This window comes from Cynara cardunculus (assembly GCF_001531365.2).
Source record: "Cynara cardunculus var. scolymus isolate 2C chromosome LG 4, CcrdV1, whole genome shotgun sequence".
NCBI classification, from domain to species: Eukaryota; Viridiplantae; Streptophyta; class Magnoliopsida; order Asterales; family Asteraceae; genus Cynara; species Cynara cardunculus.
The window spans coordinates 18840823-18912911 of NC_037531.1; the positions used below are offsets into that span (position 1 = coordinate 18840823).

Genomic DNA, 72089 nt, shown 5'->3' on the forward strand with positions numbered 1-72089 from the left:
CCATCACGTAAAATTAAGCCTAAAATAGTGTAAATTTATCGATTAAATAATCTGCATCAAACCGAAATAAAGTTAAAACCAACAAAATCGTTAAAATTAAGAACTTAAATTAAAACCTCCAAAATAATAGAATTTGGGTCTAACGATCAGGGTAAATCACCGTAATATATTTGCCTAAACCTTTACGTGAGTTGATTGTACGCGTATCTATTCTTCGTGTACTGTAACAGTTCACGTATTTATCGTTATCCTATTATTTGACAAAACGTGTTGGTCAGTTGTATCATTTGTTTCTCATTTGCTATGAATTTAAAAATCTATTGTCTCAGATTTACTCGTCTTTTCCCTGTCCACCAATCGTGTGAAAACATGTCATTCATTTTCATAAGTGTACAATGTTCATTGTTTGTTAACATAAGAAAAGATGGAACAGATAAATGAACTTTTGTGAAAACATGTAAACATCCAAGCAATACATATAACACATGTGAACATATATGAACATCCGAACACACTTGGAATATTTGAACATAATCATATTCTTCATAAGTGAACTCATGTTCATATAGAGGGGGAGATGCTCATGTGTATGTTAATGTTCATAATGACGGAGATTTTTTATTAATGGCAATGGATTAATATACACATGAACTGTTACAAAACATGAGTAGTTACAGAACATTAATATACACATGGACAATTACAAAACAACGACGTCTTTATGATTTTTTTTTCAGTAATACCCTTGTTCGTATATGTTCGTCTTAGATGGTAACGTATTATATTGTTAGTTATTACAAAATTGTCATCATAAATGTCATCCATTGATTCATAAGATGAATGATTATGATGGGTTCACGAATTTAACGCCATAAATTGGGTTAACAAAAGAACCTACCTTATTTACATTTAACTAGAAGAGTACTCGCGCAATGCAGTGGGACACATCTCGATTTTAATATTCTATTTTATTATTTGTCTCTGTTAATGTTATAATACGATTTTATATGTTTTTAAGAAAGCAATAATGATTTTATTTTTGAATAAAATATAAATTTGAAAATATCATAAAAATTTGAAAAAAAAAATATCAATGTTAATATCAAATCAACTATTTAAAAGTTCTATTTTTTATAATTTCTTTAATTTATTTTTTTATTATAATTTAATTTGAGTTTAATAACGAAATAATTTATTTTTGGTTTAATAATATAACATTTTATATAGATTATAATTAAGTAGTCTGTTAGAACTCAATGATTATCCTAATTATATAATAATTTTTTTATTTGCAGTTAGTTACACGAATTCATATATGAAGCTTTAATAAGTTGTACTTACACACAATCTACTTGTAATCATGAGTTTTAAGTAATATGCATTAATAAAAACTACTTTATGCATAAAAAATGGTTTTTAAGAATTGTTGTCAAATGTTTTATAATATAGTCTATATATAATTTATCCTATATTTTTATATAAATTTAAAAAATGAAAAAACACCTTATAATAATTATAGAAGTGTTTTTCTTATTGTTCTCAACTCAAAGGACACAAATATTTTTGAGAAAAACAAGGTACTTTATTTTTCTTTGTCTCCAACTTCAAAATACACACAAAAAGTAATCTTTATTCTTTTATTTTTTTTTTACGCTTGAGAACGTATCAGTAAATAAATATTAAAGATATATCAATCAGTATTTATAAAGGTGTTACTGATCAGATTTGAGTTTACGAGATCTACAAAAAATATAGCTGAAAAGTATACTTTTATCATCTTTTACAGTAGACTAAACTACAATTTTGGTCCTTGTATTTTATTCAAAGCCATGAACATCAAAACATTGTCACTAAAACCCTAATAAGAGCAATAATCACAATTTTTACTACGTTTTTTTATGAGAGTAGTCCCCGACACTAACACTGTTAATTAAACCGTGATTAAGTGAATGGCATATTCGTCTTTTAACATAATCTTTTTGAATTTTCTTTAAAAAAAACAAAAACATGTCATATCATAGTATTTTAAGATATACAATTTCTATATGCACAAAGAACCTTCATCGGTGTAACCCTGCTGCCGTCTAAATTCTTGTTGGCCCTGACCCTCTCCCCTTTCCGTTCCCAACACCACCATCACTAACACAAAAAATGGTGGCCAATCTCCATTCATCTCGTTGCTTACAACACAACACATATTTTCCTTCTCCTGCCCGCACACTATTTATTTTCGGCGTTCTAAATTTACATCACTTCTCCATTGAGTTTCAAATCTGGGTTTTAAACTGTAAACGATGGTTTGCTTTTGTACAGATGCTACCAGATTCATGTTTCTTGAAGTGACAATTCCAGGGACGATGAACACCTCCTCGATGAAAAATATACAATTCTTAGGGTTTCTAACCATGTGGTTCTTATAAACGAGGTTTTAGTTTGAAATTTTCTATTAAATTTACACAGATTTGATGCATACGTTCATAGTTTTTGGTTGGGTTACGGAATTTGGTGTGTCCAAGCAGATGACCGAAAAGGGGCACCAAACTTTGCAGGGGATGATGGGTGAGATTAGAGAAGCATTAACCGATTTCACACCGAAAAGTATATGACAAAAAAAGACGTAAAAAGATTAAAACACCTCAAACTTAAGATATTTTGTAACACAGTTAACATCAGCGACCACTTTCATAACAAAATGCAAACTGTAGCGATTATTACTGTATTTGTTAAAATTCAGAGAAATTATTTACAGCTTTATATGTAAACCAGATGGACCAAATTGTAGTCTACTTTTTGCAATGTAATCATTAAACAACAAAAAGTTGTTTGATGTTACTTTTTTTGGTCATGGAATGCTTGTGACCACTTGATGTGTAAATGTTTAAGGTTCTTTGTTGAATATTGAAAAATGGAAACCAATATTACTTTGATTTTGCTTTCTTAATTTCAAAGAATTGAAATTGATTTTGAAAAGACATGTAATATAATAAATAAATAAATAAAAATTAATTGAAATATCCATTTTTGAATTTTGGGTTTATCTATTTGTCCTTTTTTTTTAAAATGTCATTAGGTTCGTAAGTGGCACCACCTTAATTTACAGAGGGATCAAAGTGTAAAAAAAAGTTTTTGAAGTAAATCTGTAAATCAGTCCCGTAAGTGACAAAGATGTCACTTGCAGATGTTTATCTAAGTTACAGATTTTGTCTTCAAAAAAAAAATTTGTACACTTTGATCCCTCCACAAATTGAGGAGGTGCCACTTACGGATCTAGTGATATTTTTTTAAATTTGGAGAGGGAAATAGCTGCCACCCGCACTCTCTTTTATCCCACCGAAGGTCCTCTCTACGTAATAGGGGTTAAGTTAAGGGGGGTGTGCACCGTGGTCATATCTGCATGAAAACCCACGATTTCTTATATCGAATTCAAAGTGCCATGCTATTATTACTTAATATTCATATAATACCAATAAGCATTTGGACAAACGGACCTTAGTTTATGTTCGGCAAATTAGTTCATAGTATTTGATGATAATTAGGTTAACAATTTTAGATGATAATATAAAATTATTTAAAAATAAATATATAAGACATTATGTAAAAAATAAAAGGTATAATGAAAAAAGAAGCTATATGTGGTAGAGAGAGGTTGAGTATGAACTAATAAAATTTAAAAATAATTCAATTAATGGTCGTCAAATATCGATCTGATTTAATAATCAGTGGTAGCCACTGGTCTAATTTATCTTAAAACCTTTGGAGATAAACTGTCTCCGTTGATACCAATTTGTTCATTCAATTTAAAGAAGACAATAAAGACAATTGTCATCTGATTGACCAAATCGACTCGAAAAGATTCGAGTTTATTTTTGGTATTCACAGAAAAAGTCGTTTTACTTTTTAAAAGCAAAAATGTCATATCTTCGTATACCATACTCCCAAAACCCACCTCTAGATGAGATGTACTAAGGGGGGTCGTTTATCAAACACTTTCCCGATTAAGTGTTTACCAAGTCACATTACCTTATCGGATGAATATGGCAAAGACCAAGAATCTTACTCGGTAAAAGCAAATGCAAGGATCAAGAGTTTTACCTGGTAAGTGAGGACGACAGCTCTTACCATGGTTAGTGCTTGCCGGGTAACTTGTTGCATATGATATTGTTTTGGACTAAAATCTTACCCAATAAGTAGGTGATAGTGTTGAATTTTGCTGGTAAGCACTTACCCATGTAAGCATTTGGTAAACGACCCCTAAATTTTGTTTGGTTTTTGTATAGATGGGAAAAAGTTTTCTTAAGACCATTATAATCTACTGAAATTCAGGTTAATGTATTTTTATTTAACGTGTCAAATGTTCAAACAAAAAAAAACAGTATTTACAAACAAATACCAAGAAAAACAAGAATGCAAACACATCCCTGTTAAGGCTGAGGTCTTTGAATTCAGGTATCAGCATTCATCCAACACGATTCTCTTAGCAAAGTCGACGTTGGATTGTAAAAAACGGCTAAACGTAACGTGGCCATGTCTCATCCCACCACACATGTGACGGATATGAACGTTGGATGATTTCCAAAATCTGAATCCAAATTTAACAAAAATACAAGAAAGTGTAGCAAAAGTTGTGATGGATCATATTATGTAACAAACCAAGTGGGAACAAAGTACAACTCTAAGTGGCCAACCAATCTTATTCAAGATTTGGGGTTGACACATTGTGGTCCAAACCCTAAATTGCGAATTATGGTACATTTTTTTGGTTGATTGGAGACCTCATAGGGTTCTAGCCAATGGCTTATCTTCCAATTTTATTGGGTGGATAATACAACACTATAAGAGGTTGTTAGGTGACCATGGTCTAAGGTTTGTTTAATATCCCAACCTTAATTCAATAAATTGGACCAATAAGAATTCGGGTATGTGAAAGGAACTGAATGGGTGATGTTGGGATGTGTTCGTGTTTGTGTTTGTTAGCAGTTGGTAGTATGAAATCATATTTGTTTATCATAGTCAGAAACAAGTGTCACAAAAATGGCTATAAAAATCCGATCTCTCGAAGGTGAATTTAAATAGAGAGTACCCACAAAGTCACCGGTTTTGCCAATTCAAGACTTGTCGATTTAACTAAGTCGACCTCTAGGTATCGTAGCTCTACCAGTATGGAAATAAATGCACAAGTCTCTTTGTAACATCAATATTGACCGACATTTGAACCTTAGTTAAAATCATGCAAAACCCAGTATCTCTAGCGGGTCATAATAGACTTTCTCAAATCTTCTTACATCACCAAAGCCGTATTTCTGGAACCGTTAATCTCTGGATCAAATATCTAATATTAACACTTACTAGTGATCGTTTTTTCCGCGTTGAGTAAAAATCCCGACTCAAGTGACCAAGTGTAAGAGTTGGTAAAAATGACAACATGGTCTTAGATTTGGCTCACACTCATACCCAAAGAGGTGCTTAGATTATAATAAAAATAGAGAATATAGAAGAAAGAAATACTTGAGCAATACTTTCACTAAAATAAAACTAGAAAATGTTACCTCAGTGGTGAGATAGTGGGTATGAATTACAACAAAAGAAAATTAATACAAAAAAATTAAATGTTAATGACTAAAACTTTAAATAAAACTTAGAGAGAATTAAGCTAAAATATGTATTCTCTTGAATGAAACTCAAAGGCTCTTTATATAGGGAGAAAATGGAGGATCTCACCCAAAAATCCAATGGAAAAAAGCTTTAAAATGCCCTTCGGATAACAACCGAAAAATGTTGTGCATAACCATAAAAATACAAACTTTTGATAGTGGCTATTTGATATAAAAGATGACTTATTTAGTAAGCTTCTAGGAGTTTTATGCAAAAAAGGCAAAAAAAAAAAAAAAAAAACCCAAATCGACCACTCCCTATCAAAAAAACATGCTCCTTCCGTTTATGAAAAACCTCTCCTAAAAAAACATTTACAATCTATATAGACAGCTTAATCCACGTACACAATTTTATCTATACATAACTTAATGCAAAATCGTCATAACAACCCCTAAGATAGATGAGTGAAAGAATTCTAGAATGTTTTTAATTTGACATGAATAAGAGTGTTAACAATTCGAGCCTTTAACGAGCTACTCGAACTTAATAATTATGATCTCAAACACACACATACACTAAAACTCCTTTAACTTAGCGAGTCAAACTCCATAACAACAATGTTCAACTCGCCTTGGCACGATCGCAAACTTAATTAAATTTTTTGAGTCAAGTCAAGTCAAGCCAACCAGACCATTTGAGCATATCGAGTAATTCTATCTTGACTTGGACATCCCAAATATTACATTATAATATAAAATAAACAATTTTAGATCTAAACCTAGTTAAGAAATAGAAAGTAAGAAATTATAAATTACCAATAGTTGAAATTATATATTTATATATATATATATATATATATATGAGTGTGTGTGTATATATATAATATTAACTAATATATATAAATACGGGACGAGGCAAGGAATGCGATCCCCATCCCCGGTTTGAAACAAACGGAGATCCCCGTCCCCGACCAAGTGGATTGGGTTCCCCGACGGGTCGGGGCCCATTCCCCATGCCTACCATTGTGGGAACAAGAACCCGCCGATCATCAAGATCGAATAGAAGGGCAAACATAATCTTAGGGTTGTCATCCTCGGAAGACACTAGATCCAACTTAAAACCATGATGGAAAGTTACTATTGGTCTACCATCCGAGACCCATAAAGAACGTCATAATTCATTCATTCGTGTAACCATGGTCCGGTTTTCAACACATACCCCTATTTTCATGTATAAAATCACAATAAAAAAAGGCATAAATATCAAATTTGTTTTTCAAGAAGGATATTTCAAAAAGGAACATATATTACTCGTTGATAACCTGCAACCTTACTCACTCCCTGATCCCATCTTTGCTGCCAATATGTAAATCTTCCATCTTCGAACCAACTTCAACTGCTGATGGCTGCTTGGTTGGACCATTTGCCCCTAAGACGGTGTTGCCCTTTTGACTCGAGGGTCCGGTCAATGTCTGCCATATTCTCACGGTTCCATCTTCTGAGCCAGATGCATATGACTCACCTCCCGGTGAGAACCGCACACAATGGACTGGACCGTGGTGACCCTTGTTGCATCCTGCAAACACAAATCATCAAAAAAAACCCCTTAGATTACTCCCCAAAAAAGCCATTTAAAGGGCCAGCCGGACCAGGGGCCTGTTGGTTTCAGAAGACCAAATGTCTAGGGGCAGGGCTGGGAAGAACACGTATGGAGAAGAAAGGGTCCAAGTCCAGTCGATGTAGGACTCCAACACCCCCTCTCCAGGCTCCAACACAAATTGTCCCAAAGTGTCTGTTTGGGGGGGGGGGGGGGGGGAGGTTCAAATTGCCCCTAGTGTCTGCATTCCTAAAATGGTATATCTCGGCTCTAATACCATGTGAGAATGTGTGAAACCCCTTAGATTACTCTGAAGTCTAGCCGATGTGAAACTCAACACGCCCCCGCCAACATAGGCTCGACGGGCATAGATAGTCCCCAAGTATCAGGAGGGGATAAACATGTACAAATTTCACCGAGTTTTGAGTCCCTAAATTGGTAAATCTTTGTTTTGATACCACGTGAGAATGTGTGGAACCCCATTAAATTACTCTCAAAAACAGCCCTTGAGAAGAGAACGGTTCCAAGTTCCAACATATATAGAGCCATTCGAGCATACATTTTTTCGAGACGAACTTTCTAATATGTGCATAAATCAAACAATAAAAATATAAAAATTATCAACCTCAAGCCAATAAACGAGTTAACGATTGTGAGTTCGAGCCCATAAATGAGCATCGAGCTCGATAACTAAAAGAATACTCGAGCTCAAGCTTGATCCCTACATTGAAAAGTTATTCGAGCTCGAATGACCTACTACTCGACTCGACTAGTTTACACCCCTACTGATAAGAAAGGTTCCAACTCTAGCCAATTTGGACCACAACATTTACTATAATGGTGCTTCAAAAAATTAACGACACATATATCCACGCTACTTACCGATCTCTTCACCAGTATTAAAATCAAAAAGACGAATCCACATGTCCTCTCCTCCAGCAATGAACTTATTACCGAAATTCGGTTCCAACGACGCTGATTCCACAGTGCAGGGCATATCGTAACTCTTCACCAATCCAAAACTAAAAAAGAAAAACCGACACAAAACTCGTGAAACATATATCGCAAATCATGCATACGATAACCATTGATTTCAAACTTACTGATTTGCATCCCAGAACTTCACACTTGATCCATCCGCAGTGGTGATATAACGACCGTCCTTGCTAACTTCAGCACTTGTTACCGATGATTTTGTTTCGAGTGTATGGACAATCTTGCCACTTCTCACATCCCAGAGCCTGCGATTAGATCATTTCAGATGGATCGACCACAAAGTGCACTTCCGTTAAGTGGTAATACCAGCAATTTTCGAGGAGCAGTTGATTCAGAAATTTTCCCGTAAGATTTTTCATTTCGTCTTGAAGTCCATCTTGTTGTTTCTAGAACAAAGTTTACATTATTGCAGCCAATTTTTTGCCTAATTCTTTTTACGGTAAATCATGGCAAACCGAGAACATAAAATTATCTATAGCTTGACATGTTAACTAGCTTTGTTTCAAGAGGTCCAACTGCTTTCTTTATAGACTGATAGCAGAATGTGTCTACATGTCCTAATAGACTGATAGGACGCTTTTGGGGCATCCTAACTAATTTTTTAGGACACTTTTAAGAAGTGTCATTTGAACATATCTTTTTATAAGACGGCTGTTTTTATACAACACTTTTTCAAATAATGTCATATAAAAAGACTAAAGGGGCCGTTTACTAAACGCTTACCGCAAAAGCACTTACCAAATCACTTATCTTACTGCTTGAGCATGACAAGGACCATGAATCTTTACCCATAAGGGGCATAACAAGGACCGAGAGTCTTACACGATAAGTGAGGGGAAAGACTCTTACCCGGTAAGTGCTTACCGGGTTTAAGACGCTTACAAACAAGCCATTTTGATGGCCGGGAATGTTGCATAATAAGAAAGTAAAGGTAATTTCTCTAGTTGGTAAACATTTGGGAAACGGCTCTAATAGGACGTTCTATTTCAAACGTGTCCTAGAAAACTTGTTACTATCAAATTATTGCAACACTTTTTACATAGGATGCACAATTGTTTGGTCCTATAAACTTAAGTCCCTATAAAATAGTCTATTAGAACATCTAGACATACTTGGCATCTGATAAAACCGATTTTGCTGTATCCTAAATTTAATTTCAATTTCATAAGATTTGAGAAAAAATGAACACAGCAACAAGAGAATAAGGGGCCGTTTACCCAAACGCTTACCCCGGTAAACACCTAACAGTAAGACCTAGTCAACGGTCTAGCTTTACCGGGTAAGATTGTAGTTCAACAAAATGGTATCATATGCAACAATTTACCCGGTAAGTTCTTACCGGGTAAGAGTCGACACCCTCACTTACCATGTAAGACTCTCCATCCTTCTCATCGCTCTTACCGGGTAAGATTCTCGTCCCTTGCCATGTCCATCCGATAAGGTAAATGACCCGGTAAGTGCTTACTGGGTAAGCGTTTAGCATACGTGATACGGCCCCTAAATCTTATTTTTCTTTTCATTGCATACCTTACTCCACCAGAATCAGAGCAGGAACTCAATATAGTTTGATCGCTGTGAAGCCATAAAACACTCCTCACCGAACCCGGAGAGTTCACAACTTCCCTCGGAGGCGCATCAGGTCGATTTAAATCAAATATGCGAAGTATCTTCTCAAAACCACCCGTGAGTAGAAGATGTGTATCCTGTATATTTAAACAAAATTTGTTGCTTACATTATTCATGATGACCACGACATACATACATACATATATATATATATATATATATATATATATATATATATATATACAAGCAATGTACAAGAAAGTGATTCTTCTCTAGAATTTGCAGGTTTTTTGGTGACCGTGGGTGTCCATGCAAGCTTGAGCCCCGACTAACCCCATGGGCCCTAAAGTGACTCAAGGTTAAATCTTCTTTCACAAGTCATGCATTCACAAAATCTCTATTTTTGATAAATAAATACAAGCCACTTGAAAAGAATGGTCAAGTGGCAGTACAAACTAGGAACTGAATTGGTATGGTATCAAGTATTATTTCCCGAATGCTGTGTACAAACCAATTATTATTCGTTCGTAAAATCTTATACCATGTACCAACCAACAGTATTTTGTACTAACTTTTTTGGGTTGACACATGTTGGTACTGGTTTTGTACCAATTTCAACTTGCATATATGAAAACTTGACACTTTCTATTTTCAAAATTTGAGTTACATTTTGAGTTTGCAAGCAACAAATGCCATGTTTAAGGGTTTTAATTGCAAAGAACATGGCTTACAAACATTCAGATGCTCGTACAAAAAAAGTTCCAAGTTATAATGTTTAATGCTCAATACATCAAAAAACACAACAAGTAATTGATAATTACATAAGTTTGTACAATGGTACTACCATGGTACATCACTTCCAATACTGTCTACCAACAGAGTCTGCATATTTGTACGGTACTACCAACCAAGTTTGCATACTTGGCACAGTACGACCAACCCACTGTAAATTGGTACCAATTTAATTGGTACACATGTTGGCTGGTTTTGTTTGGTACAAACTCTCTTTTAAAAAATGATCACTCATGTGCAAGTGACAACATGCAAAAAGATTAAAATTACCTCAGAAAAAGCACATGCCCGAACTATATGTTTGTGGTCAAATGAGTGTAGTTCATCCCCGGTTAATGCATCCCACAATTTCCTGCAAACAAAAAGATGAATTATAAATGACGTTATAATTTTATCTAAAGAGCGTGACTATTCCATTTTCCGTAACAGGACCACAACTAATCTTTTTATAGTGTACCATCTATCAACATAAAATTAAACGCCATGCAATGAGTTTAACATAGACCATCAACAGGTGCAGAATGGAAAATATTGTCTAATCACACGACCATTAAGGGTACTTTGGTACGCAAAAGAAACTGGACAGGACTAGACGGGTATAACGTAGGCGGGTAAAAGAATTGTGAAAGGTTTTAGGATTTTTATTTGACATGAGTAGTTTAGTAATTTATCAATATTGTCCTATTTCCCTGACTTTTATTCCACCTATTTTAGTGGGACAGAAAATAAATAAAAAATGCATTTTTGTCCACTTGAGTCTTGCCATGTCCCAGTCTAATGTCACACCAAACATGGGACAACAGCTGTCATGTTTCTCCTGTCTCACATGCCAAACGCACCCGAACGCTCTGTTCTTGAAACCTTTTTTACGAAGGAAAGAAAAGGGAGGGAAGGGGAAGAAAGTAAAAAAAAGCTCGTGTTCTCGAAACATATTTAGGAGAGGAAGGAAATGGAGGGAAAATAATGATAAATTTCCTCCCAAAACTTCCCTTTCAAATGTGGGAGGAAATGGAAGGAAAGAAAATAAATTAAAACCCTATAAAAATTATTAAAATTACGAAACTACCCAACCTTTCATCATAAAGGATATATTTTTGAAAGGGTATATTTGTAAAATTGACATCTTTCCTTTCCTTTCCTTTCTCTCTTGTCAACAACATGACAAATTTTCTTTTTTTTCCTTTCCTTACCTTCCCTTCCCTTCCCTTTGGAGAACACAAATAAAAGAACTATTTTCCTTTCTTTTCTTCTCCCTCTTCTTTTCCATCCATTTCTTTTCCTCTCCAAATTCGAGAATACAGCAAACAACTTCACCAAGCATAAATAATATAAAAAAAATGCTTCATTACATACGCAGTGAAATCAGCGGATGCAGATGCAGCACGTAGAGCATTAGTATCGAGACAGCAACTCCACACGGCACCTTTATGCCCCTCGAAGGTTCCAATCCAATCCCCGGTCTCTCCATTTCTAAGCATAGGGGTGGAATCTGAAAAAATAAATATATTATTGTTTAGTTAACTTAGAATGGATTTGCTTTCAAGCTTCAAATTTAAAAACCTATTTTATCAAGTTAAATTCAAAAAAAAATGATGCTCAACACACTCCCACTCACTACGATATTAATCCATGAACCAATATTTTGTCAGCAAAATGTTGAAGGTCGATGTAACATCGACCTACATGACCAATTCAAATTCAACCAGTATTTTCTCCGACGTTTTTAAAATGCATTTCTTTTGAATAATAATTAGCTTAAAAAAGAAATGAGCCGTATACTGCATGTTGCAGCAAATCCAGCAAAGGGCAACTCCTTTCATGATGTTCAATATGGCCAACTGCCCACCAACGATATTATGCTTTTCAAAACCAAATCCATCCCCAAACCTTATATTTGATGACTACGGTTATCACAAAGAAATAAATCATCTTTTGTGCATGAACTTGGTAAGACCTTTTAGCCGGTATGGAATTTTCTTCCGTGAGGACACAAAAGTTCGATAAATCAAGCAGTTTAACAGTTCTCCTCCGCGACCTAGTCATTTGACTTCCATAGGAAAAAAATGCACAAAATGCAAATGCATATTGTTCAAAAACTTCTCATTACTTTTGTTGGTTCCTCCAATTAATATATATTTCTATAGGATTTTTATGCATATTCAAGCAGAAGATTTGCTTGACCATCTCCAAATATAGCATTGGCTTCTAAGCCCACAAAATGGTTATACTTATAGTCAATAGCAGCAAAAGGAGGGAAATGGATACTCAATTTAAAGTGAGTAAACAGAATGCTACTCCCTTCTACCATCTTCTTATCCTTTTGAAGTTTCTAATTCCTTGAAATTAAGGGGCACTGGGGGCAAAGAAATGTTCATTCTTCATGTTGTGGTACTATCTCTAATTTCACTAAATATCAACAAAATGAGATCCATCTTCACATCATATAAGTATCCACTCACATTATCCTAATATGAACCACATAATGAAAATGTTAAACCACCTAAATGAATATGAGTCAGTGTGTGAGACTCTGAACAGGCATCTCAATTGAGGTGCCAAACACAAAACTACACTTGAATACAAGAACAAAAGAAAACAGTTGATAGTTGAAATAAGAGCATATTAGCCACTTAAAGTGTTGTTTGTTTTTTTAAGAGATGTTGAACTCTGAAGTCTGATTTCACTTTTGATTGATAAAAGATGGTGCTAAAGTATGAAAACATAATCAATAAGACTGTTTGTTTTCGTAAACAGGTAGATGTCTGAATCTCTATAAGTTTTACCCTTCAAAATATTATGATGTTGAATTTGTATACATTTATACAATTTTAAATAAATTAAGGTTAACCGATTGGGAGAGGATTGATTGAGAAACGCTCATTGTTGAGGGTCTGGAGAACAATAAGAGGCAAATAAGGGGTTTGTTTACCTCTTACCAGATAAGAGGACGGTAAGACATAAGTGCCTCTAAAAATTTAAAAAAACAAACAGTCCGAATGGCCCTACCTCTTACCGGATCCGACATAAGATGCTGATAAGAGCTTTTTTTAAACAACCAAGGCACAACTCTATTATTCTAAAAGTAAGAAAGAGACAAACTCTTCTTTTAGCACAACGATGTTGTCCCGTAATATTATTCCTCAATTCTCGGTACAATCCTTCCTAAATTGTTGTATATCCTTCTTGCTTATATTAGCCTCCTAACCACCATCATACACCATTGATAAATCTTTACATAGATATTATAATCATACTTAAAAAGTTTCAACAACAATAATAGAGAGCAGAAGTTAATATCAATATTCCCCGTTATAAACTTGCACTATGGAAGAGAATGGTAGGATATGCATCTTATCATTTTATCATATTTACAAACATGCAGTATTAATATGAGCAAAGAGGCCAATGCCTATTAGGGGGTGTAAATGATGTGAGTCGAGTTCGAGTATCAATATACTCGACTCGAACTCGATAGCCATTTCTCAAGCTCGAACTCGACTCGAAACTCGCAAGTAGTTGAAGACTAAACTCGAACTCGATTGCAATTTTTTAAACTCAAACTCGAGCTCGAACTCGAACTCGAACTCAAATCAAGCTCACTCATCGAAATTTATGGAATTTTAGGATCTTCTCTTATAAATTATAAAACTTAAAGTTGTTCCCTTAAATTTTAAAAAACTAAAGGGATGCACCTCAAACTTCATCATCAAAAAGACAAAGTTACAAACTTCAATCACCTCCTTCTCTTTTTATAGCAACTCTAAGTCCTTCTTTTACTATGTCTCTTCCAATGCGGGACAACTTCACCAACACTTCTATAGTTTTTTGTCTTTTTTAATTATGATTTTAATATAAAAAATTATTGATATAGTTTTTATAATTAAAAATGCACAATATTGTTCAAATATCTAAAAATATAAGACACTTTTATTACATTATATTATACATATTATATTATAACTAATTATATTATAAAAATCGAGTATCTCACGAGCTTATCGAGTCAAATATTGAGTAGCTCGACTTGACTCGTTAGTATGTTGAATTGAGTTCGAGTTTGAGCGGAGCCTATTTCAATCGAGTGTTGACCGAGTTTTGACCAAGTCGATCACAAATAGCTCACGAGTTGTCTCGTGTCGTTTACACCCCTAATGCCTATAATTGGTGCTGGTCAACCTACTCTTGTGCTTGAATATGCATTCACATCTTATAGAAATATATATTAATTGGATGGACCAACATATAAGAAGTTCATAAACAATATGCATTTGCACTTTGTGTGTTTTCTTTCTACGAAAGTCACACGATTAGGTCACAAAACCAAATAGAACTGTTCCTTCTTGATTTGTTGAACTTTTATGTCCTCACACGTCTTTAACAAGTTCATTCATGCACAAACGATGGTTCATTCCTTTGTAATAACCTTAGTTATCAACTACAAAATGCGGTGGGCAGTCGATTTGGTTTTGAAAAAAAATAATATTATTGGTCAGCAGTTGCCCTTATTAAACATCATGAATGCAGTTGCTCTTTGCCACATTTGCTCCTCTTCTTACCACTCCATTCTAGGGTAATCCTTACAGGACATAACAACATATATAACAGAAGTAATCAAATGCAAATATAACCAATATTATAATGATCATCAATTCATAACACCAAACATAACACATAATCTATATATATATATATATATATGTGTGTGTGTGTGTGTGTGTGTATAGAAAGAGAGAGAGAGAGATACAGCATACCTTTGCTGGCACTGATAAGGAAAAACCCATCTGGAGTAATGGGACTGTAAAACAAATCCACCACCGGACGAGAATGACCATGGCATACAAGCGGAACTGCCACTTTCTTCTTATCCATTATATCTCTTAAAAACACCCAAATTACACATACACAAAACCCTAATATCTGATCTTTCCAGTTTCAAACCTAAATCACAATCCCTGATCCTAATTCTGAAATCAAACACTAATAAAAACCTCGAAATCGACAACTAATACCCAAAAAAACACACAATTTCCTGAACAAAATGTCTGATCTTCGTAATGATTAACAAAATCTTACAGAAATAGTTTATATTAATACGTAGAAATGGCGGCAATCAACACAGGTGGGAAACCTAATTTTTTGAACTTGTGATCGATTCTGTACGATGAATCCACACCTCCTAACCCCAACAGCATCAATGAAGAACAGATCAAACTAATTTATGTGAATTAAAACCAAAGAAAAATATTTTTTTTTTAAAATAATGCGTATATAGGGCTAGGCGCGAGGCTGCCATTGAGATGCTGCTTGCCTTTATAGTGTCCAGACTTCGGGATTTCTTTCTTGATGATGGTCCTTGATGTTTTGGGGTATTCTCAATTAACCCCATCTACTTTTTGAATTATCTAATAGACTCCTTCTTCTTTCATTTGTTTACAAAATCACCCCCTATTTTGATATTCTCTATCATTGATCATACCCAATAAGTTGGTTTTTTGGGGCGGGTGGAGTATGCCCAAATATAAGACAGATCTCGAGTTCGATCACAAACCTTCTGTTAGGTGTTAGCCTTAGTCGTTGAGTGAGCCAAAAAATATCTCTATACATTGATGTCATTGGATGCAGGGTTCGTATGGGGTTGGTTGGAGTTGCTGGTAATCAACTTATGGATTTATTACGTTTTAAAACTATAATAATTAGACAATCATATAAGATGTATCCCAATAGATCTTAAACGTTTTTCAATCTATATCGGTATTTTTATTTTCAAGGTTTCAACAAATGAAATTCAAATATTCGCTAAAATAAGAGAGGGGTTGAATGTCATGCAAAACAACTTGCCTAATACATCATTTGATTGAAAAGTAAAATCATAATTTGTCATATTCGTTTATCTTGTCATCAATAATTTGTAAGGGGCTGAATGGTTTAATGGTCAGAATGATTAAGAGGCTCTCATGATATGGTGCAAAATGAAATATAATTGTTCGGTAGTTGCTTACAATGGAATTATGGCGCTGAATGGTTAAGGGAGGTTCATGATACAAAATCATTTAGAGGGTTTTAGAACGATTAAGAGACGGATTTTTTTTTTTTTTGTCAAACAAAATTCACCTCTTAACGATTCACCTCTTAACGATTCAGAGTATGCCTCTTAATGAAACTAGTAAGAGATAAACAAACAACCCCTAAGACCGATTAACATAATTTCAAAACAATAACAAGAAGAAAATTTGTAAAGTATATTGAGTAAATTACAGTTTAGAACACTAGTTTATCATAAATTACGGATTTTGTCCATATGGTTTGCTTTATTACATTGGTCGAATGATGGTCAAGATGGTTTGCAAATCTTTACAGGTTTGGTCCCTAACGCACATGTCATCCATGAAAAGTAGTTAAAGTCATTCACATAGTAGTCACACGGAAGGACATTTATGTCATTTGCCCATTTATACGCCTCTCCTCCTATGCTTGTCCAATAGTCAGGCTTGTATACAGTATCTATATAGCACATATCCATTTTTCTTCAAGAACTTCAAACGGTTAATCCATTTATGTCAAACGGATAACTCCATTTTGTATGATTCAATTTAGATATATAAACCACAAGGAAATGGTTGCGCCTGTAGATCCCCTTATTTACGAATTGATTTCCAAACTATCTGAAGTCGTAATATATGCAGCAAGAACAACCGATTTCATTATATTGTCAGGAGTTGAAACATATGAAATTCCATAAATCAATAGTAACGAGACACCAAAGTTGATTTCTAATGGGGTGTTTTCTTGTTTGTTTAGGTTTTACAAGGATCGAAAAACGAACAAATCATAGCGCCACCAAGAACAAAATATAGAACAATGTTTTGTTTTAGGGTTTATTTTTCTTGACGTGGTTCGTGGTTGTAGGTGGTGCCCGATGGTGGTGGTAGGGGTCGTGGTTGGAAGTGAAGGGGAGAGAGATAAAGAGAGAAAATTAAAGAGGTTTATTTTACACGTCACATCATATGGGTCAAATTCAAACAAAATGCATACCATTAAGGTGACGTTTGGTTCGCAGATTCTGGAGGAATTGGAATGTTGAATTCCTTTGATCAAAATCATTTATTTTGTTTGGTTCATTCTTTTCAACGGAAGGAATCTCCAGATTCCTATGAATTCCATGGATAGATGATTTTAACGTTCCTTGATAAATATATGGAATTTTAATGGAATGAAATTTGTTATTTTCGTAATTCCCAATATACCCTCATCTCGTCTCATAATACCAGCATTGCATCGAAAAACATTTTACGAACCAAACGCCACCTAAGCGTTTTCTCTGTAATAAATAGAAACTAAAAAGGACTATTTGGTTGGTTTTTCATTAAGTCTTGCATGAATACAAATGTCTATGTGGACTAATTCGTCTGTATAATTTGAATTTTCTTTTTGTTTGAAAGAGTTTTTTTATATATGGAAGGAACATGAATTTTAATTGAGGATGACAGGTTTGATAATAATCTAACTTTCTTCATAAAACTTCCCCTTTGAGACCTATATTGAATAACTCAACGAATAAGTTGTCAGTCTATTAAACTAATTAAACACCCTTAAGGACTGTTTGACAGTTGATGAATGGTTGGTGCAGAATGATTAAGAGGCTCTCATGATATAGTGCATAATAATTAAGTGGTCAGAATGATTAAAGAGACTTTCATGATATAGTGCAAAATAAAATATAATTGTTTACGATGAAATTAGAACGTTGAATAGGTAATAGAGGCTCATGATACAAAATCATTCAGATGATTTTAGAATGAACAAAAAAAAATTGCCAAACAAAATTCACCTCTTGATGAAACTATTAAAAAGTAAACAAACAACTCCTTAATCCATAATTCAATAATTCATTAATTCATGATCTACCAAAGGGACCAAAAGTGTAATTTACTCTTTATTTGGCTGCAAATAGCAAGAGGGAAACTGTAATAAATAGAAATATAAGCAGCAGCCGGATCGACGTTTTCCGACTCTTCGAGACCCTCCCTCTTTATCCATTCTCCCTACACACAAAAATATCTTAATCGCTTCTCTTCTGCTCAATATTTGTCAAATCGTCACCGGAATCCGGCGGTCGGAAACCTAACCGGAGTTTTCTGTGAAAATGTCGGGAAAGGGAGCAAAAGGTCTGATAATGGGGAAAGCATCTTCCTCTGCTTTAAATGGATCAAACAACAAAGATAAAGACAAGAAGAAATCCATCTCTCGCTCATCTCGCGCCGGTCTCCAGGTTTCTCTCTCCCTATACGTATATGTTTCTATCGATTAGTTCACTAGATGGACTGATTGAAGAACATCAATCTCCAGGTTTCTCTCTCTATACGTATATGTTTCTATCGATTAAAATTCACTAGAATAACTGATTGAAGAACATCATACTCCAGGTTTCTGTCTTTACACGCATATGTTTTTATCGATTAGTTCACTAAAAGAACTGATTGAAGAACATCAATCTCCAGATTTCTCTCTCTATACGTGTATGTTTCTATCGATTAATTCAGTAGAAGAACTGATTGAAGAACATCAATCTCCAGGTCTCTTTCTCTATACGTGTATGTTTTTATCGATTAGTTCACTAGATGAGCTGATTGAAGAACATCAATTGTAACCAGTAGGTGCAGAATCTGTTAGATCTACTCCTTTATCCATACTCTTTTGATACGAAATTCGATTCTCTCAGTTTCCGCCACAAATTTTCTCCCAAAACCGAATTAATTCCACTTATTGCGTACTTCTTTCGAATAACAATTGTTTTCGCCAAAATTCAAACATAATCGTACTTTTTGCATGGAAGAATAATTCTCTGCATAAGTTTTTCACATCACACACTTTTTTTATAGCATTCATAGTTTCTTTTAACATTAGTTTCATATTTTGAAACCAGTAGTGTTTTGTTGCATATAGATTAGTGGCTTAGAAATGAAATTTGTGTTTGTTTGTGATGTTTTTGAGTTCTCAGTCCATTGATGCAATCTATGCAGTTTCCAGTTGGTCGAGTTCACCGTCTTTTGAAAACGAGGGTTTCTGCTAGTGGAAGAGTTGGAGCAACTGCTGCAGTATACACAGCAGCTATATTGGAGTATTTGACAGCAGAAGTGCTTGAATTGGCCGGAAATGCAAGCAAAGATTTGAAGGTAAAACGTATAACTCCAAGGCATTTACAACTTGCTATTAGAGGTGATGAAGAATTGGATACTCTCATAAAAGGTACTATTGCTGGTGGTGGTGTTATTCCTCACATTCACAAGTCTCTTATCAACAAATCTTCTAAAGAGTAGAAGGGTGTTTTTACTTGTTTTTTACCCTCAAAATTTCAAGAAGAATGTATCACAAGCACTAGTGAATTTGATGTGGTTTTAAGATTGTGGTTCATTTTTGGAGTTTTATTGTTTGTAGAAAAGGTTCATGAATGTTTCAGTTTGTGTATTGTCGTGTGTTCAAAATCTGAAATTGCATTTAGCTGGTGATCGTTTCTTCTTAATAGATGTTTGGATCCACATTTCTTGAATTTTAAGAGTAATTTGATGGGGTTTTATGAATTCCCACATGGTATGGGAGCATCTCCAACACTTATGCTATATTATGCTATATTTTTCCATTTTTTACAAATTTGGAGATTTTTTTCATTCTCCTTGTCTTCTTTCTCTATTTTAGAGGAGAGTTTAACATAGCTGTTTTGAGCAAAATTTCCTAAATCTCTAAAATTTCTAAAATAGCATAATGATTTGTACTATGGAGTAATCTCTACTCATCTAACCCCCTTTTCAACAATTTGGGACAATTGTGCCGGTCTAGTGCTTTTGTTAAAGGACAATTTCACATGGAATTGAGAGTTATAGTCTACCATTTTAGTGTCCTCAACAATTTGGGACAATTGTGCTTGTTTAGCTTATGTTAAATGATAATTTCATGGAATTTTATATATTCTCATGTGGTATCAGGGATATGGTCCGCCATTTTAGGGGGTTTTTTCTTTTTGGGGTGCATTGTACTCGTCTAACCGCTTCTTGACAATTTGAGATAGTTGTGCTAGTTTAGTTTCCGTTAAAGGATAATCTCAACGGATTCCATATATTCTCTCATGGTATCAGAGTTATGGTCTATCAATATCATTATAGGGTTTGCATTTGTGGTGATCTGTACTCATCTACTCCTTCTCAACAATTTGGGACAATGGTGCCCATCTAGCTTTCGTCATGTTAAGAAGTGTTCGACTCAATAGCTCACTTAGAGAGTAATTTCACATCCGTGATTTGTACATCAACACCGGAAATTATAACTAGAGGAGAATGTTTGACCTGGGTCTCAAAGGTGTCTGAAAAGAGCACCACAGACAGGGATTCAGTAATCCGTGTGGTCGAGAAGTAAAATGAAGTCCTTCGGTCCTAAATCTGTAAACAAATCAACTTGTCTGTAAATTAGCTTTGGAGGAAAAAGAAAGCACACATGTTATCTTCTGTTGAATAGGCTTATATACCATTAATCACATATGAATAAACCTGCCCTAACGCCTCTGAAACTTGTGAATCAGGGCATGAGTTTAAACTAGCTTACAATAAATAACAAGACAGAGAGAGAGAGAGAGTGAGAGAGAGAGAGGTTAGGTCTCTTCTTTCTCATTAGGTGAATTGAGTTGGATAAGAAAGAGGAAACCCACACACACAATATACCAGCCCCTAAAAAATCAAAACCCCTACAAAATTTCATGAATCTGCCTTACTTTAACAGTTTGCTGATGAAGGGTAGCATTGCTGCAAGCAATACCTTGGGACACTCCTCATGAGGCAAATGCCCACAACCAGATATTGCAACTAGTGTCTGCATAAATTCACACTTTTGGTCAGAAATGGAACCATTTATTAAAGCATCTCCAATAACAGGTTTTTATAAGAACCACCATTGGAGAAAGTTCTTATAAAAACCTCGATTTTTTTTGAGTTTTTATTAGTTTCTTATGTATAATTATTAACATGTATAAAGATATAATAATTACTGATGTTGAAAAAACACAAAAGAGATTCTTATAAAAAATACCATTGTGGAATGTAGACTTTTATGTAAGTTCTTAATTTGATGAGTTAAAAGTGCTGTGGCAATGAAGAGTACAAAAAGTAGGTTCTTATAAGAACTATCATTGGAAAGAATTCTTGTAATTCACCTACATCCTTTGGGTTCTTGTACGAGAATCTGTGTTCTTACCTTGAGCCTATATATATATAGTATTGATGTTGAAATAATATATAGGGCCCACAAGAGGAGGATCTTATTAGCATAGTGTTTTATGATGGTTCTTAATTTGTTGAGTTGGCAATGATCTGACCAAGAAAATGTGAAAAAGAGGTTTTTAAAGTATTGTGTTTATAGCAAAGAAAATTAGGTTACCATGATGGCTGTTTATTAAAATCCACAATCAATATCAGAATCATCCTATAGTCTTCCAATGTAGAAATCCTATTTGTTTAGGCCCCTTTAAAATTTCAATGGTTGCCCTAAACCAAATCAAACCAAACGAGTCTAGTACATCCCACCCGATGTAGGTGGGTCTGGGGGGTTAAGATGTACGTAGACCCGACATCTACCCTCAAGAGTTGAGTAGATGTTTCCATGACCCCTAGCTGGTGAAAAGTGTGTGAAAGGAGGAAAAACGAATATCCTCGAATTTTGAGAAAGACGGATATGCTAAATTACAATGAAAATTCTCATTCCAAGTTAAACCGGGAGGAATGAAAATTCGATCTCATTTTTATTCCCTGTCATTTTCATTCCCGGTTCCATTACCAAGGCTGAACCAAACAACCCCTTAAATTATGGCATAAAACGAGAAGGGAAACAGGAAAAAGGGATAAAATATACTCACAGAATTTACAAATTTGGATGCCATGTTTTGAACAGATTTTAGAGGAACAAGGGCATCTTCAGCTCCTGCAATAACCATAACTGGGGTGTCTTCCACTTCTTGCACCAATAAGGATGCATTCTGTTCCGAAAGAACCGTATCAGACGATAATTTACCAATCTCATATAACGCATCATCCCAACCTTCTACGCATAGAGGTGCCTACACGGTACAAACACAGTAATTTGAATTCCCAACTGCCCATAAGTGAGAGTTGCACAAAGAGCCCGCTCCTAGCTAGCCCGGTCGGGCCTATTTTCAAACCAAAAGCCTGGGTTTGGTGCATTTAGGGTGCGTTTGGTACACTGGACAAGATATAACAAAACAAAACATAGATCACTGTTCTAGATTTGGCAAGAATAGAGTGGAACAAGTGTGTTTCACCCCCACCCCATACAACAAGGTGGAACAAATCTATATTTTACCAATATAATCTCAAAATAGAACCTCATTTTCTTCTATAACGTCAAATACGTCTCCCTCTTTACATTTTGTTCATTTTTTAAATTTTATCTATTGTATTTTATGTTCAACTTTCACTTTCCTGTCCTAAAAATATTATTTTTATACGTTTTCTATATTTTGATTAATTTATGTAATTTATTAAATATTAATAATATAGAAAAAGTATAAAATAAAAATCGGAAACTACATAAACTTTTTATTTTGGTGTCATTTTAATTGTCTTGACGAAAACTTTCTAATGATATATTTTGTTATAAAAACTATTTTTTTATAACTTAATTAATTGTATGAATTAATTAAAATATATAAACAACTCATTAGGGGTAAATTGGTTATTTTATTCGTTCTGTCATGTTCAGTTCTGTCTTACCAAATGTTGAACAATTATGCAGTCATGTCTGGATACCAAATGCATCCTTAGAGCAATTGCAAGTCTCTGTGTACCTTGTAGAGGCTTAACACATCCGTTGTTAGCTTGGTAGCGTCGTACCATGCCCTGCGATTAACAACTTGACAAATTTCTGTTCGGAGTAGAGAATGAACCAAGTGCTTCTTTCCGAGAGAGGTACGCATGAGTATTCTAGCCAACCCAGGAACCACTTCTCTTGACAAGCTTACTGTGAGCAATACTACCCCTTTAATTTCAACCTGAAAAACAGATCTTATTTTCACTAATCTGTAACTTATAGCTTGATTTGTGTGCTTAAGTGAACTAGGAAACACAATTTACTTGGTTTTACATGATCCCAGTCCCGGTTAATCTGGACAAATATGTAAGGTTGGCCCAGCATTATCCGGGTTATTGGCAGAGCTCAACCTCCCTGATGGTTAAGGCTCAAGCCTACCAAAGGTGAGGAGTGTGTGTGGGTTTTGCAGTATTTAATAATATAATATTCTTAAAAAAATATTATTCTATATTGTAAGATGTAACGCCCCAAGCCCAACAGATTGACCGAATAACTTTAGATTCAACTTAAAACCATTGTGGAAATTATTGGTAGCCCACAACTTGAGGCTTATAAGGAGCTCACAAAGCCCATTTTTTATCCATGTCACCATGTGGGACGAGTTGTTACATAATAGAGGAATAGTTTCAGAAACCTTTGTCAGAATCGATGGATTACTGACAAATATTGACATAACATTCAGAAAGATCTGCTTAATGAGTTTCAGAAAAGGAAAAACAAGATGATGCTTATTATCATGCACAAATACAACTTAACTTACATCGACAGCGTTTGGTGATGAGAGGACTCTTCGTGCGGCCTTTAATGCAAGCAGGCCTCCATCATCATGACCAACAAGCACCACAGAAGAAAGTCCCATCTCTTTACAGAAAGAAATAAGCATGTCAACCTGGAAATTATTGTTAAAAAGGAGATGTAAAGGACAGAAGATACAATAGAAGTGAAACTAGCTATGCTGGTACATTAACATTGGTGAAAATGCCTAGAGCTTCAATTTTGTAAAAAGCCAGAAATATGAAACAATATTTGCCATAAAATGGTTCTAAATACAATAGATAAACACTTAAGTGGCGTTTGGTTGGCATAACGTTTTTTAATGGAATAATTTGACTTTCAAGGAATTGGAATGGAATAAACGTTATCATATTTGACCACCTCTTTTGTTGGCAGACATTGGAATGGAATTTGTTAATGAAATTGGAATATGTCTGTTTTGTTCTGCTTTGGAATTGGAATGAAATGTTGGTAAATGACCAAAATATCATTTTTTTTTTTGAAAAATTTGGATTTTTTTGTAACTAAAAATACTTGAATAAAATAATTATTTAATATGTAAAACAATATAAAAAACACAATCCAAGTATAAGAAAAAGAAATTATAACATTCCATTCCATCAAAATACCACCTTATTGTCAAGGAATGTTCAAATCCCTTATTTGTGGACTCACTGGATTTTGAATATTCCTTCCCTAAAAAGGAATGAACCAAATGAGGGTACAAAATTTGGTCAAAGGAATTCAATATTCCAATTCTATCAAATTCCTCCAGATCTGCGAACCAAATGCCACCTTAGGGAATGTTTGGTAATTATAAGCTAGTTTATTTTTTCAGTTTATTGGAAAAACCCCATTTGGTTAGCCATAAGCTAGCTTTTTTAAACACTACTTCAAGTAGCGTCTTAATAACCTCCATGGGTCTTTTTCCCACTGTTTTCCAATTACGCCCCTTATATTTTTCCAACTAATTTCTCGACATGACATTTTAGGTCATTTTACATCATCATCCTCTACCTTATCAGCTAGTTTTTACCAAACATGACTAGTTTATCAGCCACAACTAATTGTCAAGGATATGGAAACAATACCTGGGTATCAAGCATGTAAGGATTCGGCAGTTTATTTGCTTCCCACTCCTCTCGCCTTGGTCTGGACGTCAATCCCCAACCAGGACGATCGAAAGCAGCAACAATACAATTAACCTGTCGAGACAGCACAGCCATTATATGCCTCCATGAGAAGACTCCCCCTCCAAAACCATGCACTAAAACAATCCCAAACCGTCCATTTACTTCAGAAACTTGGGGTGACGGAGAAACTACTTTACTCGTCGGATACTCGTTAGTTCCTTCATCTATACTAAAAACCGGCATTTCTTCAGAAAATATAGGAGAACTGTTGCCATCCAGTAATGGAGCGTAGAGAGATGAGTCTTGAATTTGAATGCTAAAGCTCCTACGAAGATGATGTTGGGTCTTTGGTATATCGCTTAAAGATGGATTCTCGAGAAGGGTTGTAGAGGATAGCGTACGAGAAGGTGGACTCGGCATGGTAAGTTTGTAGTGAATGGTGAGACCATGCCAGGGCATGAATAAACTGTCGACATCGGTTAGTAATCTAACAGGAAGTTCCCCATGATTGTGACCTAGGCGCAAAGGTTTTCGTCTAATTTCATCATCACTTTTCTGTGCCCGGTCAGAAGTAGGAGTCGGAGATCGCGGGACTTTAGCGTAGCCAATTGAAGATAGAATTTGGTTCAAAAAAACCTGGTGCATAGTAAGAAAATGGAAAAAAAGATAGTTAAGATTGCATACAACACGCACTAAAGCATATTTTGGAAAGTAGAAGACACATTTTCATCAGTACTTTATGATCATAAGTTCATAACCACCAGATGTATATAGTTTTTTCCTTCACAGGGTTTAAGGCTTGCAAACAAAATTATCTATTATGCAATTGAGATTTTAGAATCAACAGATTTCAATTCCCTAAAAAGACACTATAATTCATTATACTAACTTCATATGCCACAGTAGCATAGATGCATATATGTATATGAAGTAGCAGGAACCACTTCATTTCCTTATTAATATTACACGTACTGATTCAGGATTAATTCGGTTAAACATAAGCTTCCTCCGTGCTCTGCAACTTGTTCTATAAGCAATAACAGTATGCCCAAGAGCAAAAACCACAGATGAAAGGAACAGCACATGCATCCCCCATGACTTCTTCAGATGAAGCCTTTGTGTTGAAAGAGAAGATGAAGCTTCAGCCTCAAGCTGGGAATTTACAGTGAAAACACATGCTTTAACTGATAAAACGAGAATTGAAAAAATGGAGCACAAAGTGACTGTTCCAAGATATTGCCCATGTGAGAGCACAGGACTATCATACATCAGATAAACACCTGCAATCACAAAGGAAATTTCGATATCACTTGATGAAGGTCCAAAAGCCACTTTTTAATCAATGGTATATATATATATATCACAGTGCACACATAGACTAGCGAAGTCCAACATTATAACTTTTATCTAGATCAAATGGAAACAAAATCCAAAGTTAAGACGTGCGCATTGATGAATAATCAATGGCTTTGTCAGTGCTATATTTCATTTTCTTATTCCCCTATCTTATGTGTTTTCATATAGATTGCTATCTATCTTATGGATGCATCTTCTACTTGCAAAGAAGTGCATTCATTTGGAGTGATAATCCCAATCGGTAACCACATACATCAATCCATGAACAAAAACATAATGAAACAACGATGTAAAAACACCATCCAGGCATCAGTTTCACCAAGTTTCCTGTTTTATACTTATCTAGCAAAGGAGCTTTTTTTTATATTATCATGGTATCTTGCGCCTTTGGTCCAACAGATCCACACGATGCGAACTTTAGGTTTTTCATCTGCAGGCATATCCCCTAACCAGTGGCTCATGGGATTCAAACATGAGACCTAATGGTTCATGAGGCACCAAGTCCCAACGAATAGCATTGCCTAGGGGTAAGGGTACTATACATACAAGATCACATCAACTTCAATAAATATTGCCAACAGCACAAATATTGAACAAAACTATATTCATACAATAACATAATTTACATTCTAATTTAATAAAGCTCTTCCAACTAAATCCGAAAACACTTCTATAGTAGCTTGGAGTTCAAATTGGGGAGAAAATAATGCACAATGTATGGCCAAATATTAGCATTGCTGTGTTGATGCTTGTGCGCATGAAATTAGCGTACACAAAGATAATGCAGGTATATATACAATCTTCGATATCAATGGTTTCAAAAAAAAATGCACGATTAATTAAATTTGCATTACCGGAGATTATGAGAGATCTGATGGCTGAAACCACCGGAACGTCGGTCAATGAACTTCTGAAATCGTATCTCTGCAGATGTTCCTTGAAACTGTAGCATTTAACGCACGTAAAGCTCGAAATTAAAACACAAGGAACCAATATATCACCAATCGCGACCAAAATCGGAAGCCACAGAATCAATAACGACGCCACCATAACAACCAAAAAATGTAGTGTCCGTATAAATCTCCGTATCTTCTCAAACAACCCTCCCTTTCCGGCAGCCATGGTTGATGAAATTTATTCCAATTCCGATTATCTGCGTTTCAGGTAGGTCCAGGAGAGATACGAGATTGAAGAACCAAAAATGTGAAAACCCTAGGCGATGCCAGAACAAACGGCGGCGAATCAGCCATGTGACGCTCGCCGGTGAAAGAAAATGAACGTTCCTCTGTTTCCTTTTCTCGGTGTACCTTAAACGGAAAAGAGTGTAACCACCATGGCTAGGGTTTGGTTGAAATCTGGAAGAAAATGGGGAAGGTTGGTGTTGTGTTTGAAACAGAGAGACGACGAGGTCTGGTTGGTAAATTTCGACGGAGGAGCTCTTTTGTTGTTGTGGTTCTCGTGTTTTTTTCAGTGAACCACTGCAACCTTTTGTTTCCTTTTTAGAGTAAATTACGTTTTTGGTCCCTGTAGTTTGTTAAAAATTACGATTTTTGTTTTTGTGGTTTAAAAATTACGGTTTTAGTCTTTATGGTTTCATTGCTAATTTTGTCCTTATAATTTACAATTTATTATTATTTTGATCTTTTTGGTTTACAATCCTTTACTGTTTTGGTCTCTTGTAAGTAAAAGTAGGATTAGTTCAGAGACGAAAACAGTAATAAATTGCAAATCATATAAACAAAAGTCGCAATTTTCTAAGACAAATGGATGAAAATTGAAATTATTAATAAACCACAATAAATTTACTCTTCTTTAACACGCCAAATTTGGTGCAATATTGTTCATTTTCCCCGAATTTTATATCAACTCGAAGAAAAAATAAAAAATATACCTAAAAGCTTAAATGCTGATGTGACGAGTGATGTGGTATCCAACTCAGTATTATTTGCTGACGTGGTTAGTGACATTAATTTTTTTAATCTAAAATTAGTCTTCAACCGGTTATCCGGGTATTTAAATGTTTAAAACTTTACATATTACGTATTAAAATAGAAGTTTTGAAAGTATATTACCAAAAACAAGAATTAAGTTAAAGTATGTTGTTTTTTTCCATGTAATTCGTCCTTTGGCGATATCCATTAGATTATGCCTAAGTTGTATGGCAATGTAAAATTACTTAAAAATACATATTAAAAATATAATTAGAAAAAATAAAAAAATAATTATCATGAAAAATGAAAACAAAAATAATTCAAAATTTATTGAAACTCGACTTGAAAATACATATTAAATTGTAGGTTTAGTAAAAACACAGAGTATTTTGTCAATAAAATTGAAAAATAAATTAGTTTTTAATTAATATATTGTGTTATTTTTACATTCTACATAAATCTAAAGGCGGATGATTATATGAGAAGAGCACTTAAGGTAAAAAGCGTAAGAAATGATCTGAATCCCTAATCATCTTTAATCTCAAACCTACTTGCGATTCCATGAATCGTGCTTGATACGAAGATTGATCTGGTGCATCTCATCCTAATATACATTCAAAGGTGGAGATTATTTCTTACGTTTCTCACTTTAACCACCTCTTCTCCCAACCATGACCATGCTACTATTGTCACTGTCCATACCCCCACCCCTAATTTCACACTACACCACTATCACCGTCACAACCATCACCCACTACTATCGTCATCACAGTTGCCACCTCCACACAACCACCCTCCCCACCTCCGTCACCGTGTCATTACTGTCATCGCTATGACTACCGCCCCCACCCTCCCCCCAAACAAGTAAGGATATTCCAATCTTTTTAAGAGATTCCATTTTGATTCTTGTCAACCAAACGTGTGGTCAAATTTCATTTCAGTTCTTTCGATGGATTCCAATTTCGCCAAATTTTATTATGCAAACCAAAAACTACCTTAAATAAACATGATTCGAATGGTTGGTGAACCCCTTTTTGAGGGTTTTTGAATTTGGTTGTTGATTTGAAACTCTACATAATTGTGACTTCTGATGTCATTTTTCCACTGATTAAAACAACAATATTAAAACATTACTTTATAACAAAAGGGAAAATAATTGGTAATTTAACAGATTAAACGTTATCATATCAAATATTTATAGTAATATAAGCCATAAAGTTTGATTAAACTTGAACATGACCTACGTGACATGATTATACCTTATATGAAACTGTACATATTTAGTAAATAACAAAATTAATCACGTACATAATTAAAAGTTCAAATACAATTATATATTATAAATTAATGGGATTGAGGTAACGGACCCATTATATTATACATCAAATATGACCATATTTTTCATTACCATTCTCATTATTTATTTTTCAATTAGGGGTGCTCATGAGTTGGATTGAATGAATCTGAACAACCCAACTTAATGCTTACGGTTTAAAAAAATTCAACTCAACTCAATGCTTATTGTTTAAAAAATCTCAACCCAACCCAAACCAAAGTGAACCCAACCATACCCAAAATATTCTTCTATGGTTGTTACTTTGAATATGTTTTTTCATTACTCATAATTCTTTTTTCATCATCAATTATTTGGTACAACTTATTCATATTTCTTAATTATATCATATTCAACTACTTTTCTCAATTTGCATTTATATGTTCACGTTTATTAAACATATATACGAATAAGTTATATAGAGATGGAGAAAGTATGTGATGGTGTAACTGTTTATTATGGAGGTTCCAATTCTTTTTAGAGCGTCCATTCCAATTCATTCAAAATCAGATATCTTCAATGGATTTTAATTCCATCAAATTCTATTATGCAAACCAAACGCTCCCGTTGGTGAACCCCTTTTTGAGGGTTTTTGAATTTGGTCGTTGTTTTGAAACTTTTGACAAAACTGTGACTTCTGACGTATATCCCATTTATTGAAATAACAATCGCAAACCATTAGTTTACAATAAAAGGACAAATAACTAATCATTTAACAGATTGAACGTAATTATGTCAAATATTTATAATAATCTTTGCCATAAAGTTTGATTAAAGTTGAACGATCATAACCTACGTGACATGATTATGTCTTATATGAAACTATATTGCTTATTTCGCGTTGGGTTGGTCGGGTTTTTAAGACCAGCATTTTCCGGTCACCATTGGTTTCGTTCGTGGTTGATTGGTAGGCGAGAACTATATAAAATGACACTTAAAGGGTGATGCTATTTGCACCCCTTTGAAGTCAAAAAAATTAATTTATATATTGAGAACGTAAAAAGTATGTCTTGATATCGACATATGCAAAGATAAAGTTTATAAACAAGACAACATTTAGTAATATATAAAGATACAATCAGGGGTTGTTCGTTTGTGGCTTAATGGACTGCGCAAGCCTTATAGCTTATTCGTTCAACTATAAAAGGTTGTTCAGGTGAAGCTTATTCGCTCAGCTAAGAGCTTATTAGCTCAACTAAGAGCTTATTAGCTCAGCTCAAAAGCCTTACTCCCATATCATCATCCATCAAATTCCTGAACTACCCTTTGCAATAAATAAAAAAGACACTCTTCTAGCTACAGCCCCTCACGCTTCAAGACTATCGATTTCTGCTTCCAACGTCTTCTTCCCAATAATTGGCTCTCTCAAATCGATTTATGCTTCAAACCTTTGCGTCTCCATGATCACAGGTATATGATTTACTAGCAAATTGATTTATGCTTCAAACGTCAAATTGATTTTTGCTTCAAACTTGTCTATTTCGATTTACAAGTAAATAGAATTCTGCTTCAAACCTCAAATCAATTTCTGCTCAAACCCGTGTATATCGATTTACTGGTAAATCGATTTCTGCACTTCTTCGATGGTTCCGTATGCTATGCCCAGCCTGCCGGCCCCTTCAAACCAGTAAATCTATTTCTGCTTCAAACCAGTAAATCTATTTCTACTTCAAACTTATGATTTCTCTCCATGGTTTCGGCTTACCGATTTACATTTCTCCCCAATGGTTTCAATCTCTCCCTATGATTTTTCTCCATGGTCTCGATTTATGATTTTCCTTGTTGATAGTGTACATGTCTATTATGTGTTTGTTTATCATACATGTTTTTTGGTTTTTTCTTGTTGGTAGTCTACTATAAAATGCAACATTCAAGATCAAATGTGTGAAATTTAATTGTATCCAAATTGTTTAAAATATAAACTGGGAGTAAAATGTCATTTTAGACATTCAGATTATTATTCAGCACAACCATCAAACAACAACTTATCTAATTATCATAAAGACAACTTTATTAATACAGATAGTTTTATTAATACAAGTCTTAATAAAAATAAAGGAAAAGCCGTTTATTCCATCCCCTTAAATGGTGCGCCGGCCTATCATAATTCAGTGCACCCATTCGATCAGCTCCCTCCATTTTATCTGGTTTTACCTTGACACAAAGTCAACACCCTCCAACACTATGGCTCAACAACTACTCTGGACCCCACATGAATCATTCTCCAAAGTAAGTCATCCATCCATTCACGATACCCATTGGTTGTTGGTAGACCCGCGTAGTAGGTTTACCAACCCCCTCCACCTTCCTAATTCCCTATCTCCCTCCATAAATCCGTCCGCCTCTCTCTCGCCGATCACCGTAATCCAAAACATAAAACAACTCCGACCACCACCACCGCCGTCGTCGTTATCCGCCATGCCGCCACCGCCAAACCTCCCTCCACTACCACCACCACCAACTTTCTATTGGGGAGAAACACCTGAAGAAGAATTCTACAAATCGCAAGGCGTTCGTAACTCCAAATCATACTTCGAAACACCTAACGGAAAACTATTCACTCAATCATGGCTGCCGGCTGACGAAGATCAACCGATTAAGGCGGTTGTATTCATGACTCACGGTTATGGATCTGATTCCAGCTGGTGTTTTCAGAAGATCTGTATTGAATACGCTAAATGGGGATACGCTGTGTTCGCCGCCGATCTACTTGGCCATGGTCGATCGGATGGAATCCATGGATACCTCGGTGATATGGATAAAGTTGCTGAGACGTTGCTGTTATATTTTCTCAGTGTTCGCCGGAGTGAAACGTACTGTAAACTTCCGGCGTTTCTGTTCGGGGAGTCGATGGGCGGCATGATCACCATGCTTGTGTACTTTCATTCAGAACCTGACACGTGGACGGGTTTAATCTTTTCCGCCCCGCTTTTTGTCATACCCGAAAACATGATACCATCGAAGGTAATAAATAATACGAAACTATAATCTACTCGGATCAAATTTTTAGGTAGTTTTAAAATTTTAATTTTGGTATTTAAGATGTAAAATTTTAAACATTTAAGTATTCGAATAATCGGTTGAAGCATCAATCGATTACCATAAAATGTTTTTTTTATATAATATTTCTCAAAATTATTCTATAAAATAGCTAGTATGATGTTTTGTATTAAATGTGTCATAAAAAACTTATTATAAGTTGAAACACAAATACATGTCTTATTCGGATTTCGATTAGTTTGCTCTCTTCAAAACTTCGAATCCACTCGAAACCAATTGACTGAACAACAACTCGTCGGGTGTCCAATTATTCTATACTTATTGTTGACGATTTAGACGACCGATCTAACTTTGTTTTGCATTAATTGTAGCTACATTTGACCATGTACGGTCTACTATTCGGCTTTGCGGACACATGGGCAGCAATGCCAGATAATAAGATGATCGGAAAAGCGATCAGAGATCCCGAAAAACTGAAGATAATCGTCGTGAATCCAAAACGGTACACCGGAAAGCCAAGGGTTGGTACGATGAGAGAAGTGGTGAGAGTAACCAACTACATACAAAACAACTTCCACAAGGTTACGACCCCTTTCATAACGTTGCACGGTACATCGGACGGTGTTACATGCCCGACCGGGTCGCAACTGTTGTACGAGAAGGCGTCGAGTGAGGACAAGTCGCTGAAGCTGTACGACGGCATGTACCATTCGTTGGTACAAGGCGAGCCCGACGATGCCGCCGATCTCGTGTTGGCGGACATGAAAGCGTGGATCGACGAGAAGACAGAGAAGTATGGTCAGAAAACCGACGGTAACTAATCGGAAAATTGAAACACATTTTACCGTAAGCTGTGATTAATACGGAGTTCTATCGGAAACACATTGTGCCGATTATTGCAGAAACTAAACATTTGACGTATACTGATGTTTATTATCTCGTTTTATATTTCTGACCACACACGTTATGAGTGAAAATATGTTATTATTGAACATATTCTAAATTATAAAATCTGAATTGTTTGATTAATAACAGAAAATTAGGGTCGTTTATCAAACATTTACTCGGTAAGCGCTTACGGGTAAAATTTTACACTATCACTTACTTACCAGGTAAGATTTTTGTTCACTAAAACGGTATCGTATGCAACAATTTATCCGGTAAGTGCTAAATGTGGTGAGAGTCATTACCTTTACTTACTGTGTAAAACTCTCGTTCCATGTCTTTGCTCTTACCAAGTAAGATTTTTGGTCCTTGTCATAATCATCCGGTAAAGTAATATGACTTGATAAACGCTTATCCGGGTAATCGTTTGGTAAACGACCCTTTAATCACAAAGCATTGATTTCACATGATTTGATTATTTTTACTTAAAATAAATAAAAGTTGTTGTCATTTAGTGGGACCCACTAGCTTTTATCAGAGATGGATCTATAATTTTTTTCCCGTGTGGTATCATTTAACTATAAGAAACAAAATTGAATATTTTTTATAAAATTATCATTAGTATGTTGGTTAGTTTGTTTCTTTTTGTTTTGTGAGGTCGTGTTCAAGTCTTTTATTCAGTTTCTTTAAAAAAACGCTATAAATCTGAAAATAAAATTTAAAAATAAAGAAAATTATACAAATTATTCAAAACCCGGGAAAGAGATAAAAGACCATGTAAACCAACTCTCTTAAGAGATACTTTGTGTTATTATTTTAGTTTCACATATGGTACAGTTGCTCCCAACAAAATAATACAGTGACGCATTTCACGAACCTAAAATTTTTTACACCCCGTGACGGCTGTCGAGATCGGCAAATAATAAGTTTTAACTGTCCCAAATCACAATATTAATTGTAATAGTGGTAAGTCATATCGAATTCACAGGGACTGGTTATGGCTATCACTCAGCTTCTATACTTTAAGTAAAGGCGGTGGATTAAGATATAACTAACACTAGTTATGCAAATAAAAAGATATAACTAAAAAGACCAACAATATCTCAATTTCGATTGTGATCCAGACATTATCATTGATTCATATGATGCAAAATGGTAAAACAAGCCCAAACTGACTATAGTTGTCAACAAGCTCTTAACAACCTCGATTTTCCCTTGGATATACATTGATTAAATGGAATGGAGATGGTAGAAATCGCTTCAAATGTTCTCTATTGCTCCCAAAAATCGTTCGTAGGCCAGATCTCCCTCAAACGGCAGTTTCCAAGTCAATTTATACCAAGAAGATGGAAAAACAGTTAAAGATTCAAAATTTGGCAAAATTGGTCCTTGCAAGGAAATGTGTTACCCTTGCATGCTACCCTGGTATGGAAGGGTAGCATGTCCGGGTAGCATTTTCCTCTACTTTGTTTTTCTTTGACCACTTGTTCTGTACAACCCTCTTAAGCACAACAATCATTTTTACTCACGTTTTCTCGTTCGTTTCTTGCATTGATCAACATAAAACTTGGATTGGGATTATAAAACATAATTCAGGCCTATTAAAATATGAAAGTGGGGATTGTGAGCTTATAAACACATAGTAGAACATGAAAATTTGATGCTCTCACTACGACGAATGAACAGAACGGTGTCCCATGCTACTAGATGCACCACAATGGATCCATCACTGACTTCTAATGGATCAAACGTTATGATTCTCTTAAGTTCGAGTTATTTACCAGTCCATTGTTCTTCTCTTTTTGATCCATGGAGATGTCTGCTATTAATGTTTCTATTTCGCATCATCGATACTCAAATACAAGCAGAACATTGAATACATCCTCGCAAAATGAGATCGGGCCCACGTAGAATGCGAAGGAATATTGTTCTATTACTTATAATAAAATAAAACGATATTTTAATAAATATAGATATACTGATATAATAAAAAGATCGTATATGCTTGTCAAAATGTACATGATTGGGACATAATTGGTAACCCACCAACCACTATGAAGTAATTCTTTCACAAACTTTTGGTAGAGCGATTGAAATAAATAGACGTGATGACACCACGAATAATCAAAATAAGCTACAATTGCAAGGAAACATTTTATCGTATCTCTGTAAAAAGGGTATGACGTTACGGCGTTATTTTTTGGAGTGTTCTCACTGTACTGATCTCATGATTAACGTAGCAGAGGTAAATCACGTGCCTAGGAGCATATGGATGCTGCCTAAAGTCGATTTACATACATCTCGATCATTTTATAAAGATGCTCATTTTTCTGTCCGTTAAGCTAAAAAATGGAAATATCATTTTGTTTAGGGGTTATACTTTCCTCCAATGTTTTTTGTTGAAAAAACATGCATTTCAATATTTAAAGTAAATTACAATTTTCGTCCATATGGTTTATTAAGATTATAGCTCTTGTCCTTATAGTTTAGAAATTATGATTTTTATCTATATAATTTATTGTTATTTTCATGTCCTTGAACTAATTCTTATTTTTAAATATAAGGGACCAAAACAGTAAATAATTGTAATCCAAAGGACTAAAAGAACAATAAATTATAAATAGCAAGAATGAAAATGGTAGTGAATTACAAACTATAAGGATGAAATCCGTAATATCTAAAATATAGGATTTTCAACATAATTTTTTAACAAATCGTAGGGACTAAAAATGTAATATACTCCAATATTTAATTTCGTTGCAATTGTGGAAATAAATTGAAATGCAAAATGCGTGGAACGTGCAATACATTTTTTATTTTTTTATTAACATTTGTAATTTTCAATAAATAGCGTATTTTTTTTATGATTGACATGGATATTTAAATCATTATGTCAGTCGACTAATCTCAAGACGACCATTTGTTTTGTAAATAATCTGAAGTCATCGTATTTGAACCTTCATGGTCATAAAGAGATTTTTATTTCTCCTTATATTTGAACCTGAAACCTCCAGGTATTTTTGAATTTTGGAGTCAAATTCAAACTAATCAGGCACCACCAATGTGGTTAATAAATATTGTATTTAAACTTTAAAAAAAAGAGTTTGGTCATTTACTTTTGTCAATTCTTAACGGTGCTTTTCTGTTTAATGGTTGTTAACTTTCTCTGCCAAGCCTAATTAAATTAAAGGTATTTCAATTATATTCTATTAAGAGGCAACCTCTGAATCGTTAAGAGGTGAATCTAGTTTACAAAAAAATGTCTCTTAATGGTTCTAAAACCCTTTGAATGATTTTGTATCATGTGTCTCTCTTAACCATTAAACACCCTAACTTCATTGTAAATAATTATCAAACAATTATATTTCATTTTGCATTATAACATGAAAGTTTCTTAATCATTTTGATTACTTAATTATTTTACATCAAACCATTCAACAACTGTCAAAAAAACCCTTAAAAATAGTTAAATATTTTATTTTTAAATTTTCAACATATCAGAATTCAAGGTTACATCATATACCCTTTATCAAAATAATAGTTTATATTTTATATAATGGAAAGGAGATATTTGAGGAAAGAGTGGTTTTTTGAGAATCTCGAGGAATATATTCAGGAAAAGAGGTCGTGGATGAAGCTCCACCGTTGACCATCCAACACCCTCACCACCATATCTCCATTCCCTTTTGGACACTTCCACCCCTAAATATCCATCCCAATTCTTCTTTAAATTTAATACGACTATTTTTAATATTACAGATTTTAAGGATTTTTGTTTTAACAGATTTTTTAAAACTTTTTTTAAAATAAAGAAAACTATATTATATTACAAAGCATTTGACAAGAACCATTAAAAATATTTTTTATATATAAAGTATTATTTATTGATGCATATTATTTAAATTCAAGATTACAAATAAATTGTGAATAAGTGTAACTTATTAAAGCTCTATATTTGAATTGGTGTAACTAATTGTGAATAAACATAATCAAGTAGAGGATAAACATCTCATTTTAAAATATAAAATATAAAAAATCTAAAATATAATTTATGATAATTAGTGAGTTCTAACAGAATACCTAATTATTATCTTTATAAAAAAACATATATTATTAAACCTAAATTGAGTTCCTTCGTTACGTTTAATTAAATTATAATAAAAAATTTGGATTAAAAAAATTAAACAAACAAGAACTTTTGATTAGTTAATTTGATACTAATATTGATATATTTTTTACAAATTTTAAATAACCATATAAATAATCTCTTGGAGCAAAAATGAGAAGAAAACGGAATTTTCTTTGTATAGAGAATCTATTGGAGATGCTAAATTACTATAAATTTTTCGAAATTTTTTATGGATTTTAAACGACTCGTATGATCTTTTAATAGTTTCATTAATAGACAGTTTCTCAATTGTTAAAAAATGAATCTTGTTTGACAAAAAAAAAAAAAACATGCCTCTATAGCGATTATAGGTATAACTTTTATATAAAATTGGTTTTTGATAGTTGTTAATGCCACATCAGTATTTTTTACTGATGTGGCTGTGAATAGTATAAAAAATTGTTTTGTGTTATGTGACGTGTTTTTATGTTTGGAAAGTATGTTTATAAAAATGTATGAATAATTTATTAAATAAGATTTTGGTTGTACAAATATGATGTTATATAAATTACATTATTGTTTGTCTAAATTGTTATAAGATTAAATTGTTAAATGTTATGCGTTTAATGTAGTTTTTTTGTTTTTTATTAATAATTAAATATACTTAAATAAAATAAAATTATAAGAAGGGAAAATTGCACCAAAATGGAACCAACTTTCATTTAATTCCTATTTTGGGGAACCAACTTTCAAAATCCTTATTTGGGGGAACCAACTTGCACCTGATTCCTAATTTGTGGAACCAACTTGTACATGATTCTTATTTTGGGGAACCAACTTTCAAAATCGTCATTTTAGGGAACCAACTTGCATTTGATTCCTATTTTGGGGAACCAACTTGCAAAATAATTATAGAAAAATAACAAAAATTCTTTTTTTTTCCAAAAATTAATGCAATAAAATCAATTTTTCATTTCAAATCTCGTTTTTTTTTTTAATTCAGATATCAAATTGAACATTTACAAAAAAAATCCAACTTATCACAATAAAAATTGTTTTTACTAATGCAAAAAAAATCAATTTAATAGAAAAAAGTCAATTGATGCAATAAAAAATAAATATTAAATATCAAATTCAAGATTTTTATATCTGACCAATTGTATCAATTAATTTTTTTCCTATTAAATTAATTTTTTTTTTCATTAGTAAAAAGTAATTTTTGTTGTGATAATTTGGATTTTTTTTAAAAATGTTCAATTTGATATCTGAATTAAAAAAACGAGATTTGAAATGAAAAATATATTTTATTGCATTAATTTTTGGAAAAAAACGAATTTTAGTTATTTTTCTATAATTATTTTGCAAGTTGGTTCCCCAAAATAGGAATCAGGTGCAAGTTGGTTCCCCAAAATGACGATTTTNATTAATTTTGCTTTATAATACTTATTTAATTAATAAACTAATTTGTATTAAATTATTGTAAAAAATATTTAATTGTAGTTTTATTGTTATTTGATAAAAATGTAATTTTTTTATGATCATGTGTCACTTATGAAATTAGTTATAAATTAGGGAAATTAATTGAAATAGTCATTTTGACCACTTATTTTTATCTCTTAGTCATTTTTCTTCCAAAATTACTACGAAAATAGTCATGGGTTCGCAATTGACAAGTCCGTAATTTGTGGAGGATCAAAGTGTAAGAAAAAAAATAAAGTTTCTGACCCGGATCCGCAATTGTAGGGATCAAATATATAAATTTTTAAAAACACATCTACACATATTTTTGCAACACATTGGGGTTGTATGCTTACCTCTTAATAGTTCCATTAAAAAAGAACATTTGAATCGTTAAGAGGTGAATCTTGTTTGATAAAACAAAGTCTGCTTCTTAATGGTTTTAAACCCCCTGAATGATTTTGTATCATGTGTGTTCCTTAACAATTCAGCGGCCTAATTCCATTATAAACAATTATCAAATAATTATATTTCATTTTGCATTATATCATGAGAGTCGTTTGATTATTATGACCACTTAATCATTCTGCACTAAATCATTTAACAACTAACAAACTCCTCCTAAATGTATAAATCAAATAATTGCTAAACTAATAGAAAGAAGATTTTTGGAAATAAATAATGTACACAAACTTTCACAAATACGTGAATGGGCAAATTTGTCATTTTCTCTCGTGCCACTTTTTGGGATTTAGCAACCTATCACATGACTTATTTTGGACCGAGATATCTAGATTTCATTCATACATTTTGGTCTGCTTTATATTTTTAATTAAATGCTATATTACATAGAGCAAAGTGTATAAAAAATAACTTATATTATTTTTATTTTTGGTAACGTACTTTCAAAACTTTTATTGGTATGTAATATGTAAAGTTTTAAAAATTCAAGGACTCGGATAATCGGTTGAACACTAATTTTAGATTAAAAAAAAACTAATTTTAGATTAAAAAAATCATCTCACTAACCACGTCATCAAATATTACTGAGTTGAATATCATATTAGCATGATAACCGGTTAATGCTTCAACCGATTACCCAGATACTTAAATGTTTAAGAGTTTACATTCTAGGTACCAAAATGAAAGTTTTTAAAGTAAGTTATCCAAAATAGATTTCAAATTAAATTATTTTTTCATGCAATTTTTCCTATTATATTGATCTAATAAGAATAATGTATTTAAAAATATTCAATAATGTTCGATTCTGCGTACGAATACGCCTAATTTATTTTTAGACAACCAGATAAATTTGTATATTTATTTTAAGACAACTAGCGAAACAATTAGGTCTTGTTTGTTTTTTATAAAAAAGATTTTATTAAAATATTATGTTTGATTAATTAAGAGGTAAGATCATTCATACTGTTTGTTCTTTTTCCAAATTTTTAGATGTACTTATGTCTTATTGTCCTCTTATCTGGTAAGAGGTAAACCAACATTTTATTTGTATCTTATTGTTCTTCAAACCCTCAACAATGACATTTATCAATCAATTAATCTTAATTGATGATTTCTCTCGATCAATCATTACCAAATCAATCCTCACGTCTCTCAATTCATGTATTTTAATAGGATTTAAATGCATTAAATACATTAATGACATATTTTCATATAAATGAATGTTAATTATATAATTTAGATTCAAATTTCGTAATGATGATGAATAAATATCTGAAATTGTATAAATTTTATTTTTCAAGTTCAACAATATATTTTTTTAATTGGTAAAATAGACAATTTAAACAAATTCAAACATTTATCAGTTTACAAAAACAAATAGTCTTATTTGATTCAGATTTCCGACATCAGCACCACATCTTATAAATCAGAAATAAAATAAGACTTCAGACTTAAGCATCTCTTAAAAAACAAACGCCACCTTAGTTAGTAGTAATCTGATTTAAGCCTTTTCGACTTTATCTTAATAGATAAAGAGATTGATATATTTGGTGGAATATGTGAAAATATACGGGATTCAACTTTAGATACTAAATACTTATCCTTAGATACACAGTTTACAAATACGTGCCTTATAAAAATCCCGAGACTGACACAACGAGAACAATCCGAAAGGTTAAATCATACCATTTATTACCGAACTTGTAAAAATGGAGTATTATCTAACCATAGAAAATTTGATATATAAAAGCTTAGCATCTCCAAGAGATTATTTAAAATGAAGAATCAAAAGTCAAAATTTTCTAAGAAAATTTATCTAGACTGTATTATGAATCATTTGAGAAAAACTCTTAAAAACTAGTTTTTAGGCATAAAGTACTGTAAATTGATGTATATTACTTAAAATATAAGATTAAAAATAATTTGTACGTAAGTACAACTTATTAAAACTCTATATTTGAATTTGTGTAACTAACTGTAGATAAACGTAATCAAATGCATGATAAATATTTCATCTATAGATATAAAAAGTTTGAAATATAATTAGAATAGTTATTGAGTTTTGACAGAATACTTAATTGTTGTATTTATAAAAAAATATTATTAAATCAAAAATAAATTAATTCGTTACTAAACTTAAATTAAATTATAATAAAAAAATTGAATTAAAGGATATCCAAAAAAACAAATCTTTTAAATAATTAATTTGATACTGAGATCGATATAAGAAAAAAAAATGATATCTTCAAATTTATTTTTTATTCAAAATAAAAATATCGTCGTTTTCTCAAAAACCACATAAAACCGTATTATATAGGCATAGACAAATAATTTTACTAAACATTAAAATCGAGATGCATTTCACTACATTGCGCGAGTATCCTTCTAGTATTAATTTAAAATAACTTTTTCATTCAGATATTACAATATGAATTACGTTATTAAAATATTAAATACATTTCATAGAATATTATTTATCTCTCTTATACATTCAATTTCAAGGATTCCTATTGGGTATAAAAAAATAAAAAAACATTTTATCTTTTATAACGGTAATAATTTTCTGATAGTTTTCCAAATTTATATAATTTCACAATCTCTATCCTATTTTTTCAGTTTTGAGAAATCCGTTAGAGCAAAAATACCCAAAATAGAGATTTTAAAGTTTTATGTCATATTTTTACTCCAACAATTTTTTTAAACGTTTTTTAAAATAAAAACTAAAAATCTCTATTTTTATAGAATTTCTCAAAATAAAAAAGTAAGAAAAAGAAAGATTTTTTATTATTATTTCTATCAATAAATTCAAATAATATTATTATTCTAAATAAAAATTATAATTTATACAATTAATATTAAAACCTTCAAAATAAAAACTGTCGGGGGTTACACATCATTTTTATTTGAAAGTTGGCTTTTTTTAAAACCATCTGTTTTTTTATTTAGAAATATTATAAATAATCAGTTATATATATTAAATTCAAAACAATCTGGACCTTCCAAAAAAGCTGATTTAACGACCAAGATTCTTCTTCCAAAACTAAATCCGAATTAGCAGATTTAATTATTATTTATTACAAGAAACTCTGCACAAAATCTTTTCCCAATTCTCCATTTCCATAATTGTCTCTTCTCAAAGCAAAGGGTTTAGGTTTTCTTTTTAATACATAAACCTTCGTATCTCAAACCGCAATTTGCAGCTCTTTCACGTTGTCTCCATCATCTTTCTTCACATATCTCTCTCTCTCTCTAATGTTCTTCTAGATTCCCATTTTCTTATCTTTTCAGTTTCTTGAATTCAAGAACTGATAGGAAGAGAGATAGAGATAGAGAGGTGTGAAAATGGAAGGTGTTATCCAAACAAAAGGGCTTTTATCCCTTCCTTCAAACCCACAAACCAGAGCTTTTCTTTACAAACCACCACAGCTTTCTCTCCGCCAAAGATTCAATCTCTCAAATCCCTTAAAACCCATATCCACAAATGGGTTTTCTTTAAATCTTGATGGGTCAAGAAAATTTCAAGGATTTGGTACAATCCCTGGTTTGTTAGGTGGCAAAAAGGCTAGAATTCATGTTTGTAAGGCTTCCGCCGCCGCCGGAGCCGCCGTCCCCGGTGGCGCCGGTGGTGGTGGATATGGTGAAGTGGAAGGCCCTAAGTTTATGGGTATTGAAGTTTTGACCCTGAAAAAGATTGTACCATTAGGGTTGATGTTTTTCTGCATTCTTTTCAATTATACAATCCTTAGGGATACAAAAGATGTCTTAGTGGTAACAGCCAAGGGTTCAAGTGCTGAAATTATACCCTTTTTGAAAACTTGGGTTAATTTGCCTATGGCAATTGGGTTTATGTTATTGTATACCAAATTGTCAAATGTGCTATCAAAAAAGGCTCTTTTCTACACTGTAATCCTTCCCTTTATAGCATTTTTTGGGGCTTTTGGGTTTGTTTTGTATCCTCTTAGCAATTACTTCCATCCAACAGCACTTGCTGATAGGCTACTTGAGTTCTTGGGGCCAAGGTTTCTTGGACCTCTTGCAATTATGAGGATTTGGAGCTTCTGTTTGTTCTATGTGATGGCTGAGCTTTGGGGAAGTGTGGTGGTTTCAGTTCTGTTTTGGGGGTTTGCTAATCAGGTAATGATGCTTTGTCTTGATTTAGTTCTTGCAATTGATTGGAATTTGGTGTTTTAGACCTTAAATTTGCTCCTTTTGTTGATATAATTTGATAGCAAGAAATGGGTGCCTTTTGTTTGCATTGAGCAATTGGTTTTCTTTCAAATGTTTTGTATCTTGAAATAGTTCTTGAAATTGGTTGAAATTTGGGTAATTTGATTGAAATTTGGCGTTTTAGACCATAAATTTGCTGTTTCTCATGATACAATTTGATAGCAAGAAATGGGTGACTTTTGTTTGCATTGAGCAATTGGTTTTCTTTCAAATGTTTTTCTATCTTGAAATAGTTCTTGAAATTGATTGAAGTTTGGGGTAATTTGATGGAAATTTAGTGTTTATCTTGTTTGCTCTTGAATTAGTTCTTGATATTAATAGAAATTTGGGGTAATTTGATTGAAAGTTGGTGTTTTTATACCATAATTTGATCTTTTTGATGATATAATCTGATTACAAGAAATGGTATATTTTGTTTGCATTCAACAATTGGTTTTCCTTCAAATGCTTGTATATTGTGTGTGTGTGTGTATAGTCAGGTTCAAGGGAAAACTGCAAAAAAAAAATGAAATACCAAGGAGCCCTTTAATGGTTGTTCATCTCTACGGTATGCACATGTGCATACAAGTAATTGAAATGTCTGCATGTTATGCACATGTGCATACCTGATCAATGACTTGTGTGCATATATGCCTACTGTATAGACGAACGACTATTAGGTTGTTCCTCAGTTTTTCATTTTTTTGGGAGTTTTCCTTGAACATTGCTCTATATGTACACACACAGTCACAGTCTCACAGACACACGTACATACATACATATGCATATATATATATATATATATATATGTATGTATATATAAATACATCTGTATGGACATACATACATAGACTGTATACATGTATATGTGTATATGTATATGTCTCTGTGAGAATATACAAGCTGTCCCTGCACATAATCATGGATGTTTTTCGTATCTTACCCGTGCTGCCTTTGCCCATTTCCTGTTTATCTATCCGTATATATAATATATACACGCCTATGTGTGTGTATGTGTGTATATATACATATATCCAGGGGCGGACCTACCTTGACGGGAGCGGGGTCCCGTGCTACCGTTCAACTTTTTTGGTCATGTAAGGTTTGGGTGCAACTTATATAAAGTCCCTCGAAATCAACCAAAAACTCAAAAAATCCCTTGAAATCAACCAAAAAAACTTAAGAAAAAACCCCAAAAGACGGAATTCGACTAAAAACACATCGAGCGGCTTTACGGACATTTAAAGGTTCACCCGCTCGGTAAAAATCATGGGTCCGCCACTGCATATATCATGTATGAAACTCGATCATATCCATGCCATATCTACCTAGGGTGTGCGAGGGATATACTGTATTTGTTTGGTTTTGGTTTATTGTTTCGTCAATACTTTTAACGGTTTTAGTTTCACAACTATGGTAGATGATAATGCCGAAATTGACACCCGTAATTGTTTCATGATGTAGATAACGACCATAGAAGAAGCCAAAAAGTTCTATCCTTTATTCGGTCTCGGAGCCAATATTGCCTTGATTTTCTCGGGACGTACCGTGAAGTACTTCTCGAATATGAGGAAACATTTAGGTCCCGGTGTCGATGGATGGGCCATTTCGTTGAAATACATGATGAGCATTGTCGTCCTAATGGGATTAGCCATTTGCGGTCTTTATTGGTGGGTGAATACGTTTGTTCCTCTTCCTACCCGTAGCAAGAAGAAGAAGGTACGTTCTCGAGCCTTTCTCGTTAAAATTTTCAATCTTGTATCAAGTTTCGGCCCTCGTCGGTTGTTTTTCCGATGCTAAACATGAACATTGAATTCACTGTTTTCAGGAGAAGCCAAATATGACGACGATGGAGAGTTTGAAATTCTTGGCGTCATCGCCGTACATTAGGGATCTAGCTACGTTGGTCGTAGCATACGGGATTAGCATTAATCTCGTCGAGGTTACATGGAAATCGAAGCTCAAGGCCCAGGTAAACATTGGACGAGTTTGTATTGCAGTATTATTCGTCCAAAATGAGAACGAGATTGTGGGTCGACAACGGCCCTATACAAACAAGAGTCGTATTTATCATTCTTTAATACAGGGGTCCAATCCGGTCTTTATCCTGTGGATGTGCACGTTATTTATGCCTTGTCGTATTTTTTGCAGTTTCCTAGTCCAAACGAGTACTCGTCTTTCATGGGCGACTTCTCGACCGCAACCGGAATAGCAACGTTCACGATGATGCTTCTAAGTCAATGGATATTCAACAAGTACGGTTGGGGGGTGGCTGCCAAAATCACGCCAACGGTCCTTCTTCTAACCGGGGTCGGATTCTTCTCTTTGATCTTGTTTGGAGATCCTCTCGGACCAGGTCTTATGAAGTTCGGGATTACGCCTCTTTTAGCAGCAGTCTATGTTGGTGCAATGCAAAACATATTCAGCAAAAGCGCAAAATACAGTTTGTTCGATCCATGCAAAGAAATGGCATACATTCCGTTGGATGAAGACACCAAGGTTCGATACCAAAAACGCCCCAAATACCGTCAATGTTATTTGTTTACTTCATTTTGAATGTATATTTACAATAGTTAGTATTCAGGTTAAAGGGAAGGCCGCCATAGATGTCGTGTGCAACCCGTTGGGGAAATCGGGCGGAGCTCTGATTCAACAATTCATGATCTTAACGTTCGGTTCGCTTGCAAACTCGACACCATACCTTGGCGGAGTACTTCTCGTGATCGTGGTGGCGTGGTTAGGTGCCGCCAAGTCGTTGGACACACAGTTCACTGCTTTGAGGCAGGAGGAAGAGCTCGAGAAGGAGATGGAGAGGGCGGCGGTCAAAATCCCGATTGTTTCTTCGAACGTGGATGCAAACGGATCGGTGGGGAGTGATGCCAGCAGCGGTTCGCCGGAAACGTCGTTTCCGAGAAACGCTTGAATCCAGGGTTAATTCGGATGGTTTTATAGGAGTTTAGGGTTTTGATACAGATAAAGATTGAAACTTTTGGGATGTTTTTGTCATTGTCTTTGAGTAGAATAATGAAGGGCAAAAGGCTGTGGAATGCTGCTTACTTTTGAAGTTGTTCATCTTTGTAGAAACTGTATTTTGATGTTTTAATTTGATAAGAGTTTCTGTTTTCCTATTGGTCAAAAATACTGGAGTTAATGTATCAGATATTGTCTGTTTTTGTACTTTTGGTTTTAAAACGCGTCTGATGGTGGAGGTATCTAGTCTTTTATAAGGCAACATTCGTTTCTCTTTCTTACCGATGGGGGATCTTACAATCCACCCTCTTGGGTGCCTAGCGTCCTCGTTGGCACACCAATCTGGTTCTTGACTCTGATATCGTTTGTATCATCCTAGATAACCGTATTATATATTGTTTGTTTTGTCTATGCATGGACTCATGGTTTTAAAATGTGTCTGTAGAGGAGGTATCCAATCCCTTATAAGCCAACATTCTGTACCCCTTCAACAGATGTGGCATCTTACAATCCATGTGTTGACATTTCTTATTTTTTTTATTAACCTGGATATCAATCCGTTATGCGAGCCGACCAATTTCAGAGCGATCATCTACTTTGCGGGTAGCCCGAAATCACCGCATTTGAACCTCCATGGCCATAAGGGAATCTTTATTCCTCTTTGGATTCGAACGTAGGACCTCCAGACACTTTTGACCTTTGGAGCACAAACTCAAACCAATGAGACACCACTCTTGTGGTTTGTTTTGGTTTTTATTTAATGTAACAAACATTTAACTTCGTATTCGTTTTGACTGGTGATTAGCATAATCACAAGGACGAAAACCTAAATTTACTCAATAAATATATCCTTATATAGTTTAGAAACTGCGGTTTTCGTTCTTATGGTTTGTAATTCAATGTTAATTTCATCCTTATGATTTACAATTTAGAGGTAAGAATCAGTCCAAGGATAAAAATAACAAAAAACTGTAAAATAGGGACGAAAATCGTAATTTTTAGACCATGGGGACGAAAATAGAATTTATTAACGAAAAGCAATTTACTCAATAAATATATTCTTTGTTTAGAAATTGCTGTTTCCGTCCCTATTCATTCATATTTCGCTGTTAGAAATCAATTCAGAGACGAAAATAACAATAAATCGTAAACTAAAGGGACTGAAATTGCAATTTTTCTAAACCACAGGGACGACAATAGAATTTATCAAAAAGGAAGCGTCAACAGCAGGATTCGAACCTGCGCAGGCAAAGCCCAACAGATTTCGAGTCTGTCTCCTTAACCACTCGGACATATTGACGTTTTGTTTAAAGAACAAAAAACTATTTTATTAACCGAAACAAAATACATTTTTTTTTGCTGAATTTTACGTTTAATTCGCATGTAATTATTTTTCCGTATATTTTTTTATAATTTATATTTACAAAATTGAAAATGTTATCGAATCAAAATGTGAATCAGATCATAACAAACTTTCCATTAATCCATTTTTAAACTAAACCAAACAACTTAGTATATCTCACTCGAAAGTAGGGTCTGTCACAGATATATATATTATATATATATATATATATATATATATGCATGTTCTCAGCAACCATCTATTTTAACAAGCTACTCGAGCTCGAGCTTAATAATTATCGAACTCAAGTCAATCTTGAACACAAATTGCTTAATCTAACAAGTCGAATTCCATAATACCAATGTTCGACTCGACTCGTTCAAAAACTCGATTAAGCTTTACGAATTGAGTTGAGCCATTCGAATATACATTTTTTCGAGCCAAACATAATGTATATGTTTACAAATTATATAATCAAAGATGTAAAATCATTGAGTTAATCAATCTCAAGCTCAAACATTTGAAAAATATTCGAGTTAGAGCGCGAACCCGACCTCGACTCGGCTCGTTTATACCAACTTGTACAGTTTTAGATACCGTACATCTCCAGCATTTTGATGTCGGGAGTTGTGTCGTTTTCCGATTCCGACCGGTTTAACATTCAAAATTTCAAAGCATTATTTATGCTCACATTTCATATCTAATAACCAATGTAACAAATGAAAGCAGTATCACTTCCTTTTCCAATTTATGCACAAAAAGAAGCACAACTCCAAACAAGAACCCAGTTATTACATCATTTGGCAGATCCAACACAACATATCAAACACACACACACACACACACACACACACACACACTTTTCACACACTTATTGATCTTAAAAGAATACCAACTTCACTTGCAACAATTAGTTGCAAAAAGGGAAAAACTAAATCTTTACTGCTTTCTTGATCACCTTATAAGATGACTTAATGAAGCTGCTATTAGCAGCATAATCTTCATCATCACCTTTTACTGCGGGTTTTCTTCGTATGCAATCCACGCCCTTTTTCATGCCCAGAATTATCGATGGTGAAGACGGGATTCGTCTCAGCATTCTTGCACTCTCGCTCCTTGCGATATCCTTAAATTTCCCGATCTTCTCACTTTTTTCCTTCACTTCAAAACTCTTCCTCCTGCTTCCACCAACTCCTTTCTCGCACTCCAATTCGCGGGTTTTCACGGATATTATCTTGTAAGGAGGGTTCTTCAAGATCTTTTTCGTGGTTTCTTCGAGTTCTACTTCATGGGTCTCTTCCTTCTGCAAGATTTCTTTTTTCATCTCTTTTGTGGCTTCTTCTAGTTCTACTTCTGGGGTCTCTTCTTCGTTCAAGATTTCTTTCTGGGGATACTTTGCATTCATCTTTCTGATGATTTCTTCGGTTTTGCTAGCATCTAGACCACGAATTTCGGTGTTTTGATCGGTAGTACCCTCGTCCAAGAGCAATTGAAGCCATTTCTCCACGTTCCCCTTTCCGCGTTGCTTTCTGCTCTCTTCATCCTCTTCTTTTCCTACTAATTCAGCATCATCAACCGGAAAACGGATGTCATACATGATCCCTTTCTCCTCTATTTGCAATTTTTGCGGCTTTTTACCATTCTCTCCCTCACACGATTCATTCTTTTTCTCTATTTCTATCTCATTTCCATCTTCTTGCTCGGCTTCAGATGCCTTGTGTTCTTCTTCCAAGAATACCCTCAATTGTTTGTGTGCAGAACCGACTTCGGGCAAGCATAAAAGGGTATTCTCGTCTTTTTCTTGCAGTAAAGCTACCTCCATTGCGTTATCTACTGGTAGTTCTTCATTGTTGTTGCTTTCTGGTTTTAGATATAAGATCATCTTATCATCTTTTCCGTCACACAAGGCATCATCATCCGTTCTTGATCTCTTCCTAATCTGTTCCCATTCGGGTCTGATTTGTTTCTCGAGTTCATCTCTATGCCGAAATTTCTTGTGGAGCTCTCGTTCTGATGAATCACACATTGCCTTCTGAGATTCCAGCCTAGCCATGAGTGCATTACTTGCTGCTTGATTCAACCTCACTTGTTCTTTATAAATCACACTCCTGCAAATAAACAAAAAGATTTGAGCTTTTTCTTGTTCTATAATATATATATGGTCAATTTCAGGGGAAAACCACAAAAAAAATGAAAAACTGAAGAACACTCTCTCACCATAACTTCCCTCCTCACACGATCCTTCGCCTATATATATATATATATATATATATATATATATATATATATACTTAATATGACTTGGGATCATGTGAGACCAGTGAGACCACCTAAATAACACTGAACCTTCACGGTGTTTTTGCTTTTGAGATTCAATGTTTTCTTGTATCTTCCGAGTGTTTTACTGTGAAGATTAGGTGTTATTTTGTGGTCTCACGGGAACTCATTTACAAACCATGCAATTCTAACAAACTATAAAAACCAATCTTAGCCGTCCATCTAGTCTAGTAAATATCTGGTTTTATTTTGTTTCCTAATCTAAAGCCGTGATCATATTTAATGAATGATGATAATTTTCATAAATATCTCAATTATTTCTAATATAATGGTTTGTATAGTTTGTAAGAATTACATGGTTTGTATAGTTTGTAAGAATTACATGGTTTGTAATTGAAACCACCCCTATATAAATATCATGGAGGTTCAAAAGAGAATGACAAAAAGATTCTTACTGGTGCATAGCGTCTCTTATCATCTTCTCTAGCATTCCCTTATATGAGGATTGTGCTTCTGCTAACCGCCGACATTTTTCTGCACGCCTTCGTTTCTTAATCAACAACAACTCTAGATCTTGAATGGAAGTTCTCTCTTCTTCGTTCTTTTGCTTCAATTGTACCACTTCTTCATCCAATTTCTCGATCTCTGCCTGTTTCTTTACAGTTTCTTCCTGCTGCCTCAGTGAATCCCGAGCCACAACCATCGCCTGGTATGGGTTGGTAACCATTTCCGGAACTTCATTTTCTTTTGACATAATCGGCCTTAATTTTCTTGCAGCTGTCACAAAGGTAAAAGAGTTCAATATTGTAGTTTCGGATGAAAAGACACCAAAAATCGAGTTTATAGGACGCCAAAAATATGTTCGAGTGCCTAATAGATTACTTTATAGTACTTAAACTTATAGGGCCAAACACTTATGTGTCCTGTGACCCCTATCTAAAGGTGTTGTAATAAGTTTATATATGTTGACGTCTTAAAGAGTGTTTTAGGACACTTTTGAAAACAAAGTGTCCTATTAGCTCTTTTATAGGTCAATATTTGAAAAAGTGTCTTATAAAACAAGTGTCCTGTAAAATGATGTGTTTATTGGACACTTCCTAAAAGTGATGTGTCCTATTGTTTCAAAAGTTTTCTAAAAAGCTTGTTAAGACACCCAAAAGAGTCCTCTAAACTTATAACAACGCCTTTAGATAGAACACACAAAATTTTGGTCCTATAAAGTAGTCTATGAGGGCTTAAACACTTTTGGCGTCTTATAAACTCGATAATGTTGTAGTGATCTCCAACAAATTCTCCAAAATGGAGAATGGAATTTCAAAATCTCTATCACAAAAAATACATTCAACTCCAATAGAACCTCCATTTTGGAGATTACAACATTGATTATATTATTAAAATATTCCGTTCATCTAATTATTTACTATTTTTCTCTCTAAATACTTATTTTTAAAGTTCCATATTGGTGAAAATATATTTAAAAAATGTTTCTTTCTCATTGTAATGATTTTTGGCGTGTTCTCCAAATTCGGGGATTTTTATACTCTCTCCTACTTTCTCCATTTTGGAGAATTTGTTGGAGCAAAAAACATGTCCAAAATCCCCAAAATCTCTATTTTCTCCATTTTGGGGGGATCTGTTAGAGATGCTCTACTTTATAAACATTCTACCAGGACATTTAGACATATTTTGGCGTGTTATAAAGCCAGTTTTGTGGTAGTGAGTTGAGGTATATGCATTTCATATTTCTTTACCTATAGGGGAATTCATCGTATGTCTTCTGTTGATATCAATGGACTGTAGTGCTAATAAAGCGTCGTTAGATTCCTTTCTAGACACAACGACAGCAGCTGGAGCAAGGCCCGATTTCTTCCACGATTCATTAAAAGGTTGTGGAAAACAATGGGATTCAACGGTTTGTGAAGCATTGAGTTCTTCATTCTCACCATTGCTGAACAGCAGATAAAATCCCCTATGCCTGTCAATGTGAGGGCATGATTTGATCATGATCTCCATATATGCCACATCCATAATCTAATATGAAATTCAATTCCAAATCCAATCCAATCCTGCAAACCAAACGGAACCTAAGGGTTTCAGAATGTCTTACCTGAAATCCGAGTTTGAAGAAGCAAATATAGCGAGAAACTGGTTAACTGAGATACCCACTTGAAGATCCCACCATGGAACCAAAAACTCGAGCTTGTTATGCTTCTTTTTGCATACTTGCCATTGCAATAACCTTAAATTGCTTGAAACAGTCAATCCTCCCCCTGTAATACACCAAGAATTTACTTGAAACATACATAAATACGTTCAATCATGTGTGTAGAATATAGATACATTATTCATAAAGATGTTTACTTGAGCAAGGGAACCAATGATCAATATCCCAAGCAAGAGGAGAAGCAGAATCGGCATGGATATACAGAACATTTCCATATGGGTCTATCCTAAATGTCTCAGGATCAAAGCCAGCATTCCTGAATTGTTAGAAACCCGTTGTTAGAAATATGTTCTTGAATCAACTAAAAAGTAAATGGAGCAAAATTTTCAGGTGTAAATTACAGAATTACCCGAGATGGTTGAGTTGCTTCCACAGTATGCTTACAAAAATCTTGGGTCTAGCAGAGGGTTTAGCTTTCGGATCTACAATTGGGAACATCCAGTCCAGCTCCTTGGCTCTTGAATCCTAGAAATATGAATTACACAACGTTAAAGAGCGATGAAAAATAATCTTTACATTCTTTTTGTACTCTCTGAATAAAGAAAACAGATTCCAGAAACCCACTATTCAAAAAGCTTCAGGCCCGTTTGGTTTACAGGATTTGGAATTGAATTCCATTCCAATCCCGCGGTTGGTTTAAAGGAAAGTTCAGTTTGAAATCCCACAAACATTAGATTTTAAGATTCCAGAAACCCACATTTCAAAAAGCTTAAGGGCCTGTTTGGTTTGCGGGATTTGGAATTGAATTTCATTCCAATCCCGTGGTTGGTTTAAAGGGTTTAAAGGAAAGTCCGGAACTGAAATCCCACAAACATTCAATTTTAAGATTCCAGAAACCCACATTTCGAGAAATGGTTTGTGGGATTTGGAATTAAATTCTCCAATCCCAAAGGAAAGTCCGGAATTGAAATCCAGAGATTCCAATGAAACCCACAAACATTGGATGAGATTCCAGAAACCCACATTTTTAAAAGCTTCAGGGTTGTTGGGGGATCAAGAAATTGAAAATCAGCTACTGATGGGGTTAATAAGAACAAAAACATCATACTCTTCAGTAGTTCAGTTCTGTTTTCCTTTTTAATTCTACATTTTCATGGTAAGAAAACTGAAAATCAAATATCGTAAAGTGATATGGATTCAAATTAGACAAACAGTAAGAATACAGCTGAAAAATTCACTGCCGCAAGTTGCAGATCATGAACATCCAAGCAAAACCCTAAAATCTCCAAATTGAAAAGGGTTTCCAGATCACAGACACCAATCCATATTAGGGCAAGCAACATTGTTATGATAGGATGTAGCCAAACAACAAGAATCCGTAACAATTACTTCACAGAACAACCGATAACACATTAAAACAAAAACCCTAACTTTTCAAACCGAAAAGGGTTCCAGATGATAATCCGGATTAGGGAAATTAACATTGTTATGATACAATGTAGCCAAACAACAAGAATCCATAACAATTACTTCACAGAACAATCATTAACACACCGAAACAAAAACCCTAACTTTTCAAATCAAGCGGGTTCCAGATCACGAATGGAGATCCGGTACACAATCAATAGCGACTTAAGAATGGAGATTGTAGCTTTACCTGGTAGGGTTGAAGAGCGTATGGGGTGAAAGTGAAAGGAGGACCATGGGAGTATGGACCAAAACCTCGATCTCGACAAAGCTTCGCATAAGCTTTTGGGTAACCAAGCCCTTCATCGATTTTCAGCTCTTGTGCACTAAACATCAAATCATCCGCCATTGGAGATCGACCTTCGGAGAGCTAATTGTTGTTCTTAAAACTGAAAACACACAGAGAAAATGGGGATTTTGTTGAGAAAGAATGCAACGGTCGAATAGGATGAGACACGTCACGTAGGAATGAATGAATGGTTTGATCGTTGTGTTTTTTCAAATTGAATTTGGGGGTTGCCACGCTGGCACCCATAACGGCTCCATCAGAATTAATTGACCAAAATGCCCTTTAGATTCGGTAAGTGGTCATTTTTAAAACTTTCTGGAAGACTTTTTATTTGAAAATCAGGTTTTTCGTGCTGAACTCGAAAAAATAATATTATGTTTGAGTTTAACTTGATCTCGATTAACTTTTTTAAAGTTGGGTCGAGCCCGAGCTCGATACTCGTTTATGAACTCGAGATCGATTAACTCGGTTTATTTACTCAAACTTGACGACTTTATATTTTGATTACATAATTTGTATACATATAAATATGTTTGGATCGAAAAAGTGTGTGCTCGTATGACTTGTCTTAACTGACTCGACTCATAAAGTTTGATCGAGCTTTCGAACGAGTCGAGTTAAACATTGGTGTTATAGAGCTCGACTCGTTAAGTTAAGCAAACTTTATTTAAAATCAACTTAAGCTCGATAATTATTAAGCTCGAACTCAAGTTCGAGTACCTCGTTAAAAGATTGACTCGTTTACATCCGTTAACTATGAGAATATACAACATTAAACATCTACAACAGATTCTCTAAAATGGATGAAATTAAGTTTTATTTATTTATTTTACTTTAATAGATTATTTATATTGTTCTCTAAAATATAGAAAGCTTCAAGTTTAATAATCATCTAAAACTTAATGTTTACAGAGAAAATTTAATTTTCTATGCATAACCCAGCAACAAGATTGAAATATTATTATTTTATAAAATTCTTTTAAAAAATGTATTGAAATCTTAAAATATTTTAATAAAATTAATAAATGTTGAGATCTTTAAAATAAAGAACATGTTAGAGTTAAATATAAATATTTTAATAAGGGATGTTTGGTTAGAGGTATTAAACAGTAATTAATGAGAATGAAAATAAAAAAAACTGTTTAGTTTTCTATAATATAATGAGTTCATTCCCCCCTCCCATAAATCCAATATTCCACCCCCATTTGTAAATAAGTGAACTTTAATGGCATAATTGGAAGGAAAATCAATATTGTTTGAGAAAAAACAATAAATGTTTATATAAAAAACATTGAATCTACATATACGTTAAAATATTGTCTGACAAACATAAACTAGCTTATAAGTTATTTTTTAAGTACATGTTTAGATGAAAATAAGCTGACTTATAAGCTAGTTTATTGAAAAGCTGTGAGTAGCTTATCAGGAGATTTTGCCACTTTTTCCAATTAATTTCATTAAATATTAATTTTATTAATATAAGTCACCAGCTAGCTTATCAGTTAGTTGATCAAACATAGTCTAACTAGCATTCATATAATTTAACATGTCCAATGAACATGTACATACCTTAACATGAAAAACATTGAACTTGTACATATCATAAGACAAAAACATTGAAGTTTCACACATCTTTACATGTCTTTAAGAAACCTGACATATCTTCATCAGTGCACATTCATAAGAAAAATACAGACTTCCCATATATTCACAAAAATCTGGTATTATTTACCAGATGTAGAAAATCAAAAGATTAAACCATATATCCTTAAAGAAAATGCACACGGTGAGCTTTGCTGGAGTAAAAAAATCCAACGGTTTTTTAATACGTTCTCATGCTTTTCATAAAACAAGTTCTTACTGAAACCCGACCAAATAGAAAATATAATTTATTTTTGTAAATTAAATTTTAAAATAACACAAACTTTAAGTATTTGTTTTAATATACAAAAATTGTGTGTATATGTTGATAAATGAGTTTAATTGTAATGTAATAAATAATTAAAATTAATTTTTATAACAAATCAATATATATATATATATATATATATATATATTTTCAATGACATCAATACAAAATCATTTTAAATTAACAATAAACACATTACTCTTTATTATTAATTAAAAAAAATTATATTTCACAAGCTAATGGTTGGTATGGGCCTAAAAGCAATTGATAGGCCCAGCTTAAGTCTAGGATGTCTTAATGGGCTTAACAAGATTCAGCCCAATAATTATGATATTTTAAAGAAATTGGAGATTTAGAGAGAAAAAAATTAATTCAACTAGGGATGGCAAAAAAACCCGAAACCGATAGTGAAAATTGAAAACTGAAACATTTGGGTCGGGTTCAGAGCATGTTAACAAGGATGTGAAGGGGATCGGGGACATATTTGGGGATTTTAATGGGGACGGGGGGCGACGCCGGCCTAGCTCGACCTGATATGTGTGTATATATTAATTTTAATTTGCATACTTATGTACGAACGTACGTACATACATACATACATACATACATAGACCATAAAGGTTTTTGTTTGAGTATATGGAATGAGCATGTTTTTTTAATTATGATTGATAAGTTTGGAAAAAAATATATATATTTTCTACTTGTTACATAATTAAGTCACTACTAAACAATTATGTATAGCCGACCATATATACCATAAACCCCATAAGTTCATTAACCTACCTAAGGGGCTGTTTAACCGTTGTTGAATGATTTTATGCTGAATGATTAATAGGCTCTCATGATATAATGTAAAATGAAATATAATTATTTGGTAATTATTTACAACGAAACTAGGGCGCTGAATGGATACCGAATCATTTAGAGGGTTTTGAAAACCATTAAAAGACAGATTTTTTTTTTTGCCAAACAAGATTCATCTATTAACGATTCAAAAATTGTCTCTTAATAAAATTATTAAAAAGTAAATAATTAACCTGGTAACAAACATGTCCTAATACTTGTATAACAAAATAAGAAAGAAAATTGTTCATAAATCTATCATATTAAATTTGAAGAGCCCAAAAGAGGAAATAGAAGTCATTTGACAAGAACATCTTACCATCTTCAGTTGACTTCAACTCCAAGCTTCTTCTTCAATCGTCTCCCTCACAGATCTTGTTCCACCAGAAGCAGAAATTTAGCAAAAATCGAACTCAAAGATCCAACAAAAGCTTCAAGTTCAAGCTTCAAATCGAGACTTCGCAAAACTAGAATCATTAATCGCAAAAGTGATTCCAGGTTAGCTTTGAATCAATTCACACCATACCCACTGAGCTCTACTCATTTCCCCCAATTTTATAACTTCGTTTCTGCTCGATTTTGCGATCTATGTTTTCCCCAAATCTTGTATTCTGTTTTTGATCAAGAATCAACAGACGTTTATCAAGAAAAAAAAGATTTCATTCACTTAATTTCGACTTCTATGAAGAGTGTTCTTATATTTAGGATTTTCGCGATTCTATGCATTAGGTTAGTGAATGCATTCGGTTCATCGATCGATTTTAATGGAAATAGGGTTGGGGATTTCAGATCTAGAAATGAACCCGCCATGATCATCAAATACGATAGAATCGATGAGGTTAAGAAAGAATGTTCTTCAATCTTGCCTCCTGATCGTGAATCCAACCACAAACCCTATGGAAAACGATTGTTTAGACTTAAAGAAAAATTATCGTTCGTTAATGGCGATTGGTGGGAAGAATTGGGTAAGTCGCCATTGATGCCATTTGATAACAAATTTAATGGCGTAAATGGTTCATTGGATCAAAGATCTCCATTGAATTTGATCTCTTTTTGGGTTACTGATGTCGATCGAGCTCATCGATCGAAGAATTCGGTTAGCATCAATGGAGTTTTGCAGGTGGGAATCACGATTGGGGGTTTATTTGGGTCGAAACCTTACGATCGAAATCCCGAGTTTAACATCTACCCCGGGAATTCCCAGTTAACGATTTCGTTCCAAGGAATTGTAGCTGAAACCGAAGAGAATAATGGGGAAACCGTAATGTGTTTATTAGGAAATACTATGCTGCCTTTTCGTTATACCGATTCTAATAACCCGTGGGATTGGGTTAAAGAACCGGGATACATGAACCAGCCGCCATTGATTGAAGATGATCGGATTTTACTGGTCGTTCGTTATCCGAAAACGTTTACATTGATCAAAAGAGGGATTTATGGCAGCTTGAAGAGTTTGAACCCGAAATCGAGCCAAAAGTTCTTTGATGAAGTACACATTTCCGCTTCTTTAAGTTCATCGGCAAACTACGAGTTTAGTTCGCAAAAACTCGTATCTAAAGCTTGCGATCCATACCCTTATAAAGACGGTTTCGCCGATACGGGTGTTGGGATGTATAAAGGGACGGATTTTTGTCTAATTCTTGAACGGTTTACGGGTCAAGATCCGTTGACCGTTGTGCCAAATTGGAGGTGCAATGTAACCGATGAATTTTGCAGCAAATTGGGTCCTTTTAAGTCGGATGATCGTATAAAAGCGACCAATGGAAGCTTTAAAGGCGTAGAATTGAGTTTTCAAGATCTTCGATGTGAAGAAACGGCTAAAAACCGCGGAATTACGAAGGTTGCAGCGCTTATCAGAGTCGTTTCACCGTTAGAGGATCGTTATAATGCAGCACAAAGAACGGGATTGAATAACATGACTCTTTCAGCTGAAGGGATGTGGGAGTCTTCGAGCGGGCAGCTTTGTATGGTTGGTTGTCGTGGAGTTTTCGATCAAAACCAAGATCAAGATCAAGAAATCAACGGTTGTGATTCGCGTATCTGTTTATACGTTCCCCTCACGTTTTCGATCAAGCAACGAAGCATCATTCTCGGGACAATTTCGAGCGTTAAAGAGGGTAACGGATCGTTCTTTCCGTTATCGTTCGAGAAACTTGTGCGCCCTTCGGAGCTTTACGATCAGTACACCGAGTCTCGTCCGTATTATGAATACTCCAAGATTGCATTGGCGGGTGCTGTTCTCGAAAAGAACGAGCCGTTCAGCTTCGGAACCGTGATCAAGAAATCGATCTTGACTTTCCCGAAAGTCGAAGATGCCGATTCGTTTCTTGTCAGTCTGTCTCTACTAGCCGAGGATCTCACACTTCACCACCCTGCAGTGCTGGATTCTGGCCATTTTCCGGCAAGAACTGATGTCCAAATCGAGATTTTATCGCTCGGCCCGTTGTTCGGCCATTACTGGTCGCTCCAAAACGATTCGAGCGTAGAAGAAGACACTCCGTATCACTCGAGCAAAACGTACACTGAGAGGCAGCTTCTATTGAACGTATCGGCTCAAATTAGTCTCACCGGACCGCAATTCGGTAACTTTTCGAATCTTTTCGTAGAAGGGTTGTATTATCCGCTTGTCGGGAAAATGTATATGGTCGGTTGCCGGGACGTACGAGCCTCGTGGAGTATTTTATACGGAAGTGCGGATCTTGAAGACGGGTTGGACTGTTTGATCGAAGTTGTGGTATCATATCCACCGACCAAAACCCGTTGGCTCGTTAATCCAACAGCTCGGATCTCGGTATCGAGTCAAAGGAACGCGTTTGATCCTTTGTTTTTCAAACCGATCAAACTCCAAACTGTTCAGATCATGTATCGGGCTCAACGGGAAGATGTTCTTTCTCGGAGAGGTGTTGAGGGAATCTTACAGGCTCTTACGCTTTCAATCGCAATCGGTTGCATTTTGAGCCAATTGTTTTACATCAAAGAGAATTTGGACTCGGTTCCTTACATATCGCTCATGATGCTAGCCGTTCAAGCACTCGGGTACGGGATTCCACTCGTTACCGAAGCTGAAGCGCTCTTCAAAAAGTCGGAATCATATGATAACTCTTCGGTTCTCGAGAGGAGTCAAATGATTCGAGTTATAGATTACACCGTCAAGATTCTTGTACTGGTTTCATTCTCGCTAACTCTGAGGCTCTTCCAAAAAGTTTGGAGATCCCGAATCCGATTACTCAGCCGGTCCCCGCTTGAATCGCACCGTGTGCCATCCGACCGCCGGGTTCTCCTCGTTACCGGGCTCATCCACGTGCTCGGTTTCATATGCGTGCTTATCATCCACAAGCTACAATCATGGTTGGTCGAACTCGAGGAATATGTAGGTCTAATTCAAGATTTCTTTTTGCTTCCACAAGTTATCGGTAACTTGATATGGCAGATCAATTGCAAACCCTTACGGAAATCGTATTTCGTCGGGATAACCATAATCCGACTCCTCCCGCACATTTACGATTACGTACGAACCCCGATCCCGAACCCTTATTTCTCCGAGGAATACGAGTTCGTAAACCCGAATCTTGACTTCTACTCCAAGCTCGGCGACATTGCAATTCCTACAACAGCGATTCTTCTTGCGATTGTGTTATATGCTCAACAAAAATGGAGTTACGAGAAGCTTGGTGGGATTCTCAGTTTCCGAAAGTTCTCGATTTTACCGAGGCGGTCCGTGGCGTATGAACGGTTGCCGCCGGTGGCGGCGGAGGCGGAGCTGACTTCCAGCGTCAATGGAGGCGCTGTAAGGAGGAAGGAGGTGGAGGTTGAGGTAGAATGAATAGGTGCCGTTTTGATGCTTTTTGGGGTCGTTCCATATCGTAAATGTCGACACACTTCAACTTTGTATAACGTGACTTCATTTTTGCATATATATTTTTAAAGCTTTCCTGGTTGTGCCTAGGGGTGTAAACGAGTCGAGTATTTAACGGGCTACTCAAGTTGCGATCGTCTATCTTGAGCTCGGGCCTAATAATTTTCGAGTTCGAGTCAATCTCAAACACTAAATAGAATTGTTTAACTTAATGAGCCGAGCTTCATAGTACTAAAGTTCGACGTGGCTCGTTCAAAGACTTGAAAAGTAATCTGACCAGGTTCCATGTGTTCTTCACATGGTATCTAGTCGGTGTCTCTGTAAGTACTCGACACCTTTGGGACAACATGCGCCCATTGCATTCGTTGGAAGGCGAATATTAGAATAAGAAACCGGGTTATACTTGAACCGTTTTTCTTGATATAGGTTGGGATTAAAGATGCACCAAGTACCGGCTAACTCGTTTTTGGACCGGTAACGACCAAGGACATGTCCAAAAATGGACCAGTTAAAAAAGTCGTGGCCCAAGGACTAGTTATAGGCGAAAAGCCGTTTTGCACCTAAACTTTAAACCTGATACCGGTTTTTAACTGTTTTAAAACAAACATGAATAAAGCTCGTAAACGAATCATTGGTTAACCAAAAAATGTTCATGTCAAGGCGTAGTCAAAGCTGAAAAGGGCCCGATAAGAGCCCGGAAAAACCCATGAAAGACCGTTAATTAAATCAAAGATATGGAAAGATCAAAAACGAAGATGTCAAAATTAATTAGTTTAAATAGGGCAGATTGCATGAAAAAATAACGTATTTTAACTTGATTCCTATTTCGAGTAACGTACTTTCAAAACTTTCATTCTGGTACCTATTACCTAAGATGTAAAGTTTAAACATTTAAGTACCTCAGTAACCTATTGAAACATTAAACGGTTATCATGTTGATGTGGCGGGTGATATGGTATCCAGTTAATGTTTCAGCAAATAATACTGAGTTGATACCACATCACTCGCCACATAAGCATGGTAACTGGTTAATGTTTCTACCGATTATCCGACTACTTAAATGTTTAAAACTTTACATCTTAGGTAATAGCTACCAAAATGAAAGTTTTGAAAGTACGTTACCAATCAAGTTAAAGTACATTACTTTTTCATGCAATTTGCCTTTTAAAATATCATAATTTAACTAGTTTTGATTTTATAGGATTAAAAGTCATAAAAAGCAATTTTATATATATATATATATATATATATATATATATATATATATATAGGGTTGAGTTCATGTGAGACCAAATTGTTTTTATGAGACCCGTGAGACTATTTTTTTACACTAAAAACTTCAGAGTAAAATATTGTGAAGGTAAAAAAAAATCCGAACCTTCACAGCAAAACACTGTGAAGGTAAACAGTCTGGTTTCACGTGATCTTAAGTGGTTTCACGGGTCTCACGAAAACAGTCTGGTCTCACGTAATCTCAAGTCTATATATATACATATGTACATTTATATATACATATGTGTGTGTATATATATGTATATGTATACACGCACACACTTTTTTATTGAAGAAAATTCATATGATTTGAAAAGAGAGTCTACGAATCTAGAAGACTGCTTTAGTGTATACAATTTTGCTTGTTAGATTAAATCATTTTTTTATAACTATTAAATATTAATTGAAAATAGTATTTAAAACCATATTATTTTATGTTTTTTTACGAAAATTATATGTCTTATAGATGTATAAGACCTGGGCTTTTGTTTTACGACAATCAAAAAAGACCCGGACTATTTGAGGCCATAGTCGGGCATTGCCGTTGAAATAGGCCCCTACCGAGTCTTTTTAGGTCTATTTTTCAATCTTATCGAATATTAACTATACTTTTTCAGGGTTTTTTCTAGACGAACTTTTACTTGGCCTTGAAAGAAAAAGTTGGTTTGATGGGAATTTAAGCTCGGGCTTGAACGAGGGATTCGGCTTTTCCGTGTCGAGTCCGACCTTGACTTTTTTATGTATATCTAAATATGGTCAGGTTTGTTGCAATCTAAGTTAAGCATTATTTCGATAAGTGATTGGTTACACAAGCCGGTTGGTGTTCATCTACCATTCCCCTCCACACTACACGCACATATGTCGTACGAGCATTCCTCCATATCGAATTCAATTCATAAAACCCTAAAATCCAATCCAATCCAATCATGCAAACCGACCGAATCTTAGGGTGTGTTTGGTTAGAGGTGTTAAATGATAATCAACGACAACTAAAATAAATAAAAAAATGTTTGGTATTATATAATATTGGAAGGGTATTCGCGCAATGCAGCGAGATATATCTTGATTTTAATATTTTGTTTTGTTATTTGTCTTTGTCGATGTTATAATACAGTTTTATGTAGTTTTGAAAAATTGATAATGTTTTTATTTTTGAATGAAATATAAATTTAAAAATATTATAAACAGTTGGTCATACAAATTCAAATTTAGAGTTTTAATAAATTGTTCCTATGCACATTTTACTTATAATCTTAAATTTTAAGTAATATGCATCAATAAACAGTTTTTTATACATAAAAAGATGGTTTTTAAGAGTTTATATCAAATGTTTTATAATATAATATGGATAATTTTCACTTTGATTTTTATTATTCAACATAATAAAATATATAAATTGGAATATTCAAAGTGTAGTAACGTAAACTTGGCTGTATTCATGTATTATTATAAGATATGAGAAGTACATTGTTGACATTATTTATTAGGTGTAAATTAGAGGCAATCATTTTGAAATTGAAATGCATGTGATTTTGCTGATCTATCTATAATAAAATCTCATAAAAAATGTACCATTTATTGTAAATCATAAATACATAAATAATTACACCTAAAAGACCTCTATGCCATTCAAAATCTAATAAAAATCATTAAAACGTAAGACATATTACATGAAACAGTAACGTACTTTAACTTTATTTCTATTTTAAATAATGTATTTTTAAAACTTTTATTTTGGTACCTAAGATGTAAAGTCTTAAACATTTAAATACTCGGATAACCAATTGAAACATTAACCGGTTACCATGAATAAGCAATTTGAAAATAATTTAATTGGATAATGGTTGTATGGACAACTAAATGGTCATTTGATGATTAATCAGATGAGTAATTGGATATTAATCAGTTCTGGACTGTCATCCGAGAATCGACGGATCTAAATTGAATGTTGAAATTTTCAATCCGATCCAATGGTCGATTCTAATTGGATTAATCGGTTCCAAATGAATCGGTTGATTTTTTGTACACCTCTAAAAATGATAATGGATTTCATTTCCCGTAGTTTAACCTATAATGAAATTTAGGTTTATGGTGGAATGAGGCAATAAGCCCATTGTATCATATAAACCAATAATTTTTTAATTATTAATTATTGTTTAATATCTCTAAACACCCTGTAAAATATCAATAAATTGAACTAAAACTTTTGGTGAAATTAACAGAAATAACCAATCAACAGACATGGTTTCACTTTTTAGCCATTTTCCGACATAAATTCATTTTTTAGTCAACCATTACGTAAAAGGTTTACGTATATACATACGAATCGATTCTTCGCAAAAAAAAATCGTTATACATGTGTCTAAGCTTTCTATGTAAAAATGGACTAAAAAGTAAATATGAATTAATAAATAACTAAGGGGTTGTTTACCTCTTCATATTTCCTTTAACAAACAGTCTCTGAATCGCTAAGAGGTAAATTTTGTTTGGTTTTTTTTTTTGTCTCTTAATTATTTTAAAACCCTATGAATGATTTTGTATTTTGGATCTCCCTTAATTATTCAACGGCCTAATTTCATCGTTAACATTTATCAAACAATTACATTTCATTCTGTACTATATTATGAGAGCCTCTTAATCATTCAAACCACTTACTCATTCAACATCAAATCATCCATTAACTACCAAACAGTCCTTAAAAAATAAAACCATCTATCAACTTTAACTATTTATACAAATTTTCCAAAATTTAAAAGCCTGCGTTTTCAACCGACTCTGTGACCAAGACGCTCGTGGAAGAAACGTATTACCGTTTTCTTGATGTTGTTTGATGTTGGAGGAAGTCAAAATCAGGTAGGAGCCACCACACAGTAATATTATGTGCCTCTCAAAATAGTCATCCTTTTGACCAATCTAGATGGTCTTGGTTAGGCCATACTTTTATTGGTCGATTTTGACCCTATCATATTTTTCCTTTTTCCTGGCAATTACCCCTTCGTACAAATGCTCATGCACAATTCTAGAAGAGTACAACTCTTTTATGCATAGAAAACCATTTACAAGTATTTGTCGCACTCTATGACTAATCAAACTCTTTTTTTAATTATTTTTTATATTACAATGCTTGTTGAATTTTAAGTATGAAAGTTGAGTATTACTTTTAATTGTAAATTGTATTAAAAAGTAATGTATTTTAACTTCATTTTTATTATGAGTAATTTACTTTTAAAATTTCTATTTTAACATCGAATATGTAAAATTTTAAACATTTAAATATTTGGGTAACCGGTTGAAACACTAATTATGTATTCTATAAACCACAATACATAAAATAATACAGAGTTGGATACCACATTAGCATGGTAACCGGTTATATTTCTTCTATTTCGCAAATAATAAAATTTTGATAATTAATTTTAATTAAATTATTAATTATTATTTTTAAATTATTAACTAATTAAGACATATAAATCCAAATCTTGGTAACACAAATCCAAATCTAGTGTATATATATAATTAATAATGAGTTTAATTTTTTATAAATTAACATGTATTTTATTAACGACTTGTTTTTAATTATATTATAAAAACATTGTTTATTAAGTCAGAGTTTCATTCCTAATTACGAGAGATTGATGCCTAATTGTTTATATAGAGAGACACTTGAGATTATGTGAGATTGAATTATTTTTGTAAGACTCATGAGATTGTCTTTTTACACTTGAAACTTCACAATAAAATACTGTGCAGATAACTTTCATATTGTTTTTGCTGTGAAAGTTTGGATATTTTTTACCTTGACAATGTTTTGCTGTGAAGTTTTAAGTGTAAAAATGTAATTTTACGGGTCTCAAGAAAAAACAGACTGGTTTCACATGAACCCAACCCTATATATACATATAGGGTCAGATTCAGAGGAAAATCGTAAAAAAAAAATGAAAAACCGATTAACACTCTGGTGACTGTTTATATGGATTGTATGCATATGGTAATTTAAAGAAATTAAGAAATAGGTTCAAGTACCATAATGCACATGTGCTTACCGTTCACAGCAAACACTGTGAAAATAATATTCACAGTGTTTTGCTGTGAAATTTCAATTGTAAAAAAATGGTATCACGATTCACGGGTTTCACAAAATATGTTGATCTCACGTAAACTCAAACATTTTTGGCAAGTTTTTTTGTTTATTATTAATCATTATTTTAAATTCGTATTTTGAATTTGGTCAAGGTGTTATTTAAATATTAAAAAAACATTTTGGATTTGTCCTTGAAACTATGCATGAATGCTAGATAATCTACATTTTTTATTTGCCAAGCAAAAAATAAAATTTATTAAATAAAAGAGAGATTTTTTTGTTCTTTCCTTTGACCATTTACACACTACTAACTACGGGTTTTCAAATACCAACCCGATCAACCCAATCTAATTCAACCACTTCGAAATAATTCAATTCGAAGCAACCCAATTTTTAGTTGAACTATAAAAATTTTAAACCGTATGTATTGGATTGATATTGAGTTATTACTATTTCGACCTAACCTAACTCAACCCGATGAACCTGATATCTTTTTATTTTTTATGAATTTATTATGATTGCTGCATTTTTATTAATATACACATTAGACAATTACATAATCACGTACGCTCTTCATATACATATATTTTCAATTTATTCACATATCTATATAACTCATTCGTATATATGTTCAGTAACTATGTATATATATTGAAAAAATTAACTAAATGTGATATACCTAAAAATATGGATAAGTTATATCAAATAATTAGTGATGAAAAAGAAATTATGCATCAACCCGACCAACCCGTACGGTTTAGGTTGAGTTGGGTTATGATTTTTCAAATTGCAAGCATTGAGCTTCAACCCGATCAACCCAACCCATAAACACTCATACTATTAACCACAATTATCTCACCCAATTAAATAATAAAAATATCATTATAATTTAATATATATTTTAACAAAGTAGTTTATGAGATTGGTTCGAGACTGTTTTATGGAGGTATTATATCCAAAGAGTTTTTGGCCTAGCGGTATGTGAATCATTGGTCTCCTAAAAAGTCAAGAGTTCAAACCTCACCAAAGAAAAGGAGGGTGTGTAAGTTTATTTTTATTAGGCATATTTATTTTTTGATATTGTTGATCCGAACTCTATCAGTGATTAATAATGACCTTCTATATTTAGTGAAATATATTTGTTTTATTTATGTTCAATTTCAACGATCATTTCTGAGTCTGTTTAATGATCGCTGAACATGTATTATAAACTTATCAAAGAACAAGTATTTCTCAAAGATAAAACTCACACCAAAAGTATTTTCAGCAATGTCAAAGAAGTAGTTGAAGATAGAGACTAACAGTTCATGATCTGAAGTGAACTCAATGATAACAATAGTGTCTAAATCAAAGTGTGAAAATCTGACCAAGATTCAGCGAACACTGAAGAAATTTAGAGATGAATCAGTGTCGGTGATCAAATGAATCTTGCTCTACAAGATTAGTTTTTGTCTTATCATTTTGCACAAAAAGAACAACCTCATACCTCACACAAAAAAGTACACGCAAAAAGCTATTTTATTCTCTCCAAACATGTTTACCAAATTTGTGAAAGTCAAATATTCACATGCCACTAAAAGTCTGCATATCTGAAGACAAAGGATAAGCTCTCCATCAAAAATTTGCCTCGTGATTTGTACCATCTGACTTGCATCAAATGCAACAGATATAAATAACTGGGAAGTCTCTCTTCTCAGTAAGCACATTCTTCTCATTTTAACTATCTTCTTTCTTGTTCTTATTAAACAATTTTTTGGAATAAATAAGTTCTTAGACATTTCAAAATCTGCTAAATAATTCATTGGACTTTCTAAAACCTGCTAGATACATTCTTATGACTTATAAAACTGGATAATGTGATAACATAATGGAAAAATGTCTGAAAAAAAAGTCAATGGACTTTCATATTTTTAATGATTAAGTCCCTAAACAATTGCGTCAAATATACCAAAAGTTGTGCAAAAAAAAGATACAAACAATTGCGCCAAAATATACCTTAAGTTTTGCTAAAATATACCAAAGTAACGCATAATCTATGTTAAGGTCGTGGCATGAACAATTTTTCACTTGCATCATTAATTTCTGGTGGAGATACAATCATTTGACTTTCTTGTAACCTTTCTTGATGTCTAATAACATCATCACTTTCATAATGTTCTTCGTTACTAACACTAGTATCACCTTCATCATTAACAACAACCTCACTTGAAATTGAATACGATAAGATGCCTTCGGGGCATGCTGGTTGTGGCACATCTGTTGATGTCTTTAATATTGAAGATAAAGTGTAAGCAATAATCAGGGGGAAAGGGTAGCGACGAGGGGGAGAGGGGAGAATGTGGGACTGGAGTGAGGATGAACATGTTAGTTTTAGGTTGTTGTTTTTAATTTGTAAATTTACCTGATGTCTAGGTTGCAGGATAAATCTTTTTAGCGATAAAGATGTATCTAACAGGTTTAGAAAGTCCAAAGAGTTATTTAACAGGTTTTGGAATGTCTAAGGACTTGTTCATTCCAAAAAATTGTTCAAGAATTTAATCATTCCAAACTTTAAAGTCCATTTGTTTTTTTTGTACTTTTCCCATTATTATAATATAGAAACAAGAGAATCTTTGCAAATAATTTCGACTAAACAATGGTTCAATGAAAACATCAAAGGATCTTTGGCCTAGCGGTATGTGAGTTTTTGGCCTCCTATGAGATCAAGAGTTCAAACTTCACTAAATGTGACGAGGGTATGTGAGTTTATTTGTTCTATTTGCCGTATATACTTCAAAAAAGATAATAGTTCAGTAAAGACTATGGGTAAATTCAAAATTACAAATTTGTCCCTATTTCTAAATTGATATGCAATTCAATGTGTAGAATATAAGATAAAAGCCTAACTTATATCATTTATACAAGTTTTGTGTCCATAGGCCAACTTAGTGCTTCACTTTGTCCATGATACACAACCTTACTATTGGATTTATATTAGGTTTTGTGGATATAGCCTAACTTCCATTGATTAAAATACGTAAACCTGAATCTCGTTCAAGATATTTTTGTGTGAAAGACTGACGGAAAACAAACGTTGAATTTTTTTAAGGTATCGGTTACCTCTTCAGCGGGTAATTGGTTATCCCAAGCGATTTTACATATTTACGATGACGTGTACTTTTTCCTCTAGAAATTTAAATGTAATATGTTATTACTTAACGTTTTGTATTTTTTTCACCGTCGTTCTTGTACTTAACTACAAATGTAGTCTCCCTCGTGCAACATCTCTGCCACGTTTGTCATCCTACCACTAGGGATGGTGATCTGCCTCGACCCGGTGGGGAACCGGTTCACCCGACCCGAACGAGGACGGGGATTCCCCGCTAAAACGGATCCCGGGACGGGGGATCCCCGGTAGACTCAAACCGGGGACGGGGGATGTTACTCAAACGGGGGTCGAGGCCGGGGATCCCCGGTAGACTCAAACCGGTGACGGGGGATGTTACTCAAACGGGGGTCGGGGCCGGGGATCCCCGAAGAATCAAACTAAATGATACTATTTATGGGGTTTGACCGGAGATTGCTAGATATTTGACCGGGGACGGGATGATAATCCCCGTATCCGCTGGGGACCGGGACCGGGACCGGGGGATGTTATTACAAACCGGGGCCGGGGATTCCAAAACCCGCCCCGTTACCATGCCTACCTACCTCACCATCGTTGCTAGATACATCCTCTATCACTCGGCTGTAGTTGTGGGGAGGGGCAACAAACAAGGGGAAAGGGAAAGGGTGGGGGCGGGCAACGACGAGAAGGGGCGATGATGGTTCCTTTCGTTTTAAAACAAAAGATTGAATTAAAATCATGCGTCTAAGGATTATAAATTCACTTATCATTTGTAAGTCACGGGGAACCTAAATTGTTTGCAGAGTTTGGTTTTAGACCCCGAAATTAAGGTTTTGAACATCTGTTTTTCAAAACAAAAGTTAAAACAAAAATCAGTTTACTTCGGAGCGGATTCCCACTCCAAAATATGATTCGTTCTATATGAACTGTATTTTGTATAACATTTTTAAAATGTAAAATCATCAAAATTCATAACTTTCAGTAACGATATATTTACCGAATCTAGGAATATTATCTTTTTTGCTTTTTTTAGTTAATCGAAACTCACAATTTTTATTGTTTGTGGATATTTGCAAAGCATTATTGGTTATTTCTTGATAATATTAAAAAAGGTTATTCAATAATTTTATATATCATAATATAATCAATTTAATAAAAATTTATTTAAAAAATAGAAAGATTTATCCAAATATCCATTCTATCCATTCAAATTGGTCTCTTAACCATTCATATCTCGGGTTTACCAAAAACTACATCTGCAATATAGCAGATCTGATTAAAAGACAAAAAAAATTCAACCAGGTTAACAAGTGGTACCGTTGCGGTTATGGACCTGGTCGTCGCATTGCGGATCTGACCGTCGTAATTGTAGACATGGTCATCGCAATTGCGTACCTGAGATGAATCTGATAAACTTTTTTCTAGTTTTTAACCAGATCCATAATATTAAGAATATAATAACATTTAATAAACTCGAGAAAGAAATGACTAAGAAACCAATTTAAATTGGTAAAATGAATATTGACATCAATTCCCTTAAGAACTGTATAACGTTTTATGCAAGTCAAAAGAGACGGCTTCAATTCCCATTCAAAAAAAAAAAAAAACGTTCCGAAGAAGTCGGATTCTCTGTATTCAAATCTCATAAATTATTGGAAAGATATTTTAACTTTATGAATTTTTATTTTTATTAATATATTAAAAAATTATTTTTTAAAATATTTATGTTAATATATTGATTCACTAATTAGGTTTTGTTACAAGAGAGGTGGTTTTATTTACAAATTTAACCATTAACAGAAACTAATATCAAATATTCACTTAGGTAGTGTTTGTTTTTTAAGAGGTGTTGAAGTTTGAAGTCTTGTTTCACTTCTTATTTATAAGGGGTGGTGTTGAAATCTGAATCAATAAAACTGTTTGTTTTTGTAAACTGATAAACGTCTGAATTTGTTTAAATTGTCTATTTTATCTATTAAAAATTATAGTGTTGAATTTATAGATAAATTTATATAATTTCACATATTTATTCGTCATTATTGTGAAATTTACATCCAAATTATATAATTAGCATTCATTTAAACAAAAATATGTTATTAATGGTGTTTAGCATATTTACATCGTATTAAAATACATTAATTGAGATATGTTGGGATTGATTTGATAAGGATTGATCGAGAGAAATGATCGATTAAGGTTAATTGATAGAGAAACGTCGTTGTTGAGGATTTGAAGACAACAAGAGGCAAATAAGAGGTTGATTTACCTCTTATTAAATAAAAGAAAAAATAAGACATAAGTGCCTCTAAAAAATTGGAAAAAACAAACAGTCTGAATCGCCTTGCCTCTTAACGAATCAGACATAAGAGGCTGATAAGAGCTTTTTTCATGAAAAACAAACAATGCCTTAGTCTAATGATTCTATGAATATTATGATTGTTTCCTAGTATAAAGCGTT

At 33.9% G+C, this 72089-nt stretch overlaps 7 protein-coding genes and 1 non-coding gene across 9 annotated transcripts; 4 read left to right on the top strand and 4 right to left on the bottom strand.

Annotated features, from left to right (window-relative positions):
- Nucleotides 1–6697: 6697 nt before the first annotated feature.
- LOC112511199 (serine-threonine kinase receptor-associated protein-like) lies at nucleotides 6698–15818 on the bottom strand. Its single transcript, XM_025116719.1, has 7 exons — nucleotides 15294–15818; nucleotides 11896–12031; nucleotides 10813–10894; nucleotides 9712–9887; nucleotides 8292–8429; nucleotides 8071–8210; nucleotides 6698–7167 (listed from the first exon to the last, which is right to left on the bottom strand). Exons 1-7 carry the CDS (start codon nucleotides 15409–15411, stop codon nucleotides 6926–6928), a joined length of 1032 nt encoding a protein of 343 aa, XP_024972487.1. The 5' UTR covers nucleotides 15412–15818; the 3' UTR covers nucleotides 6698–6925.
- A 2727-nt stretch (nucleotides 15819–18545) lies between these two features.
- Nucleotides 18546–20048, top strand: LOC112511292 (probable histone H2A variant 3). Its single transcript, XM_025116860.1, has 2 exons — nucleotides 18546–18811; nucleotides 19563–20048. Exons 1-2 carry the CDS (start codon nucleotides 18686–18688, stop codon nucleotides 19857–19859), a joined length of 423 nt encoding a protein of 140 aa, XP_024972628.1. The 5' UTR covers nucleotides 18546–18685; the 3' UTR covers nucleotides 19860–20048.
- Nucleotides 20049–21071: 1023 nt separating this feature from the next.
- LOC112511579 lies at nucleotides 21072–28115 on the bottom strand. 2 transcript variants are annotated; one of them, XM_025117258.1, is made up of 8 exons: nucleotides 27527–28115; nucleotides 26289–26596; nucleotides 25479–25952; nucleotides 25275–25388; nucleotides 24170–24298; nucleotides 23387–23590; nucleotides 22439–22639; nucleotides 21072–21399 (listed from the first exon to the last, which is right to left on the bottom strand). In XM_025117258.1, the coding sequence occupies exons 1-8, from the start codon at nucleotides 27792–27794 to the stop codon at nucleotides 21298–21300; spliced, it is 1800 nt and encodes a 599-aa protein (XP_024973026.1). In that variant the 5' UTR covers nucleotides 27795–28115; the 3' UTR covers nucleotides 21072–21297. The 2 variants fall into 2 exon arrangements, with proteins under 2 accessions (XP_024973026.1, XP_024973025.1); XM_025117257.1 differs by having other exon boundaries at nucleotides 25275–25952.
- Nucleotides 28116–32306: 4191 nt separating this feature from the next.
- On the top strand, nucleotides 32307–33908 carry LOC112511346 (caffeoylshikimate esterase). Its single transcript, XM_025116943.1, has 2 exons — nucleotides 32307–32900; nucleotides 33308–33908. The coding sequence occupies exons 1-2, from the start codon at nucleotides 32355–32357 to the stop codon at nucleotides 33755–33757; spliced, it is 996 nt and encodes a 331-aa protein (XP_024972711.1). The 5' UTR covers nucleotides 32307–32354; the 3' UTR covers nucleotides 33758–33908.
- A 9162-nt stretch (nucleotides 33909–43070) lies between these two features.
- On the top strand, nucleotides 43071–47232 carry LOC112511784 (plastidic ATP/ADP-transporter-like). The gene is made up of 5 exons (XM_025117549.1): nucleotides 43071–43983; nucleotides 45520–45774; nucleotides 45884–46027; nucleotides 46207–46554; nucleotides 46640–47232. The coding sequence occupies exons 1-5, from the start codon at nucleotides 43192–43194 to the stop codon at nucleotides 46976–46978; spliced, it is 1878 nt and encodes a 625-aa protein (XP_024973317.1). The 5' UTR covers nucleotides 43071–43191; the 3' UTR covers nucleotides 46979–47232.
- Nucleotides 47233–48243: 1011 nt separating this feature from the next.
- TRNAS-CGA lies at nucleotides 48244–48325 on the bottom strand. Its single transcript has one exon. It is a non-coding gene; the product is annotated as a tRNA-Ser (tRNA).
- Nucleotides 48326–49122: 797 nt separating this feature from the next.
- Nucleotides 49123–54660, bottom strand: LOC112511814 (protein lava lamp). Its single transcript, XM_025117600.1, has 8 exons — nucleotides 54466–54660; nucleotides 53218–53333; nucleotides 53006–53124; nucleotides 52752–52914; nucleotides 52419–52619; nucleotides 51100–51426; nucleotides 50270–50475; nucleotides 49123–50179 (listed from the first exon to the last, which is right to left on the bottom strand). The coding sequence occupies exons 1-8, from the start codon at nucleotides 54622–54624 to the stop codon at nucleotides 49299–49301; spliced, it is 2172 nt and encodes a 723-aa protein (XP_024973368.1). The 5' UTR covers nucleotides 54625–54660; the 3' UTR covers nucleotides 49123–49298.
- A 3338-nt stretch (nucleotides 54661–57998) lies between these two features.
- Nucleotides 57999–61234, top strand: LOC112510988. The gene has a single exon (XM_025116341.1). It carries the CDS (start codon nucleotides 57999–58001, stop codon nucleotides 61137–61139), a length of 3141 nt encoding a protein of 1046 aa, XP_024972109.1. The 3' UTR covers nucleotides 61140–61234.
- Nucleotides 61235–72089: the final 10855 nt, after the last annotated feature.

Excerpts from the sequence above, each read along its gene's own strand:
- LOC112511199 (XM_025116719.1), bottom strand. The coding sequence starts at position 15,411 with ATGGATAAGAAGAAAGTGGCAGTTCCGCTTGTATGCCATGGTCATTCT. Across the intron at positions 8,430-9,711 it reads TCTGATTCTGGTGGAGTAAG|GCTCTGGGATGTGAGAAGTG; the intron begins GTATGCAATGAA and ends ATCTAATCGCAG. Across the intron at positions 8,211-8,291 it reads AAGTTCTGGGATGCAAATCA|TTTTGGATTGGTGAAGAGTT; the intron begins GTAAGTTTGAAA and ends TTTCTTTTTTAG.
- LOC112511814 (XM_025117600.1), bottom strand. The coding sequence starts at position 54,624 with ATGGCGGATGATTTGATGTTTAGTGCACAAGAGCTGAAAATCGATGAA. Across the intron at positions 53,125-53,217 it reads AAGCAACTCAACCATCTCGG|GAATGCTGGCTTTGATCCTG; the intron begins GTAATTCTGTAA and ends CTAACAATTCAG. Across the intron at positions 50,476-51,099 it reads ATAAGAGACGCTATGCACCA|GAGTGTGATTTATAAAGAAC; the intron begins GTAAGAATCTTT and ends GTTTATTTGCAG.
- LOC112510988 (XM_025116341.1), top strand. The coding sequence starts at position 57,999 with ATGAAGAGTGTTCTTATATTTAGGATTTTCGCGATTCTATGCATTAGG.
- LOC112511346 (XM_025116943.1), top strand. The coding sequence starts at position 32,355 with ATGCCGCCACCGCCAAACCTCCCTCCACTACCACCACCACCAACTTTC. Across the intron at positions 32,901-33,307 it reads AAAACATGATACCATCGAAG|CTACATTTGACCATGTACGG; the intron begins GTAATAAATAAT and ends CATTAATTGTAG.
- LOC112511579 (XM_025117257.1), bottom strand. The coding sequence starts at position 27,794 with ATGGCTGCCGGAAAGGGAGGGTTGTTTGAGAAGATACGGAGATTTATA. Across the intron at positions 26,597-27,526 it reads CAGATCTCTCATAATCTCCG|GTGTTTATCTGATGTATGAT; the intron begins GTAATGCAAATT and ends TTGTGATTGCAG. Across the intron at positions 25,953-26,288 it reads ACCGAATTAATCCTGAATCA|GTTTTTTTGAACCAAATTCT; the intron begins GTACGTGTAATA and ends ACTATGCACCAG.
- LOC112511784 (XM_025117549.1), top strand. The coding sequence starts at position 43,192 with ATGGAAGGTGTTATCCAAACAAAAGGGCTTTTATCCCTTCCTTCAAAC. Across the intron at positions 43,984-45,519 it reads TTTGGGGGTTTGCTAATCAG|ATAACGACCATAGAAGAAGC; the intron begins GTAATGATGCTT and ends TTCATGATGTAG. Across the intron at positions 46,028-46,206 it reads AATCGAAGCTCAAGGCCCAG|TTTCCTAGTCCAAACGAGTA; the intron begins GTAAACATTGGA and ends TATTTTTTGCAG.
- LOC112511292 (XM_025116860.1), top strand. The coding sequence starts at position 18,686 with ATGTCGGGAAAGGGAGCAAAAGGTCTGATAATGGGGAAAGCATCTTCC. Across the intron at positions 18,812-19,562 it reads CATCTCGCGCCGGTCTCCAG|TTTCCAGTTGGTCGAGTTCA; the intron begins GTTTCTCTCTCC and ends CAATCTATGCAG.